The sequence below is a fragment of the Carex rostrata genome, chromosome 16 (genome assembly GCF_964058835.1).
Source record: "Carex rostrata chromosome 16, lpCarRost1.2, whole genome shotgun sequence".
Classification (NCBI taxonomy): Eukaryota; Viridiplantae; Streptophyta; class Magnoliopsida; order Poales; family Cyperaceae; genus Carex; species Carex rostrata.
Window position 1 is genome coordinate 2678234 of NC_135933.1, and position 60948 is coordinate 2739181.

The 60948-nt window shown below is 33.3% G+C and overlaps 3 protein-coding genes across 5 annotated transcripts; all 3 read left to right on the forward strand.

Annotated features, from left to right (window-relative positions):
• Nucleotides 1-17858: 17858 nt before the first annotated feature.
• Nucleotides 17859-28409, forward strand: LOC144567567 (protein DETOXIFICATION 33-like). Of its 3 annotated transcripts, none has more exons than XM_078317730.1 (9): nt 17859-18246; nt 25453-25994; nt 26089-26175; nt 26287-26343; nt 26480-26718; nt 26992-27110; nt 27229-27315; nt 27602-27668; nt 28183-28293. In XM_078317730.1, coding segments are annotated over exons 1-9 (1515 nt in total). In that variant the 5' UTR covers nt 17859-17931; the 3' UTR covers nt 28185-28293. The 3 variants fall into 3 exon arrangements, with proteins under 3 accessions (XP_078173856.1, XP_078173855.1, XP_078173857.1); XM_078317729.1 differs by having other exon boundaries at nt 17860-18246; nt 27602-27658; nt 28183-28409; XM_078317731.1 differs by lacking the exon at nt 17859-18246 and adding an exon at nt 24687-24801 and having other exon boundaries at nt 27602-27658; nt 28183-28409.
• A 2046-nt stretch (nt 28410-30455) lies between these two features.
• LOC144567075 (uncharacterized) lies at nt 30456-32963 on the forward strand. The gene is made up of 4 exons (XM_078317125.1): nt 30456-30801; nt 31541-31643; nt 32030-32191; nt 32627-32963. Exons 1-4 carry the CDS (start codon nt 30545-30547, stop codon nt 32789-32791), a joined length of 687 nt encoding a protein of 228 aa, XP_078173251.1. The 5' UTR covers nt 30456-30544; the 3' UTR covers nt 32792-32963.
• A 22406-nt stretch (nt 32964-55369) lies between these two features.
• LOC144567494 (aspartyl protease family protein 1-like) lies at nt 55370-60329 on the forward strand. Its single transcript, XM_078317639.1, has 10 exons — nt 55370-55790; nt 56480-56615; nt 57070-57311; nt 57688-57906; nt 58249-58384; nt 58490-58566; nt 58913-59015; nt 59326-59386; nt 59528-59599; nt 59924-60329. The coding sequence occupies exons 1-10, from the start codon at nt 55489-55491 to the stop codon at nt 60076-60078; spliced, it is 1503 nt and encodes a 500-aa protein (XP_078173765.1). The 5' UTR covers nt 55370-55488; the 3' UTR covers nt 60079-60329.
• Nucleotides 60330-60948: the final 619 nt, after the last annotated feature.

Sequence of the window (60948 nt, forward strand, 5' to 3'; positions counted from 1 at the left end):
CCTCCAGTGGCAGAGGGTGGTATATTTATAGCTTTCTCAAAACGAATACTTCAAATTTGGGCCTTTACTGGGCTTCATTGGGCTTCCGCTGTCTGCTCTGGAAACTCTGGATACTCGCGTCACCAGTGATGCGACCCGTGTTGGAAGCTGTCTGATGCGCCTCGCATGAATTGGCAGTGCGTCCTTCGTGATGCGAGTCGCATGAATGGGCAGTGTTAGGGTGGAATGCGACTCGCATCAGAATCTCAGAATGTCACAGACTTCCCTGATTTCACCAATTTCTCTGCAAAATAAGAATGAAATCGCAGCAGTACCACATTCTATATATATTCTATGTAATGGACGCTAATTGATGGTTCTAAACACATGTTTTGGTATTCAAATTGGTCAGAACAATAGATCAAATATGGCAACATCAGCCGACCTTTGAAAATTCATAACTAACTGTAGAAAAATTCAAATAAATTGAAATTTGAGTTAATTATGTGTATTTTTGAATGATCTACATGCTGGTGTAATCACTTTTGTAGTTTGATCCTTGTATCATTCCAGATTTGCTGATTTACCAGCAGAGGTCAAATTTGATATATATACACATATGATACATATATTATATAGAGGAGGGTTCCAATGCCTCATTTTTGTTATACCTCATCATACATCATATTTGATATCTTCATTTTCTTCATATTCAAAGTCTAAATTGTCGATCCGAACTGTTCAACATGATATCCATACTAAAATATGGTTAGGGATGAAATTTTATAATTTTTGGAAATTTTTTACTATTTTTTAAGATGGGTAGAAAATCACTGTTTTTTGAACGGTTCAAAAATATGATGAAGATATAAAATATGATGTATGATGAGGTATAACAAAAATGAGGCATTGGAACCCTCCTCTCATGTTGAACGGTTCGGATCGACAATTTAGACTTTGAATATGAAGAAAATGAAGATATAAAATATGAGGTATAAAAAAATGAGGCATTGGAACTCTCGTTTAGTGCCTCAAAAATTCAGTTTAAGTTTTCGTTCAACGGTAGGCATTCAACGATCGGTATTTTCAAAGTTTTCAAAGTTCAAACAGTCGATCCAAACCATTCAACATGATGGATATTTTAAAATGTGCTTGCAGATCAAATTTTACATTTTTCTAAATTTTTTTACTATTTATTAAGATGGGTACAAAAATTCAATGGTCTGAATATAACGATTTTGTTAAATACTTAATAAATAGTAAAAAAATTCAAAAAAAATATAAAATTTGATATGCAAGCACATTTTAACATATATATGATATTATATATACATATATATGATATTATATATACATATATATAGAGGTTGGCTAAGATCAAAGTGGTAGTTCCTAAGGTTTGGTGCTACCAATTCGTTTTTCTATTTTCAAAGTTCAAAACGTTGATCCGAACCGTTCAAGTTGATCTCTATATTAAAATGTGCTTGGAGACCAAATTTTATATTTTTCTGAATTTTTTTACCATTTATTAAGCTACTTTGAAAACCGCCGATCCAAGGGTGGCTTAACAAAACATTAAAATTAGAAGCCACCGTTGGATCAGTGATTTTCAAAGTGGATTAATAAATAGAAAAAAAATTCAGAAAAATGTAAAATTTGGTCTCCAACCACATATTAATATGGAGAACAAGATGAACGGTTCAGATCGATGTTTTGAACTTTGAAAATTTAATAACGAATTGGTAGCACCAAACCTCATAAACTACCACTTTGATCTTAGCCAACCTCCATATATATACATATATATATATATAGAGTTAGGCTGGGGTGCTATGGATAGCATAGTGGCCTCTATGCTACGGCTCAATATTCGAGTTTTCAAAATCCAAATGGTCGATCCGAACCGTTCATCTTATTCTCGATATTAATATCTGCTTGGAGACCAAATTTTACATTTTTATGAATTTTTTTACTATTTATTAAGTATTTTACAAAATTGTTGATCCAACGGTGGCTGCACAAAACAGTAAAACCGTTGGATTAGCGATTTTCAAAGTGGCTTAATAAATAGTAAAAAAATTCAGAAAATTATAAAATTTGGTCTCCAAGCAGATATTAATATGGAGAATAAGATGAACGGTTCGGATCGACCATTTGGATTTTGAAAACTCGAATATTGAGCTGTAGCATAGAGGCCACTATGCTATCCATAGCACCCCAGCCTAACTCATATATATATATAGAGTACGGCTAACACGCTTCCTCTAGCATATGGGCCGAAATGCTTCCGGTGGAAATTTGAAATTTCAAAATCCAAAAAGTCGATCTGAACCGTTCATCTTCTTCTCCATATTAATATCTGTTTGGAGACCAAATTTTACATTTTTCTGAAATTTTTTACTATTTATTAAGCCACTTTGAAAATCGCTGATCCAATGGTTTTACTCTTTTGTTAAGCCACCGTTGGATCAGCGATTTTCAAAGTGGCTTAATAAATAGTAAAAAATTTCAGAAAAATGTAAAATTTGGTCTCCAAGCAGATATTAATATGGAGAAGGAGATGAATGGTTCAGATCGACTTTTTAGATTTTGAAATTTCAAATTTCTACCGGAAGTATTTCGGCCCATATGCTAGAGGAAGCGCGTTAGCAGTACTCTATATATATATATACATATATATATATATATACATATATATATATATATATATATATATAATGAGTCTTTTGTAATACTTAAATACAAAAAAATAAATAAATTATAAAAAATGAAAAAAAAGAATCCGAAAAAAAAATTCCTAAAAAAAAAAAAAAAACTTAAAACCGGAAAAAATTATTCCGGTTTTAATATCCATTTACTGGAAAATTTTTTTTCCGGAAATTGGTGTTGAAACCGGAATTTTTTTTTCCGGTTTGGATAGTTTTCGAAATTGATGCGAGGTTTGGTTAGTTTTTTAAATTTATATTTTTTTTGGATATAAATAAAAAAATCGGCTATATTTTTATAATGCGTATAAAAATTAAAAAAAATCGATGTAAGTTTTGTTGTTAATCAAGCAACATAATACTTATAATAGTTAATATTTAACGGAATATGACAAATTATTAAAAATACTGATATTACCTGAGATTTGGTACACGATCAATTCGTATGTACTATAACTGTTGTGTATTTTTTTCTAGATTTTTTTTTTAAAACATTAATTAACAAATATATCATCAAAATTGTCAAAGTATTCATTGTGAAGGGATCCCAAGTTCCCAACTCATAAAACAAACCTAGAGTTGGAATAAAAAAAAAATATCATATCATTTCCTAAAAGAAAATTTTCTGAAGTACCCAAAATAAAAGAAACTATATATAAGGTTGGAGTGGTGATAATTTGGATTTGTTTTCCTGACCTTCCACTCTTATAAAATTATTTTGTCTATTAGGTTAAATGTTATTTTTGTTTACTACTCTATTATTCAATTTATTTATCCTTTCCAGATTGTTGGTGACATTGCTGGAATATAATTGAATAATTGCTTATTCTGAGAATCTACTGTACGGGAAGGGCAGGGAATAAGTTAGCCCACCAATTAGTAAATTTAGGAAAGATTTATAAGCTTAGTTATTCAGGTTTTATGTGCCTCTTTTTTTTTTTCTTTTTTTTTCCAGGATGTAATATATCATCATTTTCATGTAAAAAATTAAACTCTGTTTAATGAAAAGCCTACGAGTAATTTGGCCAAAAAATAAATAAAATAGAACCAACCTCTATATTAGAGACCGATCTATATATAACTCAAGGTAGGGGTGCAAACAGATTGGATATTATCCGTTCGGATCTGGATCCGTATCTGATTTTTTGCGTATACGGATATTCGGATACGAATATGGATATTACTTACGTGGATATGAATACGGATACGGATATAATTTTAATTTTTAAAAATGAATACGAATATGGATACGGATGTATCCGTATCCGTAACTTTTAATTAAATGAATATCCGGTAAAAAAGTTTCTAAAATCAAACCTTTCGACTTCCGACGGTTCTGACTTTCTTCTTTCATTGGGATTTGAGGCGGAGAGGCTCAATAATATTGATTATTATTATTGTTTCTACCTTTTTTTTTTTAATTATACTAGCTTACTAGGTCAGAGGTGAAAATTTTAGTTAATATTAATATAGTTCTGTTGGAGCACAAATTTTCTTACTGATTCATAGTTCTGTTGAAGCTCTAATAAAAAATTTAGTTAAGTTGTTGCTATAATTAATCTAATAAAAAATTTAGTCAAGTTGTCGCTATAATTAATCAAACAATTATGTCACATATATTATTTAGTCGTGTATATAATTAAAATAAAGTTAATTAACTAACCTTTTTTATATTGATAGAAAAGTCAGAATATAAATTTTATCAATTTTATATATCTTTGCATTCAAACTATCTTTTCTTAAATCAATTTCTTAAATGATATATTTCTGATTCGATTCTTTTGAAAATCAAATATTAATTTCAGTTATTATTTTAATTTCAGATTGTGCAACATCAATTTTTGATTCTATGGAGGAAACATAAGAAGAAGATGGAGATGATAATAACGATTGATGTGTTAACAAAATATTATTAAACTATCTCTTTTTATTTTAGAATTATGTATGTTTAGAGAGAATATCTTTTGTGTTGGTATATTTTGATTGGAATTATAGTTATGTTGGTGAATTTTAGTTAATTGGATATGGTTGGTGAATTGATGAATTTTAATTATGGCTATATATATTTTGTAATGGCATAATATATGTATATTGAATTAAGAATCTGAACTATATATGTATTCATATTTGTATCCGAAAAATATTCGATCTGTATCCGTATCTATTTAATATCTGATATGTATCCGTATCTATTTAATATCCGATCCGTATCCGTATATGAAAAAAAAAACTGATACGGATATGGTTTTAGCACTATCCGATCCGTTTGCACCCCTAACTCAAGGGGTGCTCAACTACTCTTATGATTTCAATTTTTTTTTTTTTTAAATTATGTCTATTAAAATTTAATTTAATTTTTATTTTTCTTAAATTTTTTATATAGTTCGGAATTGTTATTGTGAAAATTGAGTTCAAATCTTGACAATGCATTATGAATTTTACTTCTTTTAACTCCTATCTAAGAGTATGACTAATATAACATCAGTGTCATTTCAGTTTATATAACACTAACTCCAAAACCTATCAAATTGAGTTCAAATGGTGAATCCAAACCGTTCAAACCGATCTACTTCATTAGTTATGCGTTTACATGTAAAATTTATAAGTTTTTGAGTTTATTTGATATCAAGCCAAGCGGTCAAATGTGTGAGTTTTTAAGTTAATTTTAATACATTCATTTTTCAATTTTTTTGCCGCTTGGTTTGATACTAAAATAACTTGAAAATATAAAAAAGTTTGCATGTAAATGCATCACTCATAAAGTAAATTAGTTTGGATTCACCATTTGAACTCGATTTGATAGATTTTGGAGTTGGTGTTATATAGACTGAAATGACACTGATGTTATATTAGCCATACTCCCTATCTAAATTTTCTAAGTTCGTCTTTGCTCTATGCACTATGCTCATTGTCAAACAATATTTTGCTATGCATGCATTTCGTTACAAGTAATACCCATCGTAACAAGATATCCGAATTATATCCGTTTAATTCTTTTTTGGGGTGATGCTGAACCGAACGCCGAATTATTCGGTTGACCGAACTTTGACCGCATTAAACCCGAATAATTCCCGAATTTTCCGAATTATTCACGATTTTTTTCTGAATTTTTCCAAGAACAATTATTATTTTTTGTTTTTTTGTTTTTTTGCTCCTTTCTAGGCTGAGATTTCTGATCCGGATATTTCCGAATCATTCCCGAATTATACCCGAATTATTCCCGAATCACGAATTTTTGATCTCGCCGAACCGAACCCGAATAATTCATTTGTCACTATGGTAATACCCCCACATGTTGCATTGGTAAAAACAAAAACTTATTTTGCGCTCGGTATGCGTGATATCAATTTTTCCACTTGTAGTGCCAAATGCCAATGGAAATTTTTAACTACATAAGTGCAATTATATAAACAGATTTCACACAAAATTAAGGGCATTTGTTGATATGTTAAATAACATTAAATACACAATGACCGTAGAAAAAATAAAAATAGAAGAGGGAAAAAATATTGCACGAAGAAAACTTTATTTTTATTTGTAATAATGCAATTATGCAAAAGAGCTCTAATATGTCAATGGCAAAATAATTTTTGAAGCTATGTCTTGAGGATTCAAGGTATTCTCTTTTGTGAAAAGTAATCCTGTTATTTTTGTTTTTCTGAATCTAGTCGTTTAATTTTTTTTGAGAACAAATCTCAAAGCAACTTTTTTTAAAACTGTTATGTGCACACATCTCGAAACAATTCAATAATTGGATTTGAAAAAAATAGAGAAAGTAGAGTTATTGTTTATGTACAAAGATAGCAGCAGATTTAGATCCATGCCTTGATAGCTTACCTGTGAATATGCGATCAAATTCGGAAATAAATCTGCTGTGATTCCAATGGAATAACAAGACTGTTATTCCGATCCCAACCATTCAACTTTGTCGAGATTCATGTATGAAAAAATTTCTTCATTGAGATTTGCACATGAAAGACTTTGAATGATTGAGATTGGAATAACAGGACCATATTATTCCATTGGAATCACAGTAGATTTATTTCCATCAAATTCGCGTGCATAATTTTCTAAATAATTTTTGTTGAAATTGGCACGTATGGAATTTTTTTGGGACCAATCAGCGCCATTTTTTTGTCACATAGGTAAACAAAAGAAAGGATGAATAGGCAACTTATGGATTTTTTTTTGTGTGCCTATAATCGAATTGTAAACTAAAATTATGCTAATCTTCAACGGTGCTCATGTGTCAATATCGAACATGCACACAATAAGAAAATAAAAGTAAAGATTAATAGACATGCAAATTTTAATGAGGGTTCAAATGCCTTCAATTTTTTTTGTCTCCATCATGTTTTCATTTTTAAAAATTTTAATAACTCAAAATTTAAAACTTAAAAGTCAAAATAAAACCGTTAGATTATTTAATCTCTAACTTTTTCTGAAAAAAAGAATCGAATTGCCGATCTAGCTAAAGTTAAGCTTATAATCGTAACACGAAATTATACTCTAACGACTACAGAGATTCATATATCGAGATGCGCCTTTGCTTATCTCAAAATAAAATTATCCTTTTTAAAACAATTCCCTTAAAAATGTAAATCATACAGCATGAAATCTTGAGAAAATAAATTCTTATATAACTATATAAGCATATACAAGATATGTTAGATTTGAGACTAAATAAAAAAAAAAATCCAGCAATAAAGATTTCGGTGGTTTTTTCAAAGAAAGAGAGCTCTGAATAGAGTGGAAAAACGTGCTATGCCGTAACTTTGGTCTCGTGCCATATTGTGATCAAGTGAACAGTGATCTGTGTCGTGACCAAAATGTCAAGGGGTGATCACGACATGCAAGTCATGCCGTGACTCGCGTGCTGTGTTTAAACGTAACTAGTCATGTTTCTCACGTTTAACTATTTTTTCATAATTTAAGTTAGTTTCTTCAATATTCATCATTTGATTAAGACCTAACGGTCCTAATTACACGTGACTCGTGTGATTACGTGACGTGCCGTGACCAAAATATCAAGGAGTGGTCACGGCACGCGACATGCGAGTCACAGCACGAAACAGTAACACGTGCCGTTACCGTGCCATTCCGTGCTGTTACCGTACCGTTCCGTGACGAAGCCGGCTTCGCCGTGCCATTTTTCCCACACTAGATCTGAAAGAGTATTTCGATCCGTCTAATAACTTTAAAATGACTAGAAAGAGTCAAGTATTGTACTGGCAAAGGGAGCAAAATATACCAAAACATCCTATACTTTTGTTATAACAATAGTTGTTGCTTTAGAAGCACACGAATTATTGCATTACACAATCATTTTAGCATGTATCGCAACTTGCACCCACATTTTGTTAAACTAGCGGATGTATGAAGGAAATGTGTTATAACGCAAAAAGCTCCCTAAATTTGTATTAAATAATGCAAATGACTCAATCACACATTCACACTAGTAGAGTTGTGTTATAGCATAACTAAGATTGCATTAAAGCACAACCAGCTGTTTGCTTGATTGCATTAAACCAATGGCATGCAGGTTTGCAGAACAATTTTAGCTTCCCAATTATTTGAATTATAAAATAATAAAATAAGATATGTTTAGTTTTAGATTCATCACACTACAAATTTTATAAACTAATATTATATTAATAGCAATAAAACTATCGATATATCAACTGTTTCTTAAACAGTAGCCGATTCTTATAAAAATTAGACCAAATACTTAAACAAGTTTTGACTCCTTAATTCTTTTAGAATGCTCCACAATTCCCAGTTCTTATGCTGCTCTATCTTAGTTTTCAAAATGAACTTTGGGGATAGAACTAGGATATTTTTAAACCCATTAAGTTCTTTGATGAGCTTAACTTTATAATTTATCAGATTAACTTCAAATAAGGAATTCAAACTATTGGAACCGATATACTTCAAAAGTGATACATTTACATGTCAAATTTATAAATTATTGAACTAACTTTAATATAAAATCAAGTAATAAAGAAACAATGAAAAAAAATAAACGTATTAAAATTAACTTATAAACATTTTTTTTCTTATCACTTCACTTTAAACTAAATTAATTAAAAAAATTGTAAATTTGACATGTAATTGTGTTAATTACTCATGAAATGAAATAGATTGCTTTCACCTGTTTAGATTTATCATTTGAGGACAGATTTAAAATTAAGCTCACTAAAATGCTTAGTAAACTTAAAACATTATGTTCCGAAACGAACTTAATTTGGAGAATAAATTTTGTACGGGAAAATTGCGGCGATTTTTATTAATATCCCTAAAACAAATCAAAATTTTAAAAATGCCCCTGCTCCCAATTTTTTTTTAAAAATGCCCTGACCGCCTGGGCTTCGGGCGGCCCAAAAAAGCCTGTGAGGCGCCGGCCCAAATGGCGGCCCACAACACCAGTGAGGCGCCCCCCCATCTGGCGCCCCATAAGCCAAGTGAGGCGCCCCACTGCCCATCTATAACCCCCCATCTGAGCCGCCCCTCCTCTCTCTCCCCCATTGTTTCTGCCGAAAAAAAGAGGAAAAAAAGAGAAAAAAAGAGAAGAAAGAAGAAGAAAGAAGCCGTTCCGAGCCGACCCCTCTCTGCCTCGCGTCTCGATTCGCTTCTCTCTCGATCGAACAAGTGAGTTTTCTTTTTTTCGATTTGATTAGGGTTTAGGGTTTCGGTTAAATGTGATTAAATGATGTAATGTGATTCGGTTTTGTTTGATTCGATGTTTAGGGTGAAATGTTAGTAATTAGTTGAATTGATTGAATTGGTCGAATTGGTTCGATTGGATGGTTGAATTAGATGATTGAATTGCTTGATTGCTTGAATTAGATGGTAGAATTGCTTGATTGCTTGAATTAGATGGTTGAATTGCTTGATTGCTTGAATTGGATGCTTGAATTGCTTCAATTGGTGCAATTGCTCGAATTTAGGATTATGATTTATGGTAAAATTGCTTGAATGACATATGGTTGAATTTAGGGTTTGTAGTTGTGAATTGTGAATTTTTTTTAAAATTTAGGGTTTATAGTTAAATTTAGGGTTTATGGTTGTCAATTGTGAATTACTTACAAATTTAGGGTTTACACTTCAATTTAGGGTTTATGATTTAAAAATATGCATATTTATTTTCTGAAAATTATTTTTGTGATAGTTTATAAAAAACATGTATATATGAATATAAAAGATTTGAAGTAAAACTAATTATTTTGAAGTATATCAATATTTGTTTAAAAATGATATATATATTTTTTTATTGTAAGTAAATTGCATCTATATCTCATTTTTTTTATTGTAAGTAAATTGCATGCATTTGTTTACCAAAAAAAAATGCATGTACATGCAAAATTAATTTTGTAAACAAATTGCATATACACCCAAAAAATAAACCCAGAATTGTATATGCATTTTTTTTTGTAAAGTTTATTTATTTTTAACAAAATTAATTTTTGTAAAAAAAAATGCGTATGCATGCAATTTACTTACATGCAAAGTGTAAATTAATTGTATATACATGCAAATGCATATGCATGCAACAAAATTAATTGTATATTTTTGAACATCATATAAATGCAATTTATTTACATACAATTATTTTTGGATTATATACATGCAATTCTTATTAAAAAAGTAAACCCAGAATTGTATATGCTTCTTATTAAATTTTTTTTATATAAATTGTATGTTTTGATTAATATTTTTTGGCAAATGTAGTATGCCTAGAGTTAGACGGTGGGGAGTACGAGCTGAGCCTGCAGAGGGTGCAGATCCTGTGGATCCGAGTGGAGCTGGCACGTCCTCGGTGGATCCGACTGGAGAGGGCCCGTCGTCGTATGATGATACGACTGGCAGGGGTTTTGAGGATCCGACTGGAGCGGATCCGTCGTCTCAGGCCGATTTTCCAGATGGTGTGCATGATCCTGACACATTTAGTCATCTTCTATGGACCCATCATGTTAAGCACCGCGTCTCATTGGCATCTCTTGAGGTACGTGAATTTTATACTTTAAAAAATGACATTCTGTTGAGTTATTAAAAAAAATGCACGATTTGAGTCTGACAAATTGATAATAAATACAGGACGATGTCATGCTTACGGTGAGGCACCGCAGGTCTGAGATTCCGTACGTCCCCCATAAAGAAATGCAGCGATACATCTTGAACCTCGGCTTGTATCAGCTTGCCACCATGCCGCAGAGTAGGATCGATGTGTCTCTGATGCAGGGTCTAGCGGAGAGATGGCGACCTGAGACTCATACATTTCATCTCCCGGTCGGGGAGATGACAGTCACCCTTGGTGATGTGAGCGCCTTATGGGGTTTACGTATCGATGGCGACCCCATAGGCGGCATCTCAGACCATCCAGAGCTGCAGAGGATGATACCGGAGTTGTTAGGGTGTGATCCGAAGACTCTGCAGAAGAAATATAAGAAGAAGAAGGGGGAGGAGGAGGAGTTTCGTTATTCCGGGTACTGCATTTCTCTAAAGGCACTCCGGTCTCACTTCTTCCATAATCAGATAGATGTTGATACTGATGACATTGAGGCGGTCAGGAGGTACTATTACACTCTTTAAATTAACTTAGTAGTTGCTCAACCGTCTCAATTATTTACATTGATTATTTTATATTGCAGGTATACTAGAGCATATGTGCTGGATTTGTGCGGTGCTGTCATGTTCGAGGATTCCAGCGGTGACGCGGTTCCGATGATGTACCTCTCCCTGCTGAGGGACCTGGAGAAAGAATCGAGATGGAACTGGGGTGGAGCTGTCCTCGCCCACTTATACAGAGGCCTCTGTCATGCTTGTCTGGTAAGTCTGTATTAATATACGTTGTTATTGAAGGATGGATAAGAAGCACCCAGATTGAATTGTAAGTTAAATTTTCAGGTCAAGAATAAACAGCTCTTTGGACCACTGCTTCTGCTTCAGCATTGGTCGTGGTCACATCTGCCCATAAACCGGCCAGTCATACCATTGCCGCATCCCGATTGGGGAGGCCCTGAGCCAGCCAGATGCCCCGCATACGCCGCCATATGGGGCAGTCATCACGATCATGAAGAGAGGGGCAGGGGGATTTCTTATGTCCGGGGTCAGCTCCAGATGCTCCGAGATGGGAATATCGATTGGTTTCCGTATCGTGCATGGTATCAGCGCAGATGGCTGAGCCCGCTGACATTAGAGCAGACACATCTATGGTATTATCGGGGACCGGTCGTCTGTTTCTGGATCGTGGAGTACCATTACCCCGATCGGGTATCCCGGCAGTTTGGCTTGGATGCTTTCATCCCGGAGCACCCGTTGATGGGCAAGGATGCTACCGACAAGTTCCACAAGTAAGTTTTCTCTACTTAATTAATTCTTAACTTTAATATATCCACTGTTTCTCTACTTTCTAATTAATTGCACTTGCAGAACGGCGCACACTAAGGCTCAAGTCGACTGGAGCCAGCATTTCGTCATGCAGTACAACTGGGCTCGACATCCGGAGCAGCACTTATGGAGCCCGCCAGATACTACATCGTTGGGTGCTGGTCCCGGGGATCTGAGATATGCCGTATGGTACCAGAGATGGGGCATGCCGTCAGTCTACCTGACAGGCCATTATGGCGAGACCCTACGACGTAGGCTGATGGATTCATCCAGCAATTATATGCCCTGGGGTCCGATCAATGCTCGCGCGGTAAGTAAAACCGAAACATACTTTAATTTTAAAGTGCAAATCCAGATTACTTACTGTAGGCATAATCATGTTGTGTGCAGCTGTTGACCGCTATGAGAGGAGTTGGACACAGCTTGGCGTGCATGGCGAAGGATGCTTGGCGATATATAGGATGCCAGATGCTCGAGCACACTGCACCAATCGTGGAGACAGGCGGTTTTGAAGGCCGCCTCGTTGGCATGCTGCGCGATGCTGGGGAGAACATCAATTGGCGGGAGATACAGTCTACACCGCGAAATCCAGATTATCAACGAGTCCCTGTCTACGGCGATGAGATGCCGCAAGCTCCTGCAGGTAATTACAAGTTAATATTAAAAGTACGACACACACAATATTCTTATTTCCGTTGAATTGTTCGTTCTAACTCAGTTAACTTCCAATTATGCAGCTGATGACTCAGGTTGGGCGTTCCACGACTGGGTGCTGAATACCCAAGGATGGGATGCTTATAAAAATAAATACGGAGTTGCAGTAGAGCTTGGCACGGTCAGTCGCCAATTATACCATTATTTGTTGCAGAGTTCTTTGTATGTAGCAAAACTAACATTATTTTAATCTAGGATGGAGCACCTCGTTGGAATGCCGATCCCATATTTAGCATAAATGAGCTGGACCCGGCAGATACAGATGCAGAGGCGTATGGCTCCCACAGACCACGATATGGAGTGGAGATGGAGCATGACTTTGAGGCTGGTGGGAGTTCATCTCAGACTGCAGATGGCTTTGTCTCTGCATTATTTGGCGCACCGCATCCTTCCACGTATTCTGCAAGCTGGGAGCAAGATCCATGGGAGCTGCGTACACAGCCCGCCAATGCAGAGTCAGCTGCTGGATTTGATCCACGGGCAGCCAGGACAGGTACGCAGCACATGTATACGGGGGACGAGGATGAGGATATGGGGGACGATGAGGAGGATTTGGGAGAGGATGCACTCCGAGATGTGAGTCCGCAGAGGCGCGTGCAGCCGCACAGGCATGGCAAGGGCGTAGCGGCTCCTAGGTTGTCTCTATTGTTTGCACTTTACATTTCATTATTATAACACAGTTCAACAATACAATTAAAGTTCAACAATACAATTAAAGTTCAACAATACAATTAAAGTTCAACAATACAATTAAAGTTCAACAATATAATTAAAAGCAGCACATGTATACTTCAAGTAATTACATTCAAACTAAGAAATTATATTCAAGTAATTACAATTTCTTCACTATTTGCGACCCACACTCCCAGCAGACCGCCTGTGACAGGGGCGGTTTGCTAGGGTCCTGACCGCCTGGGCCACGGGCGGTCCACTAGGGATGCCTATTTATTCATTTTTTTTCTCTCTCTCTTCTCACTCCAACATCAGTCTACCTTCCACCTCAAAGGCAGAAAGAAGGGAGAAAGCGCTCAAGGCGATTTCGGGCGATTTTCTGGGCGACTACAGCTACAGGTAATTTAAATAATTTTTTAATAATTTTTTAAATATTTTTTGTAATTATTTTTTAAATATTTCTTTTAATTATTTTTAAAATATTTATTTCAATTATTTTTTATATATTTTCTAATTATTTTCTAATTAGCCGTTGATTACTGTACAGTTAGTATTTAATTACGCACATAATTAGCCTTCCTAATCAATTGCTGTCACTTGAAACCCTAGTTATAATGGCACCCAAAGTTGGAAAAAATAGAGGAAGAACTGAAACCGAACGCGAAGCAAAAAGAGCACTCATTAATAATTTTTGGACGGCTGAAGCCTACGCGATGAGGAATTTGGAAAGATTGTTTTCACCCAAAAATAATGAAGAATTTCTGAGCACTCTTGATCCATCAATTAGAAAAATGCTGATGGAAGGCTGGGTGGACAGGGTCCCTCCACCTGGATGGGGACAGTGCTGCTTATGTGAGCTGAACGGAGATATGGTGGATATGTTCTTCTGTTATAAATGTGGCAAAGCTGTTCATCCCAATTGCATGGACCCGCATGCAGATCTGCTGAACGACGCTCGTCTCACTACGTGGGAGTGTCCTGCGTGCGTCCGTCGGGCTGAGGAAAAAAAGGGAGCAAGCTCCTCGTCTCGTAAGGCTTAGACCCCAATTGTATGTTGTTGTAGTATTTTATGTTTTAACTGTAACGGTTTGTATAATTGATATTTGAACTGGTTGTTGCTGTATGAATTTTATGTTACCTTTTTCTATGGACTCGACGGTACTGTATTATTTAGTAATGTATTTGAATTTTAAATTCCTGGATTTATTATGAATTTTAATCCGTTTTTCTTCACAAAATTATTCAAATCAAAATACTAACATTTCTCTAAAAAAAAAAAAAAAAAAAAAACACACACACATGAGGCGCCCTGCTGTGTGGCGCCTCACTTGTGCTTTGGGCCGCCCTAGGGGGTGGCGCCTCACAGGCTTTTTTGGGCCGCCCGAAGCCCAGGCGGTCAGGGCATTTTAAAAAAAAAATTGGGAGCAGGGGCATTTTTAAAATTTTGATTTGTTTTAGGGATATTAATAAAAATCGCCGGGAAAATTGCATCCCCTAGAAATATTAAATTTAACACAATTAGAACTTAGAAGCAAGGAAATGAAATAGCCCAGCACCGTTTGATTACCAGCCCAAATATCATGGGCTATACTTATCACGTCAAAACAGCCTTCTTGTTCGACAACTTTGAGATACTTATTAAATTCGAATCTTTTATTTGTCTTTGTTCTTTTTTAGTATCAAACATTCTGTCAGATTCTCTCCGTCTTTAATTTCTTTTTAAAAATACTTATATTATGTTATGAACAAATTTAATAAATGATGTTCATTAATAAAACTCGTTAAGTTCATCAATATCTTGACTTTATCTTTCCATCTATTAAATAGCAACGAATTAGGTTTTTTTTTTTTTTTCTTTTTTTTTTTTTCTTTTCTTTTCTTTTCTTTTTCTTATTTTTAGCCTATAATTAAGTAGACGCTTTGTAAGTATGGATAATGTATGACAAACATATGAACAAAAGTTAATCATATTTTTCTTTATAAATGTTTTCTAAAGCTCGTTTATTTCGTTCTTTATTCTTCTCAATTTACAAAACGTTAGCATCACAAAAAGTCCTATCTTCAAAGATCCAAGATAAATTTTGGTATCATTCAAAGTCATTTATTAAATTATTTTACTGTCAGGAATTGGGATAAACTAAAAAAAGAGAGGAAAATTTGAGTTTCAAATACATAAAAAAGTATATTCGAGGATCGAAGGGCTATAATTAAATTCTTGATTAGATCTTCTTAATCAATTTTATTTCTTTAATGGGTTTCTTTTTATTTTCTAATAAATAAGAAAAAAAAATCATTTTAATGAATTGAATGTGAATTCAAAATAAAAATATTGCAGTATTTCCGATAATAAGAAAATTTTATGAAATGAAAATGTGTATATGAATTGGCAAAATAATCTAGTACTATATTTCATTAGTTTTTATCATCCCCTGTCGTTATTTTTTTTTTGGAGATGTTGTGCTTGATAGAACATTAGTTTCATGATGATATAACCATGTACTTTTTTTTTATTATTCTCAATGGGTTGAACATTATTTTTTCAATAATTTAGTATTAGATATTTGAATATTATTTACATATTTAATATTTTTGTGATAATATTTGAAGAATATTGAATTTGTGGCTCTTGACATTACGTAAAAAAATATTAATAATCATGAGTATTACATGTCGAAATTCATTTAGATGCAAATGACCTTAGTGATAAAATTAAATTAAAGAAAATAATAAAGCATCTAATCAAGATAAAGCCACCATCTATATGAAGAATTGAAATCCGAAAGGTAAATATCTTACTAAAAAAGTTCCACTCCTAATTTTATGGAATAACTTGAATGAAATATACGATCACATAAAAAATGTAATTCTTCCATAAGCTCATTAAGAGTGAATGCATTTGTGATCAGTGATGATAATATCAAAATAAATTAATTCATAATTTTTTTTATTGTGTATTGTTAAAATAATAAAATTGGCTAAAATATTATGATATTTTTATGATAACAATTTTATTCATAACACGTGAATATTTTATTTTTAATCACACATCCATGTTTATTAATTCATTCTATAATGTAAGGTACTTACATTGTATTTGGTAAGTGAGATAATGTTAACGCGAAGTACGCGTTAAATTATTTTAAATCATTAATATCTGGTAGTAGTAAAAATTAAAAATTAAAAATTAAATTGTCCTGATGTGCCATGTTAACAAGTAAAGCAGCGAGGGTAAAAAAAAAAAGTTGATTGATTTGATGTTTTGCTTTTATTCCACGATAAAGGACCTTAACTTAAATCAGTCTTGTTTGGTACTTAAAACTTAAAATTACCGAATAGTAGATGAATAGTACTGAATAAGAATTAAAAATTAAATTGTCCTGATGTGCCATGTTAACATGAGTTGATGGATTTGATGTTTTACTTTTATTTATTCCACGCTAAAGGACCTTAAATCACTCTTGTTTGGTACTTAAAAGTAATTTTAAACATTTAAATTATCACTAATCAAACACACGACACGCGCAGCATGTTCCTTCTTTAATAACTTTGTATGATTTTCAAAACACACGCGCAGCATGTTCCTTCTTTAATAACTTTGTATGATTTTCAAAACACATGAGTCATGATCATAGCTGGCAAACTTGAAAAGTCAATATTGAAGAAATCATGAAATTTTAGCCATATAAATTCGTTCTTACTTGTTAGACATGAGAAAGTGAGTAATACAATTACAATGCCATGATTACGGTAATTTTTTTTAATATATGGTAAATTTGGTAGAAAAAAATTGAATTAACAAGAAATTACTGTAATTGCGTGTTTTCGATTCACCCATGATGTCTCAAGATTTGAGAAATTTGCTAATCGATGTACTGCAGAACTTCAGATTAGGATTAAAATTTACCATTATTTTTATGTCTCAATCACGACTCATATTTTATCTTCGATTTTAAAATTCAAATAGTAAATCTGAACCGCTTAATATGATCTACATATTAAAAAAGTACTTGGACATGAAATTTTGACACCAATTATATTATTTATATAATTTTGTCCAAAGTTCATTGGACAAAACCCCACCATTTTAGTATTTTATTTAGCTTCATTTTTATTGCATAACATGCGCTCCCGCCTGCAGCGGAAGGAAGATAAATTTAAAATTTTGGTTGTTTACCAAATTATGATTCCTGCGCTGAAAACGGGCGCTTAATTAACTTCAGTCATGCAAATCTTTTCTATAATATTTCATTTTTCTTTTTCTTTTCTTTCTTCATTAATTATGTGAAAACAGGTATATTTAACATTTTTACCGAACTGTAGTGCTGGATGTTGACTGTGTATTGTTACAAGATCCCTGCTGCTTTTCATAAATATCTGGGACTATAGTAGATATCTCCACCATATTTAGAGGGAGAGAGAGAGAGAGAGAGAGAGAGAGAGAGAGAGAGAGAGAGAGAGAGAGAGATCCATAGCCATGGAAACTTCAGAAAATTATCAACTATCAGAGCCATTAATAGGATCAAATATTGAACATGAAATCAAACCCCATGATACTAACAAACCAGTCGACGACTTAGAGGAGATCAAAAGCGTGAGGCAATTTTTCAAGTACGCAGCAGCGGAGAACAACATGCTATGGTGTCTTGCGGGGCCGGCCATCATCACCTCGATTGCACAGTATTCTCTCGGGGCCATCACTCAGGTCTTTGCGGGGCATCTAACGACTCTCGAGCTCGACGCCGTTTCAACCGAGAACATGGTCATCGCTGGTCTCGCCTTCGGCATCATGGTATGTTCTTTCAAGTCTCATCAATTGTAAGTTCATGATCTGGTATGTATTGAAGTAAATATTTGCTGGCAGTTTTGATTTGTGGATTTGAGTTTTCACCTAAGTTATGAGAAAACTTGTGACTAAGGAAATGCTAGTTTTTGACACAAAAATCAGCATGTAACACCAAATTTCTTTTCTTTTTTTTTTCTTTTTTTTTTTTTTTTTTTTTTTTTTTTTTTTTTTTTTTTTTTTTTTTTTTTTTTTTTGTTAAACCAGTAGTGACTACAACTACAATAAAGCTAAAATATTCTTATACACTCACTCGATTCGTCCAGCACCCGCACTCCTTCTTCCGCATCTTAGCCATAGTTCTGTCTCTTCTATAACCTCCCTTGCCAGCAACCAAGGTGGCTTCATCTTTTGTCGGAAGATCCGCTCATTCCTCTGCTTCCACAATTCCCACAACACTGCCATAAATCTAGTCATCCATACCCTTTTGCTCTCTATTCCCCACCCCCCTGTACCGACTCCATGAGGCATCCCATGTCCGATGTGATGACTGATGAGTCTGCTGAATGGAAGATCTGACCCATATGCCCCCACACTTGCATAGCATATGAACACTGGAAAAATAAGTGCCATATTGTTTCCATCGGACATACAGAACACATTACACATCTCGGCTCACAAACCATTCCCCGATGTAATATCGTATCATGTGTCAATAATCTTTCATGCATTAGTAGATAAATAAAGAATTTCACCTTTGCAGGCGCAAAACTTCTCCAAATAGCTGCATACCTCCATTTCTCCTTACCCCATGTACTCAATACCTTATAAACTGAAGCCGATGAATAGACCCCATCTTGACTCCAACGCCAAACTAGTAACACCAAATTTTATCCCACCTTATTACGCACTAAAAAACTAAGGCCAGTACAATTTTGAGTATGCGGCATGATATTGAATTATTGATCAATATCTTTGTTATATACGCTGTTTAATTACAATTATAATTAGTGAGACTATAGTAATATGCATATTACGTATTGATCCGTGCTATGAATTTATATTTTTATTTTTAAAATTCAAACAATTGATTTAAACGTTAAATTTGATCTTTGAATACATTTTAATATGAAGATCATGTTGATTTGTTTGAAATTACAGTTTGAACTTTGAAATCAGAGATAAAAAAATATGAGACACGATGAGATATAAAAAAATATGAGATATTTGAACCTTTCTTTTTCTGAAAAATATAATATTTATTTTATTCAAGTACAGTTTTATTCATGTTAAACGATTCCTGCATATTGATTATTTAAAATTTCTTTTAAAAAAAAGATACGAGTCCTTAACACGAGCCACTATATAACATGCATGCTAATCGTAACCTCACTCCAATTATAATTATAAAGATGTGTGTTATTTTAATTAACATGGCTACCACAACTACCTCGTTCAATAATCGTGGTTTGATACTAAGCACGTACTCTCTTTTTTTTGAATAAGTGGAGAAATTCCACCAGTTTTCATTGAAACTAATATAATTTGTGCCCGTTCAATCTCCAAAATAGAGAATGATTAGACATATAAAATTACAATATAACAAACAAACATATAACATCCAAATCATCATAGATCTAAAACCAAAATTGAATTACAAACAACACTGCATATAAGGCAATGTAGAAATCTATTCAACTCATTCAAGAGCTAGTAGTAGCTCGGTGCCAAGCGTATGGATTACTTCTCTTGAATCCTGAATAGCTTGTACTGCCCCTTCCTTTGCCCATGAATGAGTCAACCCTATATATCAAAGTCTGATAAGGCATAGAAGTAGTATTGATAGGTAAAATTAGATGTAAAAAAGATAATAAAGAATTAATAAGATATGAGCACCAATAAGTACACAGAGATTATCTTTGCCTCAACTGTATGAAGAGAAAGAATTTGAGAATTATTAAAACACAATTTGTTTCTCACAAACCAAAGGGTCCATAATACCACACCTCTGACAAGTTGAATTAGAATTGGTTCTTTTAAGGGAGTAGGTGCCTGTAAAAACCAACTATCAGACATATTTAATTGCACCAGTAAATACTAAGCACGTACTTATTTTGTTAATATAAGTATTATCAACCGGTGAAGCTAGTCCCTATCTTTTGCATCGAAATATAATTCGAAATTTGCAAAATGGACTGTATGGTGACAGGGTACGGGGCCATCATAATCATTATTATGGGTAACATATTTTGTTAAATATGTTCCATCGTACGTATTAATAACGGTTCAATTCAGTTTAGAAAATATCTACACCTGCAGAAATGAACAAGGGATCGAATGCACGGGTTTAATTAGTTCATGCTTTATTTTTGGATATGGTAAATTCACTAATTGAAAATGTTTTATAACTCCGAATATAATTTTCAAACATAGTGAGTGCTCGAAATACCAACGAAAATAAAGTAATCTCATAAATTCGAAAATTATGTACAATAATAATAATATTCCCGTTAAAAATAAGAACATAGTTAATTACGCAAGCGTATATTCTTCAGAAATAATTATTTTTGTAAACTTAGCATAACATTATATATATATATATATTTTTTTTTAAATTGGTAGCTTTAAATATCAATTAACAATTTCATTGATTAAAAATGTACTTACAATAGATCAAATGACTGTAATTCTTAAATTTACTATTTTATTCTCATAAACATTTCGCTCCAAGACATGATCTGTTTCTTCAACCGCCGCTGCGCTCCGACGGCAACCGGATCTACTTACCGTCGAGCTTCAATCAAGATGTTTTTTTTTCAGTAAAGTTGGAGGTCAAACTATTCAATTATTTAATACCATTGTTATTACAATTTACAACAAAAGATTTTTTCCATCTGGGTTTCGAACCCATGACCTCTCACATAGAGACCATATGCGTTTGCCACTAGACCAAATGCTAGTTCTTGCTTCAATGGAGATGTTGATTACTGTAATACTTTAATCGCCTTCAACCGTCACTGTGCTCCAACAACGACCAGATCTACCTACCGTCACGCTCCAATTAAGATGTTGATCACCCTAACGCTATCTCGCTCTACAACCGGATTCGCTTCTTTGACCATCGCCGCGCTCCGATGACAACGAAATCTACTCACTGTCGCATTCCTATGGAGATATGAACTTTATGCTCCGAACTTCGACGATTTCGCACTCCTAGCTCTGCTCAGTTCTGCTCGGCTCCAGTTCCTCTTATCTCTCTTATTTTTCTCTCTGCTCGAGAAGATAGAACTGAGAGAGAGGAAAGATATTGCATCAAGAATGAAGACTACAAAGAGTGGTAGAGTTGAATGGAGAGAGGGAGGAAGGGGAATTAAAATGCTGCGGTTGTGTCAGACTCTAAATCTTTCTGATAACTCTCCCACTTTCTTAAACAAAAAAAAAAGGAGTTACCTTACCACAATATTATAGCTAAACGTGTAATATTAATTTGAAAGCAATTATGCTAGTATACTCTTTCCACCACTCCATCCCCATATTTTAAAATAAACTATTAAAATATATGCATTCAGATATCACAGATCTAAATCTAATTAAATTACTAATTGCGTGCTGCCACATCTATTTTTTTTTTTTTGAGAAATAATAGGGGTCATGCCCATATTTAATTGAGAAAATGGTTACAAAGTTTGTATCCAAATTGAAAATAAACAATGCTCAAAACATCTTGAGCAGCAAATATGAAAGTAGTTAAAAAAAAGTAAAAATAGTAAAATCTAAACAAATACTAATTGAAATATTTATTAATCTCCTGAAGTTGCAACAACGACTTCCTTCCCTTAACTGGGCTTATGTTGTCCCTGTCAGGCCTTGTACCAGTTCGGTACCAGAAGGTGTATTTCTTCCTTTGATTGTATCAGTCCCAGTTTGTGTCCTACCAGTTGCTGCCACATCTATTGACCGGACACAACTAGACTAGGTCCATACATATATAGTTGTATAAATTCTTTTCAAGAAGAATTTGTTTTCTATTAAAAATATTAATCCCTGATCCACAAGCGTAGCTTATGTTAACTGGAACACTGAATAATATAATTTAATGGTTATATGCTGATTTCGTGTCTCTGTTTGGTCAAAACCAGCGAAGCATGGATCACATTTGCGCTACTACTACTCAGTCATTTATTTCCAAATCTGTGTTTAGTGTTGCAATAAATTCCCTCAACTGCTAATATATTTTCTTGTCGGACTTTTTTTCCTTTCCTATAAGCATATAAATTTAATTTTTTTTTACATTTATTTGAGCTACTGGCGTGCAACTATATATACAAGTGCTGCTTGTTCAGTTCTCCTAAAAAATAGAAAATATTAGCCGTGCACTTCTATATTTGTCCATCCACTATCCACTATGGCATTATTCATAATTCATTTATGGCCATTTTTGAATTACTTAATAAGTTAATAGCTCATTAAATGTTAGTCATTACTAGTTTAAATATTAAGTAAAATTAATTAATTATTGAATGGAATAACAAATGCGTAATAATAATAATGTAATAGCTAAAAATTTATAACTTTAAAATTATACTGACTACATTCAGCATGGAATAATTATATATATAAAAATAAAACAATAATACATATTTATTAATTGAATATAGTTATATTAGGTCCGACAGATATGACAGGTAGCATATCCGTCCGAAATTTTCGTCACGATTGTCTAAGAATAATGACCACGTATCTGCACTTCGTTCGAAACTAACAGTCAATTTTTTAGTTGCAAAATTTTCAAATTTGAATGCCATGTGATGAGCAAAATTAGAGTGTGATGTGCTCATCAAGAGGGGTTGGTGAACACATTTCTAAAAAGTTATCGGATTGATTTAGAACTACGAATTCAAACTGTTGAAATCCATGTACTTCGTGAGTGATGTATGTATATCAAAATTTTTAAAGTTTTGAATTCAGTTAGTACATGGTCAAGCGGTCAAAACAATGAGCATGTTATAAATTATTTTATAAATTGTTTTATGTATTCATTTTTCATCATTTTTTTGACCGCATGATCATGTACTAAATAAATTTGAAACTTTAAATTTTTTGTATGTATATACATAACTCACGAAGTACATAGATTTAAACGGTTTGAATTAGTAGTTGGAAGTCAATCTGATAGTTTTTTGAAGGTGTACTCACCAACCCCTCCTGGTGAGCATATCACACCCTAGTTTTACTCCTGTATGATTGATAAGTGTATTTGTCTAATTAATAATTACCTACTATTTTAATATTCAATTGAATATAATTAATTTTTACCTAGCTAAAATTTTCAAGTAAAAATCTTTAGAGATGTACAGTAACTAAGGAGACAACTTGAATGGATATTCAGATGAATTCCAGTCACTTTATGACTATTTATTGCATTTTTCAGGACACCTCAATCAATTAGTTGCTCAATAATCAAACTCGTACTATTTTTCTCTTATTGCATCAATTCATATCTCTATCACCGACTTTGACTGATGGAGCAACAATTAAATATGATAGCTTCTCCGTAATGTGTATCCTCTGCATGAGTTAATGAATTCCAACCGTCGGACTTTAAATGGAGTCAATTTGATTTTTATCTATAACATAGGGATTGTTTAATATTAGTAAGGATCTAGTTTGCACGAATTTTAAAATAAATCGAATGATAAAAATTTATTAACTTGAAAGATTTTCTTTTGAGTTAATGCAGAGGATACGATTTTTTATTTTTTTATTTTTTTATGCGAGCAGATGATACGAATTCGCTTCACCGAGGGCGTACTGCACCAAAACAAAAAGAATGAAACAAAAAAGGATAACAGTGAAGAAAGGAGAAAAATGTCCATTGAAAAAGAACTAACAAGATAAGTTATAACAACTAACAAGTCAAAGGACGTACACCAGAAAAAAAAACAAAAAAAGCTTTATATTGCATAAAAAAATCATAAAGGTTTACAGAGAAAGATGGAATATTTCTTAATAAAAAGGTGATGTTCCCATGTTTGTCCTTTCTTTTCATTTACTTACGCGGCTGGAGAACATTTCAGTTTTCATAGGCTAAATCATGTTGATAAGGAAACCGTGCTAATAATTGCAAGGAAACCATGTTAAATGGCGCACGCACAAACTGGAGAGCAGCACCTGAACGGCCCACCAGTTTCTAATTCGTATCCTCTGCACTAACGGAACGTGCCTCAATAGATCTGGACCGTCCGATTGAGATCCGCACTAATATTAAAAGGCCCAGTGCGTAATAGGCGTGAGCCGGATTGGCTCCGATCCTGATCAGACGGCTGAGATGCATTAAACTCAAAAGTTGCTCTTTTGAGTTAATGCAGAAGATGCGGGCTTATCAGTCTCTCCTGTATTTTCACATGCACCAGCAGAGGTAGCCCCAAAGAGAGAGAGAGAGAGATGAAGAAGAAGATAGATTTTAAAATGAAATAAAATAAATTCAAAAAAAAAAAGAGTGATGAAGAAGAAGAGGAAGAGCTGGCCAGACGGGTTAGAATGTGTAGACAATTAACAAGAAGGGTGCGTCGTACACTTTCATGAATTAATGTCCCTGCGTATGCACACTATGTGTTCGACGTAATGTCCAAGCGATTGCTTGTTCGATTTAGCAGTACCAAACATCAACTTGTAAATATGGCCGTGGAAAATTTGTCAAAATCAGAGAGAGGAGTAATCAACGCCTCATCATGCCTGAAATATAACCAATTATTTGAACCACCATTCTTGGTGGATTGCTACCTAATACTTATGCATTTTCATTGCTTGAACAATTATTTTTATAGATATCAGACACAAAATTTGTAAAAGAAATTGCAATTTGTCTTAATACTGATGCATAATCTAATATACATATTATCAGTTACCAATAATCAGAGGTCTTATTTGAGGTTCGTTGGAACTAAATGTTGAAGCCTCATTTTAAATCCAAACCAATCCTCAAACTTGGCCTATGGTTAGGACATAAATCAAACCAAAAAAGCTGCAAAAATACAAAAGAATAAATCCTATTTCACCAATTTGTGTTTGTGTGGTTCCGGTATTCAACAAGAAGATTTCCTGTATCAGGTACCAGATCTGAGCAATCAAACATCATCAGGCCTATCTGGTAACAACTCCTATATAAAAAATTGTTAGAAATTTTTGACAAAGAAATTTCTACGCATTTTGCAGTTGGGCATGGGGAGCGCATTGGAGACACTTTGTGGCCAAGCCTTTGGTGCTAAACAACTATACATGCTTGGCGTATACATGCAACGGTCATGGATTATTCTCGCCATCATGTGCTTATGCCTCCTCCCAATATACATATTTGCAACACCAATCCTTCTTTTCTTTAGACAAGACAGAGAAATTGCGGTACTTGCCGGCAAGTTCGCACTATACATGATACCACAACTTTTTGCATATGCCATGAATTTCCCGATAGAAAAATTCCTGCAAGCACAAAGCAAGGTCATGGCCATGGCAGTTGTGTCAGTTGCCGGTTTGGTTTTTCATGTAGGCTTTAGTTGGTTGCTTATTGTTCAGTTCAAGATGGGTCTAGTTGGTGCGGCTATAGCACTCAACACGTCTTGGTGGCTTATTGTGCTCAGCAAATTCGCATATATTGCTCTTGGTTACTGTCCTGGGGCATGGAGTGGATTTAGCTGGTTTGCATTTAGAGATCTCGGTTCATTCGCTAGGCTCTCCATTGGTTCTGCTATTATGTTGTGGTATGTTTAAGCATTGTAGCAATTTTAAAATTGAAGATTTATTTATTTGGTAAGTATGAGCTCTGATTGGGATTTTGAGGTCTGATTTATGCAGCTTGGAGTTTTGGTTTTATACGTTTCTCATTGTTTTGGTGGGGAACTTGGCTGATGCTCAAGTAGCTGTTGCTGCTGTGTCCATATGGTAGTAAATTCATTATTCATCCCTCTTTATATATATCTTTTACCTCTCTTTGTTAGGACCAAAAGCAAAATAATTGAAAAACAATTTAATGTTATTATATTATTTTCGCAGCACTAATTTATTTGGGTGGCAAATCATGATTTTCTTCGGCATGAATGCAGCTATCAGGTAATTTTTGTCATCCCATTTTTGAAAAAGAATTAAAAAAAGAAAATCTAACTTCTATACTATAATTTTAAATTTCCTCCATGTTGTCCTGTACAAAAAGGGTGAACTGTAAGCAAATAACTGTCTTTCTTTGCAGTGTGAGGATATCTAATGAGCTAGGTGCAAGGAGACCGAGAGCAGCCAAGTTTGCAATAATAGTTGTTTTAATGAACTCTGTATTTATCGGTGTCTTCTTTTTCACTCTGATTTTATCTCTAAGAGATGTATATGGAGTTCCTTTCACAAATAACCCTGAGGTAGTACGCACCATTTCTAGTCTTGCTGTTGTCTTTGCCTTCAGTCTTCTCCTTAACAGCATTCAGCCTGTTCTTTCAGGTATTTATTGAGCTTTCAATCCCAATTTATTATAAGGTACCTTATTAAACAATAAGACAAAAAAAGGGAAAAAAGTAATATGGAGGATATACACCTGAACGCATGACTATTAATTATTTAAATAATTCATATATATTTTTTATTGTTGAGTTTATACATGGATATGAGAAGTCACCTAATACGTAATAATGAAATTCTGAAAGAAAAAAAAACCCAACAACTTGTTAAATACATTGATCAACAATTGCTTTAATACATCAAAATGGAGTGTAGGTGTGGCTGTGGGAGCAGGGTGGCAATGGCTAGTTGCGTACATTAACATGGGTTGCTATTACTTGTTTGGAATTCCTGTTGGCTATATCATTGCTTTTCCTCTTAACCTTGGAGTTCAGGTTTGACTGTTAATTAATCAATTAACTAATAACAACTGATTGAATATGAAATTTGCTCTCCTTTTCTAAGACTACCGATAAACAAATTATATGTATATTTATCTTTTTATTGATTCAGGGAATGTGGGGTGGGATGCTGTCTGGCGTAGGATTACAGACCATAATTCTAATCTTCATCACTCTCAGAACAAATTGGAAAACTGAGGTATTTAATATATAAACAAATTATATGTGTAAGTAAAGGCTGGTGTATAGACCTCACTAAAATGGTACTTAGCTGCCAACATAGTAATTCTATGTGCTTTTTAGTAACAATATTTTTGGCTTGATATCAGCAATTAGATGCTGGTTCCCTACAATTCCTAACAGTGATAGAATTGGTACTAAGAATTATATATCCATATTATGCCTAGACTTTTTTATCATATGTAATCTACCTTTGCACATGCAAATTGACAAGCAACTTTCTTTTGGATTGAAAAACATGGCAGGCAAATGAAGCGAATTCTCGAATTCAGAAGTGGGGTGGATCTTTGAAGAATGACATGGTTACCTCCTGTGTGAATTATTTGCTCGTTCCAATACTTGATGAGCAAAGTTAGGGTGTGATGTGCTCGTCAAGAGAGTTTGATGAGCACAACTCTAAAAGTATATTGGATCGACGTTAAACATCGAATTCAAACTGTTGAAATCCATGTGCTTCATGAGTGATGCATATACATGCAAAGTTTTGAAAGTTTCGAATTTATTTGCTACAAGGTCAAGCGGTCAAAGAAATAATAAAAATTGAATATATAAAACAACTTATAAAATGTTCATTTCTTTGACCGCTTGATCGTGTAGAAAAATAAACTAGAAATTTTTAAAATTTTGCATGTACATGCATCACTCATGAAGTACATGAATTTCAACGGTTTTGATTCGGCGTTTGAAGTCAATCCGATGAACTTTTAGAGTTGTGCTCACCAAACTCTCTTGATGAGCACATCACACCCTCGCTTTACTCATACTTGATTATTCTTCTTTTAATCCATTTTGGAAACTAACACAAATAATTCTTTTATCATTGCAGGAGACTGTTACTTCCAATCGGGACAATGTCGCTTAATGGGAATTGAAGGATAATACTTTGTGAGATTTAGTTTTGATGAAGGTGTGAGCTGAAATGACAGAAGTTCATAGCATTCATTAATTTGGGTTTCATCTCACCACCCCAATGAACTTTTGCTTGCAACATGTTTCTAATTTTGAACCTCCCGAAATAGCAGAAGATAGCTACATATTTCTTTTGGTGTATCCTTTTTTTGAAATCATGGGTTAGATGTCAAGCCACTCAAGACACTTTCAAACTCCTATGTATATTATAGAAGATTTTTTCATTTGTAGATTTCGAACTCATGATCTCTCACATGGGAGCCATGTGCCTTTGTCATTAGATCAAATGCAAGTTCTTCTTTTGGTGTATCCTGATTGACAAGATTTGTAATTGCCCAAAAAATAAAAATAAAAAAATCGAGTGAATAAGTTAATTTACAGGCGATGACTTGCACAGGTGAGTATAATTCAAGTCTTAACTACATGTTAAAAGTGTGTTTGACAAGTGGTAGTGATAATTTAAGTATTTTTAAGATGTTTAAATACATCAAATAAAAGTGCATTAAAGTGTTTTTAAAATGGATTAAAATTAAAACACAACTAGACGCGGGGTGAAATTAAAGCATCAAGTTTCTAAATTTGTAACACTTTTTATCCTTATTACTAACATAATTTCAAATTTAAATTCTAAGGAATTATCAAATATTAAGAACTTTGAGGCGTGTAAATATAATATCTTCTACTTATCTCTCCTCTTATATTAAGCATGTTGATGTCGTGATCTGCTAACGATTGTGATTTAATTTGTTGAATTTTAAATAGTTAAGATAAAATATTTTGCAATTGTGATTTTATGTGGCATATCTACACACTCGCTACACTGATTTTCTCCTTAATTTTTTTTCATATAAATGTTATCATAAAAGCAATTAATTGATAATATTTATTCATTTCTTTTTTTTGTTATTGATTACAACAAAATAGGAAAGTAATTAATATGTTTGTTCACTAAACATTGATTACCTTCCTATTTAATAGAGATGTAAAGACAAAATAGTTCATTTCATTATTGAATAAAGAGAAATTATAAAAAAAAAACAAATATTGTTAAATATGTAAATTTTTGGTCTGATTCGATTCTATTTGTTATATTTTTCTATTTAATTTTTAAACCCGTAAAAAAGCACGAGAAAAAACTAGTAAATTTTAGGGGAGTGCTATTATAAGCGCTAAAGTTGTATTATTGAGTGCAAAGGGAATTTTTTGTTTCATTATACCATATTTACCCTTATTTAATCCATACTTCTTTTGTTTTGAACGATATAAAAAAGGATCTATTTAATGCATGTAATATGAAAGAGAATTTTACCATGGTTTCTTTAAGAAAATTCAAGATGTTATTGATAGGTACCGTATTGTATCACTTCATTGCAGCAGAAAAATGCCATTACTTTTTTTAAGCTTTTACAACATTTCATTTGGAATAAAATTCTATGTATTATGATATGCTCCGTAATAAAATATAAAAGATCTTTTTCAAAGAAAGAAATATATATATATATATATATATATATATATATATATATATAGTGTGACTAATATGCTTTCAGTAGCACTTTAGCCGAAGTGCTACCGATTCAAATTTTAAATTTCAAAATTTAAAATTCAAAATTCGTTCCAGTTCTGTTCTTCGACGTCCGATCAACATCAACATTCGCGTGCACTTGATTTCTACATTCTTGTTGTTGTTCGGGCGCATCTTATTTTCTATCGGACAGTTACTACCGGGTATCGGACCGAATTTGGTCCAATGCTCCGTGGATCGCCTCCACAACTCAGTCAAACGCCTTTCATCTGCCTGAATTCCATGTTCTTGAGATATCTCAAACTTTGAGTGTTTTCATGGAAACTCTCAACCGTTCAAATAAGTTCTCACGAATCTCGAAGCACAAATAATACTGGCCCCTGCGCTATCCTCGAATAGGCACTGTACACGTTGGTCACGCAAAAAAAAATTGAGATATCTCAGAGGATACGGGTCTGCGTGCGTATCCTCTGAGATATCTCAACTTTTGCGTGACCGACGTGTCCGGTGCCTATTCGGGGGTGATGTAGGGGGTCAGTATTATGTATGATTTGAGATTCGTGCAGTACTAATTTAAACGGTTGGAATTTTCCATAAAGTCACTCAAAGTTTGAGATATCTCAGAGGATACGAATTCTACGGGTCTTCGCCTGTCTTCTTACCAATCCACCCCGCACTAACAAGTAACAACACAAAAAATCAGGAAAAATCTCCCATCCAAAATTTACACGACGAGCCATAGCAAAAGCACAATATGGCAAAAGCTTTGTTCCCAATTTTGCTATTGTTTCTTTCCTTATATCAGTTCGATCGATCAAAGGCTTCTTCTATACCTTCCAAGTTTGACGGGTTCGCCTATGGCGGGTCGGGTCCGTGGAAGGATTCGATCCTGATCGAGGCGTTCCTCGACCCGCTATGCCCCGACAGTAGAGATGCGTGGCCGCCTTTGAAGAAGGTGGTTGAGCAGTTTTCTTCTCGCGTCTCCCTAATCGTGCACCCATTCCCTCTCCCGTAAGTTCCCTTTTTTTTACTGCGCTTTCTTGCTGAAGTCTCGTTGTTTCCAGTTGTTGCTGCATCTGTTATCTGAGTACTGAGTAAGCAGCAAACCAGAATAAAGAATCAAGGCAATTGTAATGTCAAGCTTTAAACTTTGACAATAATTTCGATTTAATTGATTTCTGACCAATATACTACTTATAGTTTTAAAGTTTGTCATCTATAGCTGCTGGGTTCAAATTGGCAGAAACTTGTCTTTATTTTTTATTATTTATTTTCAACAATTAGACGGAGACTTTGTACTCAGTTTAATTGTTCCTTTCAAATAAAAAATAGTGTCTAATTGCTCAGAAAAGGTAGGGGGTGATTTGGTTTGCTTTTGGACAAGTATTCTTAATGGTTTTTGTCTATGATTATGTTGTAGTGGATTGCCGAAATGGTACGAGGTTTATCTAGGTTAATTCATGTAGTTAAGGCTGGTTTAGTTTATGTAGTTTGCTTAAGAACTTGTAATGTACTGTAATTTTTGTGGTTTCAGTAATTCAATGAAACTGGTGGCTTTGTCCACACTATTTCACAAAAATGGTTGCTCAGAGCAAGGATTACCATGCAAACTGGGCCCAATGGACTGCTGATGGAAGACCTAGTTAATGATTCCTATACCAATTCAGGAACTCTGTCATGATTTATATATGTACTAAGTTTATTTTTTGTGTTCTTTGGTATAAAATCTGAATTTATATACTCGTTGTAGGTTTCACAACAATGCTTTCCTAGCATGCAGGGCTCTTCACATAGCAAATAACTTGAACTCATCTTCGACCTATGATTTGCTTGAGCTTTTCTTTAAGTATCAGGTTGGATAAACTTCTTTTCATAGATTGAAATCAAAAGGAACTCTGTACTTCATGGTGTACAAAGACCACCAACAGCACAAAGTTGGTACAGAACATAAAAAAAAAAAAAAAAAAAAAAAAAAAAAAAAAAATTTTGGTGTTTTCATGACAAAAATTTGGATGCTCAAGAAAGCATAGAATTGTGCAAAATACAGAAACAAAAGTAGCATTCTGGCCTTCTCAAGCTTTCTGTTTTCAGTTTTTCTTCACCATTATTTCTCTTTAATAAATCTGTGGCAGGGTACAACAAGTCCTTGATGTCAAAATTATGATAGGAAGACACAAATTATGTAAGAAGAGCCATAAGTGTAGGTTGTGATCTTACTGGTTATTTATTTGTGGAACAGGAGAGGTATTACAATGGACCAACAGCCAATACATCAAGATTAGCCATACAAAAGGATATGTCAAAGCTTGGGGCCTTTGTTCTTGGAAATTCCTTTTTGAATGATTTTGAATCTGGATTTGAAGATTCTTCTACCGATTTAGTTGCCCGCATTTCCTTCAGGGTACGTAACATCTTTTTTTTTCTTTACTTTGGTGTTGAACAGCATAAAACACTTATTTGAAAGAAGGATTTAGTTTCAACTGAAATTCCATGTGTAATGTATCACAATGCTGCATGGGTTAATTTTTTATTTTTTTATTTTTTTTCCATTTTATATTTGGCAATTGTACTTCAGCCTCAATATGCCTTATGTGAGCTGAATACAGATACAAGATTGGACATTAGGGTATGGATGACCAGATATTGCTATAAATTGCAGTATTTTGGGTATTGTGTTTCCCATTCCAATTCCCATTGGCCGTCATACATGCGATGCGATTTTACTTGAGCTATTTTTGTGTGGAATGATTTCTATGTACCACTAAGTCTGCAGTGGATTCATTGAATAGCAGATCCCATATTGAATCAGGTTCCTTATTTTTTTTATATTTTGTAGTACGGGAGCTCAAGAGGTGTTTATGGTGCACCATTTTTCTTTGTTAATGGGTTCTTGCAGCCTGATGCTGGGTCCCCTCTAAGCTACAGCCAATGGATAAACATCATAGAGCCTCTGCTGGAGAATAATGCTGGCAGAAATCCCACGCTATCTTTCTATCTCTAAGTTCACGAAATTACAAGTATGTATAGGTTCCTAGAACTGGTATCTTCTCGCTTTCTTTTTATGTTTCCTCGTACAATATTGTAATCCTGTACATTTTCTATAATTTGGTATTTTTAAATTGCATACTGTATTGGGAAGCTTGTTGGGCAATACATTTACATTTACTAAGAAATTAGTAGTTGTTGATAATTAGTTATTGCCTAGGAACAATGTGATATAAAGTAGCTACCAATTGTTCAATTTTACATCTAATTGGCATCTTAAACTAAAGTTTTACTTGTTGGATTAATTTTAATGTTATGGATATGTATGTAAGGTAGGGAATTTCGGGTAGTCAGGTAACAAGTATTAACAAATGTAGATTTGTAGAATACATGCAGCACACTACGGTAGGTGAATATATTTCCGACGAGTAGGTAAATTTGAAGCATTTGTACATCTTCATTAGAGATTTTTTTTTTGGTGAAAATGTGAATTTCATTATGAAAGAAGCTAACTAAAAGCTTCTCCAATGATCAGCTAGCCATCAAGTTTAAATGTCCCGTGTACCAATAACTAAAATATCATCCCGCACAATCTTATCACAAGATTGTGCGGGATGGGATTTTCCAAGTACGAAATCTCATAAATTAGTTTATAGGAACCCGTATGGATGAATGGAAATGGCCATGAGAATGTGCTGAAATTAACATGAAATGAATGTATGTGGGAATAGTTGTGGGAAACCTAAACCCTGAACCTGACAAAGCCATCACACAGTAGACTCTTTAAGTCCAATTACAATCACATAACATACAAATTTATCATAATATTTAGTTGGAGGATCTTTAATGGATATTTAGTTGAGAGGCTTGACCAATCCTGTAAAATAAAATTCAACATCACAATCTTATTTTTGCCGATATGTAGCCATGTTGCCCTGTCAAAAACTCCAAATCCTCTCGTGGCCAAATCTTCATACGGTTTGTCATCACTATCTTGCAGTTGCATCATTTCCTCCTTTAGAAACTCTGGGATGCGCTCATTTATCAAAAAGGTAAAAAAATAGACAACATATCAAGGCATCAGGTATTTGATGGGTTCATGTTGCCTTGTCTCTAATATAATTTGGTTTCTTTCCGACCACAAACCTCAAAGCACTGCTCTAGTGATGGTGTAACCCCTATCCCTTCTCTCTTTATATGGTTTCTGAAGTTGTTACTGTTACCAGTAAAGGAAAGAATTGAATAGAACTCAATAAGCTTCATACTCTCTCATGTATTTGTTGCACTGAAATAAGAGATGTTTAGTGTTTTCGGTCTGGTTATCGACACAAATGGATACTAATTAATAGAATGGCGTGCCATAAAATTTGATATCATCTCCCACTAAATATTGACTAATGATTCCGTGGCGTAACATACAGTGCTTATTACAAGGACTTATTAAGTACGCTTTCCAATGTATGTATTAAAGTGTTGCATTTTTCTCGAAGTATTTTATATACTCTGCTCGTCCAGCTCTTTAATTGCTTACAGTGAACTCAACTGGTAGTTAAAGCCATTTGCTCATAAATGTGCACGGTACGGTATTACATAAAACTGCTGCCATCAGTTAGGAATTGAACTTTTTTCCATTCGGAACTATTCTAAAATGAAGTCCAACCAACAACCCGTCCTCTTAGAGCAGAGATACTGGTAGATATACTGAAATAAAAAATATATATATATATATTTGCAAATTTAAATGTGGAGCAGTATAATATTAATTGAAATAATGGGAAACCTACCACACTGGTTAATGGTTACATTGGATATGCAGCTTTGTGGGGGATAGAGCTGCAGCTACCATGGTAAACTTAGGCAGTCATTTTTGAGTTTAAAAATAAAATTGGGATGGACAATCGCTAGAGGGAAAATTAAAACGTACTCCAATTTGATTGATGCTTCACAACAAATTTTAACAATTGACAATCTAATTAAGGAAAAGGAATGGTGTCTGAACAACATTTGTTACCTTTGCAAACAACAAGATAAATCAATTCAGCACCATTTTGGTTCTAGTGTATATACACAGGAGATCAGGTCAGAACTTGGTCAGATACTAGGCAGGAGATAGTTCTTTCTTTCTTCCCTTTTCATTCCTTTTCATTCCTTATAATGTTTAACACCATTGAATTTTGAGGGCATGACTCTCATTTTTCTCTCAAATAAGAAAAGAACACGTACTCCAACTTTTCTGGAAAGAAGAATAATAAATGAAAAGGCAACTTTATTTCTGCCACTCCGTTTATCATTCCTATGGTTGAGAGTTGAGACGATTGAAATGGCAATAAAGAGTATGTGTTGATTAAGTACTTGAATTTATTGTACGACCCAGTATTATTAAAATGTGTGCTATTTTGTCGGTTTGATATGAATGGCACTATAATGATTGCAATACAGTTCTGGTTCTTGTTGACCATGCACAGAACTAAAAGGGAACAGGGGAGGTCAAATACCCTCCTTTGCTATTTGATTATCGATCAGGTTTAATTCATATGAACAAGTTTGATGGAAGCAAATTCATTAAATTGAACATCTAAATTCAGAAATCAGACATCTTGGACACCTGTCAGACCAACTTTTATTACCCCAAAATAAAATGAGCGCAGTGAGGCTTCTTTAAATAAGAATTATTTCGAGGGCATTGGTTATAGATCAAAGCATTGCAAGGGAAATATTAGTCGCTTTAAAAATAAATAAATAGTGGCCTACTGCCAATTCCATCGGAAATGAATCAAATAATTAATATAGTGTTTAAACAGGTAGAGAACAGGTTTTTATTATATATATATAAAAAAAAACCTCGCAAACCCATCCTCTAAAGAAAAGCAACATTCCCCTTCATACTCTAAGGGCCCGTTCGGTGAATAGTAAAATTCAGTTCAAAATTTTTAATTCTCACACTCATTCCTATTCCCTCTTGGACTGCCGAACGGACCCTAAATGTTTTAGTCACTTGGGCTAAAAATTTGGACTTCGAAGCATGGTGATCCTGAAAATCACACAGAAATGTAAACATGTAAATAATTGTATATAATCAAGAAGTTGTGTTTGATAAATAGCAGATGGAATTGAAAGATATAAAAAGGGAAATTAAGAGAAGTTCTGGAAACATACATCATTATCCATACTCTGTGTGGTACCTCCCCATTTTTGTATCCTTGAACTTGCTTGGCTTGCCTGTTGATAAGTTCCCAATTTGATCAATTAAAAGAAATGACAGAGAAAAGTCCAAAAAACAGTAATTTAACAAGCTACATATTTTTTATATTTATTAATAAGGAGCAAAATGAATACTTTATTAATGTAAATATGGATCGTTAATTCGATTTGTTATAGGCGGTTATAAAATTTTCAATATTTGACCAATTAATTATAGACACAGCTTTGTCCCCGCTACTCCGTCTTGACAATTGCACTTATCGCCCGTCACCTCAACAACACCGATTGAGCGCTCTCTGTCGGATGATTCCTGCAACTGACTCTCTGTCTATATCTTAATTTCTAGGATTTTTTAATTTGGAGAGTTTTTAGGATAATATAGTTACAGTGTTCAATTTTAAATTTTTAGTTTTTTTAAACATTAATTTGTAGTTTTGGAGGTTCCTTACTCTTTGATTTGTAATTTAATTTCAACAATGTCAGTCCAAGAATATTTACCATGTTCGAAAAGACTGAGAAGGGTCACTCCACAACGAATTAATATTACCACCGATGGTGATGCTGGTTTGGATGTGAGGGTAAAATTTTCTAATTTGACATTTTATTGATTTTTAATTCTTCAATAACATGAAATATGCATGAACGACCTTGCCTTGACATCCAATCACATATATTTCATTTTTTGAAGATTTGCATACATTCAAGACCTGTTAGGAGGAATGCAATAAGAACAAGGGTTTGGATATTAGCTAGAGCAAAGCCAAATGCCAACTAAGAAGCTGATTCCCTGAACTGTACTAAGGTAACGCACCTGACTGAATAAATTAGTATTTTTTAAAGCTACATGTACATGAAAGCGATACAATCATATGTACATGATAGAGGCATGTTGATGGGATTAATGAGATAGCCAGTAAGAGTATTACTGAATTGGTGCTACCGAGATGGCGAATACCTGTAGAAGGAATACAGGGTCAGGTCCCACTTGTAAATCAGGAGGCATTGGACGATATGGGCCTGAAATTTCAACTACTGCATGACAGATATCTTACGATGCCACTATCTGAAAGAGGAGCCTTCCGCCTCTTTTATCGGGCCTAGAGCTTTATGGGATAAGAGCTTTCAGATAATAGTGGATTTCAAGGATCTCAGTGATTTTATGACTTTTAATGACATCGACGTCTCTATTATCCAAGTCTGGACGATGTGAGTATTTATTATTATAAACAGATATATTATTTTACAATCAACTCCTTCATTTCATTCTAACACTAACTATTTTCAGGTATTGCATGAAACTAATTCCTACAGGTGCCCAAAATAATGTTGACATTGATTTCCTAGACCCCAATCCGCTTAGCAACACAGCTATTAAATATGCTGATGAATATTCCCTTCCGTACTTGGCCGATTTCTTGCTAAAGTTGCAGGATAAGAATATTGTATTATTATCATGCCACAAAGATGGGTAAGCTGCTAATTATACTCTTATTTATTGTTTATTCTTAACAGGATAAGAATCTTATTTTATTACTTAAATTGTAGGGAATGTTGGAGGCTTCTTGTTATTATCATAAGACAGAATGTTGTCTACTTGCTGGATCTGGTGCCAAATAATAATAACCGGGAGCTTTACATTGTTTCAGTATTACAGCAGTAAGCAAAATACATACATTTTAAAATGCAAAGTACTTCCCATTGCCTACTTCTAGGTACGTACCATATACTGACCTTTAATAATTCTAGGGCTTTTAAGTCATACATCTCTCGGGGAGGTCGGTACATGCCGGGGAGAAGAGCACTGGAGGTCAGAATGTTTCAGGTAAGAAATATTTTAATCGAGTATTTTCTTGCATTTTATCTATTCCAATTGCATTACTAATTAGATCTAGTTTTAAACAATACACATTTGATCAGAGCCCCAGACAAAGCAATTTATGGGAGTTCGGGTATTATGTAATGAAGAACATGGAGACGCTCATAACAAATTATGCATGTTCTTTTTCCAAAGGTTTGTCAATCACCTGTTACTATCATCATTTCAGATTTAAGTTCTTAATTATATATGTTATTCATATGTTTTTATTCATGCAGTGCCGTCTGTCCAAAATGCCGTACAAAGAACACGAATTACATGACATCTGTATCCAATGGTGAAAGTTCTTCTTGGAATGTACTTGGCGGTGGGAGGATTTGACAAGTTGTTGTCTGTGATTTAAAACAATTATTGTTTTTGGGCTCTTGTGTTCAGACAATTAATTTGTTGTTGGTTTTAATAATTGTGTGATAAGAACAGTTAGTTTTCTGGTACAATGAACTATTGTTGTGTTTATTGGTTGTATGTGTGATATTGTTATCGTTTGTTGGTTAATAATTGTTGTAAACACTTTTTATATATTACTTGTGGCATGGATTGATATATATTATATATTGGAGTACTTGTATGTGTATATATTAATTGTTGATTCAAAGATGGGTATGGAATGAGCACATGCATGTTTATTGTTGCTTTGCTAGTTGTGCTTTAAAAATGGCTAGGCTAGCCCGTAATACAAGAATTAATAATAAAAAATAATAATAATTACATATACATCACCATAGGCCCAGAAATTAATGACCCTCTAGAAAACTAGAATTTTCCAACGCTAACACAAACAAAACAGATGGTGCAAGACACTATTGCAATCGGCTATTGAAATTCAGTAGACAGTGTTTATCACATTTGCCGTCGGTGGTGAAATGAAAGCGATGGCATTGGGTTCGTCAAACCCGATGGCGGAACGTGTGCTGTCGATTGTATATTGATTAACTCCATTTGTTTTGAGCTGATAGCAATGGTTCGAAACCCGATCGCGGAACGCGATTTCAACCGATATAGAAGTATTTTTTTGTAGTAGTGACTTGATCGAATAGTTCAAATTTTTTTTTATTCAATCATAGATTAGATAATTTATAGAGGTGCTATCGGGTCGGGTCGGGTCCGGATACTATTATATTTGGATTTGTACCCTAAAAGTGTTCGGGTCCGAATTTCAATCCATATACTTATTTGTTTCAAATGGGGTCGAGTCCGGATCTGGATACTTATCTACACGTAGATATTTCAGGTCCAATCGTTCAATTCCGGGTAGATAGATACCCAAAACTTGTTTGTAGATTATCGGGTCCAGTTCGGATACGGGGTGGTTCCGGATCCGGAGCGGGTATATGTCACAACTCCAAAGCATTCAAAAAATCATTTACATTTAAATATAATTATAATTTATTAAACATCTCAGATCATAAATCATTATAATATAAATTAAAAACTACAGCAAAATAAAAATTATATTATTGATCTTGTTCATAAATAATAAAATATATTATGCTACATAACACAATAAAAAATAATAACTCTAAAAAAATAATGCAGTTGTTACTGAAGGAATAAATTTGACATCCATCTATGTGTATAAACATAGCGAATATGTGACTGCATTATATTTTCTCACATTCAAGTTGTGAAAAAGTACTGTGCTCACCACGGCTTATGCAAAAATTAATATGCAAAGTTATATTTTTATATATTAATAGTTATTAATATATGTTTTATCAGGTATTTATACGGGTATCGGGTTCGGTTCGGTTATGGGTCGGATAATTAAATGAAACCCATATCCTACCCATTACAGTATCGGTTCTGGATCGGATATTAAATTATTAATTTTGTAACCATACCCATAATTTACCGGTTATATTTTTTAAACCATACCCTATCCAAATTAATCGGATCCGAATAATCTGGTAAAAGTAGCACCTCTAATAATTTATACTTCTCAGATCTGTTGTCCAAAATTAAAACTTGGTGAATAAAAAAATGATATTTTTTTTTAAATGTTAGACGGAAATAGTTATTGGCTTTTTAAAAGTTAGGCAATTATCTTTCAAAAATTCATAAACCGTCTGATTTGAGATCTGTGGCCGGCAGCAATTCACCATTGAGCAAAAGCTTATAACTAATAGAAATTATATATGCTCCAAATCAGGACCATCTGATTCGTCATCAGACGGCCTCTGTAATTTCCATTTCATTATTTTTCTCGTCCAAATAACTTTGATTCATCCTCAAGGTATCGTATTTTCTCAAATAATTGAGCTTATTAATTAATTCCCATAAGCGTCAATATATTTAGCTTTAAACTACTTTTGATGACGAATACAAAAGTTCCTAAACCGGTCCAATACAATAATTGAACAATTCATAACTTAAGTTATCACCATCAAATCAGGAAGCATAGTCGGTCACAATTTTGCATCTCTCTTGCAATTTCAAAGACTAGATGTTACATTGAGGGATGATCGATGTTGGATTATAAATTAGTCCATAAACTTATTCCTGGGCCCTGCTGGATAAAAATAAGATTTGGTTAAACTGGGTTATCATATTATAGGCATTGAATCAGAAGGGCCTCTATGTCAACATTAAGAAATCAAAATTTCATAATATATGACCTTCATTACTGGGCCCAGCGGATTATGGAAATCATGATAGCCCATCCAACAAGGATTGCTTTTCAAAGGAATTAGGATTTGACTGCAAAAAGTTTTGAAAGAAAAGGCTAATTTTTTTATGAGGGTTCAAATGCCTCCATCATGCCTCTATCTCTCTTCATCATTTTCAAAGTTTAAACAGTCGATCCGAACTGTTCAATCTAACCTCCATACTAAAATATGTTTGGAGACCAAATTTTATATTTTTAGAAATTTTTTTACTATTTTCTTAGATAGGTACAAAATCAGTAAATCTGAACCATCTAAAAATAGTATTTTTTTACCTATCTAAAAAAATAGTAAAAAAATTCTTAAAAATATAAAATTTGGTCTCCAAACATATTTTAGTATGAAGGTTAGGTTGAGCGGTTCGGATCGACTGTTTGAACTTTAAAAATGATGGAGAGAGATGGAGGCATGATGGAGACACAAAAACATGGAGGCATTTGAACCCTCCTCTTTTTATATATATATATATAGAGGAGGGTTCAAATGCACCCAAATGCATTTTATTTTTCAAATCATTTTTCTCTGTTTTGAAAGTCCAAATAGTCAATTCGAATTGTTAGATGCGATCTATATATTAAGATGTGCTTGGAGACCAAATTTTACATTTTTTGAATTTTTTTTACTATTTATTATACCACTTTGAAAATCGCTGATCCAATGGTCCAGAAAATGTAAAATCAGCGATTTTCAAAGTGGCTTAATAAATAGTAAAAACATTTCAAAAAATGTAAAATTTGGTCTCCAAGCACATCTTAATATATAGATCGCATCTAACGGTTCGGATTGACTATTTGGACTTTAAAAACGGAGAAAAAATGATTTGAAAGATAGGGTGCATTTGGGTGCATTTGAACCCTCCTCATATATATATATATTACTTAACTAGTGTTGGCTTTGAAACTACCACCATTCTTAGTCACTAAATTGAACATGATTTACATAATTTGATAACAACGAATTTAACTTGATAGTTTTATCATAATTAAAAATACAAATAACATGTATTATTTTGCACTATGATCTAAATAATTTATATATATTAGATATATTAAAAATTAATAAGATTTGACATAATGTATAGAAATGATATGGACATGTCTAATAGCAGTCTATCTGAAGTACATGTTTTATACTTAATTTATGGACTTTCTGTTTTCATTTTGATAAATATTTTTTAAATTACAAATTACATCATTGTCATGGTTCATACTGCGATTTATATCTGCCAAACAATGACGAAAAAGGAAGAATTCAATGCTAACAGGCAGCGGTTAGTCAAGCTAAATGTATTTGATAATTTATTATAATTGGGACGTTAAATCAAACTTCAATTCGTCAAAAATTGTGTCCTTGTTAGAATGAGATAGACATTGGCTCATTGCAAACGACTTTCTACACAGGCATGCAGTTGATGTGATATTTCAGAAGAAGAAAAGAGAAGGTTTCATGAGAAAATGCAAGTTTTATCTGTGACTTATTTGCCCTAATTTCATCCCATTTTCCTTTCTATAATATATTCAACAATCCAAAGTCAATACGACGATATCAAATTAATGCAGAGTCATGACAAAAATGTGACATACATTCTAAAAAAGACAGCAAAAGAAATATATAAATTACCAGTGAGTCGCTGACAAGTGGTCCCACAAAAACAGTTAAAGGATAAATGTTGTGGGGCCACGACGAAGTAACTTGACGCAGGAAAGCCTCACGGGTGCAGCACCTGAAGAACCGGCCCTGTTCATGTTCCATTTGTGTAAACCACATGACTTGGATTATAATAATTGGTAATTGGATTTATTGAATTATACTCTGAAAAAATACCCCCTATCAGTTTTTCAAAAAAAAAAAAAAAATACTCTGAAAATATAATTGTCGAATATTTCTATGAATGGATCACAAAGAAAATTTATATTTCAAGCAACCGAATTGGGAGACGTATTGGTTTGAAAAAAATGACAAATGACAAGGACTGGATTAATTAATGACGTGTTACATCTAGAAATTTGTTTTTCCTTATTTAAATTACCGGTCGCTGTTAGAAATAATGAAATATTTGGTTACTTAAATAGCGTCGTAAGATTATGTCTAAAAAATTAGTTACATCATAAAATCATTTAATTCATACCAGATCGCAGTGACCATGTCAAAAAATAAGACATTTGAGTCTTACTTAAAATTGCAAGTTTAGCTCGACATTCACGACTTATTTGTGTTTAAATTCCAATAACTTGGATTTAATTTGTTCAATTATACTTTTTGATTAGTTGAAGTTTGATTTGACTTGAGTTGTTTATGCTGGTAGTGTTCTAAATAGGTGACGTGATAAAAAATAGAGAAAATTGTAATATTCAGTTAAAAATTTGGTCAGTTTGATAAAGAAAATTCGGTTACAAAAATCCTACTAGCTATTCAGTAGTAATAAAAAAAATGTGATTATTTCTAATATGTGATAATCTGCAATAATGAAGAGATATTTTTATTTGGTCAGTTTGATACTATGACATCTACTATACCTTGTTAGAAAATTAAAATATCTTACTGAATTATAGTAAATCAGGAAAATAATTAAGATAATAAAATTGTAATATTTACCTGGGAAGATTCATTGTGAAACCTAGTGTAGGTACTAACTGCAATTACGTGGCAGGCAAATTATGAAAAGTTCTTCAACTGACGGCCATTTTTATTAATATTCTAAAAAAAAAAAAAAAATTTAAAATTGCTCTCGCATTTTTTTTTTTTTTAAACTGTCCCGACCGCCAGGCCACAGGCGGTTCAGATCCTCTAGCAGACCGCCTGGGGGCCGGACGGTCCTCTATTTTTTTTAGAGATATTTTGATTTAAATAATTTTGTGAAGAAAAAAATTTCTTGTATGCCAAAAAATAAGACATTTGATATATTTATGAAGTGATGTCGTAACTCTTTATAACTTTGATTTGATTTGTCAATTGGATATCACAAGTCTAAAGATAACACTAATTAAGGACTTGGCCTTGATTACAAAATTTTCAAGCTCTCACAGCTTGTTGATCTTCTTATCTTTATTTCTGGTACTAAAACATTAATTTAGAGCTACTAAAATATAAAAACCTCAAATTAGATCTCTGTCTATGCACAAAGCACCATAGACTGCCCTCTGGTATGGTACCAAGTCCAAACTCAGCAGCCAAGCACTAAGCAAAGGCCACTGGTAATAGTGCAATGCACTAAAAACATCAAATTTGACATTTTCTGGTAAATCAGCAAGTCTGGACTGATACAAGGACCAAAATGAAAAATTAATGACACCGTCATGTAGAGCATTTAAAAATACACAGAATTGACACAAATTTCAATTTATTTGGATTTTTCTACAATTAGTTATGAATTTTCAAAGTTCAGCTTTCGAAAAAATTTTAAACAACCATAACTTTAGCTAGGAAAGTCGGATTTGTGCGTATGACTACTTTTCGGAAAAGGGGAGACGAGACGGATCCGAATATTGTCCATGGGGGAACCCGTAGGCATCCAAAACATCAAAATAAAAAAAAAAACGTCATTTAGTGCCTTAAAAATTCAGTTTAAGTTTTCGTTCAACGGCAGGCATACAACGATCGGTATTTTGTTTAGTCAAAAGCCTAAGAGATTATTCAAGAATTATCAATATAATTATTTTAAAATGCATTTACTATTTATTGTGTTCGTTTGCCTATCTTCGAGCAAATGGTATATGTTGACAATAATCAAATAATTCAATTATTATCTCTCTCGCTCTCCAATTATTCTCTAAAAAAAATAAAGAAGTTGACATCATTGATGCAATCTAATCATATTTTCTTGTGTATATTTGAATAAAATAAATTATTAAGAATCAATGCCAAGTCCTTAATTAGTGTTATATTTAGATTTGTGATATCCAACTGACAAATCAAATCAAAGTTATAAAGAGTTACGATATCTCACTCATAAATATGTCTGGTTTCTAGCGGATCACCCCTGACCCGGACGGTCTGCTAGAGGATCTAGGCTACCCGTGGACCTGGCGGTCGGGGTAGTTTAAAAAAAAATAAAGAATGCGGGCAGTTTTAAAAAAATCTTTTTTCTTTAGGGTATTAATAAAAATGACCGTTCAACGGATCCATTGTTCTTAATTTCTTCAGCTGTGATATAAGCAACGAGCTTTCTTGAAATATCTAATTTATTTTACATTGTTACAATCAGACAAGATAGACTATACAATTTTAAAACAAAGAGATGATCTTTTGACCTAGTGAAATGAGGAGGGGTAGCTAGAACTTAGTAGAACGGTCTAAAGGGATTTCCGTGACAGTGACTCTATCGGACGGGTTCAGACGGGAACATCAGTAACAGTCCAAAAATTTAATTAAAGTCACTTAACACGTGTGGTAATACAGGCCAAACGGCAAAATGTGTTTGCGACATGGCCTGACAAATAAATTATTTGCGGTAAGGTCAAAACTTGTGACTGGGAATAATTTGGATATAATTCGAGAATTATTTGAATCAAATATCTCAGTCATGTGAGAGAACAATAAAAAAAATGTTTTGAAAAAAATTCGGAAAAAATTGTAAAATTTAGGACAAATTTGTAAATTAGCGAATTATTCAAATTTAATTCGGTCAAAGTTCGATTCAGCATCACCAAAAAAACAAATTATTCGGATTTAATTTCGCGAATAATTCTCGAATCTTGATAGAGAGAGAGAGAGAATAAGGCTACCATACATTGTAATGCATATGCATTTTTGTACATTGGACTATAAATCACCAGATTCAAAGTCCAAATAACTGACCCAAACCATTCATCTTGTTCTCCATATTAATATATGTTTGGAGACCAAATTTTTATATTTCTTTTTGGAATTTTTTTACTATTTTTTAGATTTATTGAAAATTGCTGTTTTTTATGGTCCAGATTTGTTTGAAAAATTCTTAAAAAATCACTTTTTTTTTAAATCACAGTTTTTGAAAAATTCTAAAAAAATAGTAAAAAAAAATTTCGAAAATATAAAATTTGGTCTCTGAGCATAATTTAATATGGATATCAACTTGAATGGTTCGGATCGACGTTTTGAACTTTAAAACTAGAGATATGAGCGCAAATTAAAACACCCACTTTAACACCTTGTTTGGATGGAGAGTAGAGGAAGGGAGGGAATGGAAAGAAAAGAAAACTTTCCATCGAATCGTGTTTGGTTTATAAAATTATGTCGGAGGTGAAGGGTACAAGAGGTGAAAGGTTTAACCTTGTATCATTATAATCAAAGGTTTAAATAACGTTTATCGCGTCATAGTGGCATGGTTAAAAAAATGGCGCTATGGCCATATAGCGCCGGTATAGCGTGAAATAGCGTGCTATAGCGCTGATAGCGTCATAGCTTTTATGGTCTGAAATCGCTATAGCGCCACTGTCATGCGCTATTTAGAACCTTGATTATAATCAATAGAATTGGTTTCTCTCCCAATTTGAGGTGTAACAGATGGAAAGAAAATTTGTTGCAAATATTTAAAAAAAAAAATAACACAAATATCCAACCCTTTAACTTATCAATATAATTTTCATGCAAGTTTTTTGTCACAAATCTACAATAGTCACCAAATTTCTCATTAACCTTCTAAATTTTAATCAACCAAACAAGAAATAAGACAGAAAGAAAAGTTAAATTTATTTTATCTCATTAATCATCCAAACACAAAGAAATTAAATATGTTAATCTCCCTTTCTATTCCATTCCATTCCCTTCTATTCTTCACCTCTCCTTCCTTCCTCTACTCTCCATCCAAACATGGTGTAATTTGCAAAGCAGGGTAGCGCAAATTTGGTCTCCAAGCACAAGCCTCTTGGTAAACTCAAGTCTAAAACTCGTCAAATCAGCTTCAAATGTCGAATCTGAATCGTTGAAACCCGCCTACCTTACGAGTGATGCGTCTACCTGTGAAAATTTTAAACATTCGAATTAATTTAGTGTAGAGTCAAGCGGTCAAAATTAGAAGGTAAATAAATTAATTTTAATGCATTCATTTTTTGAACGTTTTTTGACCGCTTGACTTTATACTAAATTAATTCGAATGTTTAATATTTCACATGTAGACACATCACTCGTAAGATAGGCGGATTTCAACGGTTCGAATTTATCATTTGAAACCGATTTAACGGATTTTAGACTTAAGTTCACCAAGGAACTTGATGAACTTAAAAACACTCTAGTTTTACTCTATGTATATATATAAAGGCAAAGACCAACAAAGCAACTTTCTACTCTGTGGTAAATTCGAAAAAAAAAAAGGGTTATGACCAAATACCATGGAGTCGATATTTTTCACCTATTCAGATCCTATTAGCAAAAGAGAAAATAATAAGCGCCATTCTACGATTCCATAGGTATTATTTTTACACCTATAATCAAAATATATAAAATCTTTTGCATAGATTAATTGCAAGGAGAAAGAAAATCAAATAATCCCTTAGCCAAAGAGTAAACTAAAAAAAAGAGGAGGATTCAAATACCTCGTATTTTATATCTCATATTTTATATCTTTGTTTTCAAAATCTAAATTATTGATTTTAACCGCTTAACATGATATTCATACTAAACTATGCTTGGAGATGAAATTTTATAAATTTTTTTACTATTTTTTAAGATAGGTACAATTTTTTTTTTGGCCCATTAAAAAACAGTGATTTTGTATCTATCTTGAAAAATAATTATTATAAAATTTCTTTCCAAGCATATTTTAATATGAATATCATGTTGAATGGTTTAGATCGATAGTTTAGACTGTAAAAATAAAGATATAAAATATCAGATACAATGAGTGAGATATTAGAATCCTCCTCTAACATGAAATTTGGATCCACTGGTTAATGTTAGATAAAAATATTCTCCATCATTGGTCAAAATCAGACGTTGAAGTTATCTGGGGAAATAATTGTCCCGTGTATAATATTTATTGCATATAACAAATTTTTAGAGATAACAACCAATAAATACTTTTAAAATTATAAACTTTAGATGTGAAATATTTAGCGTCATCTGATTAAGGACCGGTAAAATTTTTTTTTTTACCATCCGATTAAAATTCACCAATCTAGTCGGGCGTCAGTGCGTTCTAGTTACGCGTTTTAACATGGGGTCTGCTGCGGCGAAGGGAGAAGTGTGTAGAGTACAGCTCAGTTAATTTGACCCATGTCTGCGTAATTTTGACTCACTACACATTAAGCTACACAGATTTGTGTCGAAATAATAGAGGGAGAAAGCAAAACTTATCTGAACCGCTGGATTGAGATCGCGCACGCATCTTTGCGAGGACGCAGGCCGCTCCATACCAAACCAGCGCCAAGTAACTTTCCCTGCGTATAGTCGTATAGATTCTCTGGTCAAATCTCTACACGGCAAATCCACCCAAATATGGAAGGAAAGGTGTCGATTTCGACCTGCCGCAGGCGTTCTGATCAGCGCAGGGGATATTGGCCGATTCACTGGAGGTCCCACTTTTGACCTCCAGTGATTGGAAGCTTCTAAAAACGACGTCTCAAGTCTTAACTACTAATGCAACCTGGTTTGAACAAGAATGTCTTCGTCAGAGTCATACCCGAATTACATCAAGAATAATTATTTAAATCCCCACACTCCAGTACCCGCATTGTACCCTCATCTCTTAAACATATTTTAACTTTCCATAAACTAACTTAACTAACTAGTTTAATTAAATTTATTCACAACACTGTGATATTCCAAGTTTAATTAAATTCATAGGTATAAATACTTGGAAGATAGTAAATTAATACTTGTAAATTAAAATATTAATATTTGCATGTCTAACTTGATATAACTATATAGAGGGACCACTCAAACTACATGGGAGAAGAATCATACACGTTTTTAGAGGTGGGTTTTTTTTTTCAATATCTTTCACATTTTTCACGTTCTATGAGGAATTTTGCTAATCTAAAACCATAAACGTATTCTACGCAATTTTATCTTTCAAATGAGATCCATAATGACGTACTTTCGGATTCATCGTCACACAAGTATTTATACCTCATTGTACAAGTATTTATACCTCATCGTACAAGTATTTATACCTATACTTGTAAGTATTTTATCCCTAATCGTGAACCCCGCATCTCCGCATCACATTTCCCTAATCGTCCCTGCATCAACCTTTCTCTAACAAAAATAGTTGACCACATAGGTATAAATACTTCCGTGCATAGGTATAAATACTTGTAATACTTGATATTAATACTTTTAAATGTTAGCAGTGTCATATGTGAAAAATACTAGGTATAAATGCTTAAATGACGAGGTATAAATACTTGTGTGATGACGAGCTCGAAAGTATATCATCATGGATCTCATTTGAAAGATAAAATTGCGTAGAAGACGTTCGTGGTTTTAGATTCGCAAAATTCCTTATAGATCATGAGAAATGTGGATGAGATTGAACAAATAAAATTGGGGGGATAATGGGGGGACGAGAGTGCGGGGACGTGATATGAGTACCCGCACTCTCATCCCCCCATTATCCCCCCAATTTTATTTGTTCAATCTCATCCACATTTCTCATGATCTATAAGGAATTTTACGAATCTAAAACCACGAACGTCTTCTACGCAATTTTATCTTTCAAATGAGATCCATGATGATATACTTTCTAGCTTGTCATCACACAAGTATTTATACCTTGTCATTTAAGTATTTATACCTAGTTTTTTTCACATATGACACTGCTGACATTTAAAAGTATTAATATCAAGTATTACAAGTATTTATACCTATGCACGAAAATATTTATACCTATGTGGTCAACTATTTTTGTTAGAGAAAGGTTGACGCAAGGACGATTAGGGAAATGTGATGCGGAGATGCGGGGTCCACGATTGGGGATAAATACTTACAAATATAGGTATAAATACTTGCACGATGAGGTATAAATACTTGCACAATGAGGTATAAATACTTGTGTGATGATGAATCCGAAAGTACGTCATCATGGATCTCATTTGAAAGATAAAATTGCGTAGAATACGTTTATGGTTTTAGATTAGCAAAATTCCTCATAGAACGTGAAAAATGTGAAAGATATTGAAAAAAAAAACCCACCTCTAAAAACGTGTATGATTCTTCTCCCATGTAGTTTGAGTGGTCCCTCTATATAGTTATATCAAGTTAGACATGCAAGTATTAATATTTTAATTTACAAGTATTAATTTACTATCTTCCAAGTATTAATTTATTATCTTCCAAGTATTTATACTCATGAATTTAATTAAACTTTGAAGATCACAGTGTTGTGAATAAATTTAATTAAACTAGTTAAGTTAGTTTATGGGAAGTTAAAATCTGTTTAAGAGATGGGGGTACAATGCGGGTACTGGAGTGTGGGGATTGAAATAATTATTCTTGTTGAAAAACTATAAAACTTATTTACAAATTAATCACGTATTCATTAAATCTCTTGTCAAGTGTTTTTATTTACACTTTTTTTTCTCACAAGCTTGCAGTTGCAGGTGTTATTTTTTCATATATTTATATCTTTGTCTATATTTACTCGTGATAATATCCAATTTTATCTATATATATATAGAGAGAGAGAGAGAGAGAGAATGGCTAAGCTCAAATCGTTTGTTCCTAGGCTCAAGAACAAACGACTGGGTTCTCCAATTTTCGAAGTTCAAACGGCCGATCCAAACCGTTAGATGTTTAATCTATATTAAAATGTGCTTGGAGACAAAATTTCATATTTTTTGGAATTTTTTTACTATTTATTAAGAGGGTTTGAAAGTTGCTATTTTTATTAAAATTCTGCACCATAAAAAAACAGCGACTTTCAAACCCTCTTAATAAATAGTAAAAAAATTCCAAAAAATATAAAATTTTGTCTCCAAGCACATTTAAATATAGATTAAACATCTAACGGTTTGGATCGGCCATTTGAACTTCAGAAATCAGAGAACTTAATCGTTTGTTCCTGAGCCCAGGAACAAACGATTTGAGCTTAGCCACTATATATATATATATATATATATATATATATATATATATATATATATATATATATATATATATATATAGGAAGTACAATTACCCCTCTAAATTGAGGAGTGGTAACTGCACATTACATATATTTATATCTTTTACATAAAGTTTTTAGGAGGAATTTCATGTATATTCATCGAAATCTTCAAAATTACGTATCTTCCCCTCTAAAATTCATAATATCATATTTACTCTTCTAATTGTAAAATACTCACAAATTTACTCAAGTATATTATTTGCCTTTTCTATCAAAATTCATTATAAACGTATAAAGTACTCATTTATCCTTAATTTATTTTAAAAAGTATGTATAATAGATATAAACATCTTGTAAATTCACATATAATACCTTCGTGAAAGTTATAAATTCGTGATATGTTTATCTCCTTGTAGTTACAACAATAGCTATCAATACAATTAATATAGCTAAAATTACATATATATTATGAACATTTATTACACCATGTCACACCTCAAATTTAGGGGTGCAACAACCTGCTGTGATATTTTCAATTTAGCACGCAAAGTATGGATCTTTTTATGCATTACCAATATTACTATTACTTTAGTCCCACATCATGATGTTCACAAGATGTATCTGACATTTAGTGGTGGACGATACTAGAGAAATACTCTCGATCTGCATCATGTTAGATATTACAACCCAAAATACCATATTTTTTGTTTGACCATGTTATCAATTATAGCCCATAAACGCCTCTCTTCATCTAACGAACTATTAAAACCCACAAAGAGGGAGGGGTGAGAAATAATAAGGATATTTCTCAGTGCAGAATTTGATTCGAGCTACTGGATTCGGAATTAACTAGCTGCAACATGATATCAATCCAATTTCTATAATAATGAATGCGATGCTCATTATTAACAGTCAAACGACAATCAATAGAAATAACATCAATGAAAATCAAATAACTATAATCAGGAATATTTGGATTCTAAATTTATGCAAATATTAGGTCGGGTAACACAAACAGATATCATCCTTCTTGCCTGTGCAGATGCCCATCATCAATCCACGTTTGCCTTTACACATACCCATATATGTCGTGTTTGGCTTATACCGTCCTATTCATTCTGGTTTATAGTCAGACACTTAAATTCGATAATTTGACTCAATGATGATACAATTTAACAATATAACAATATTGTACCAACAACATACATTTACCACAGTTTTTACTATTCTTACCGTCACAATTTACAATATCCTCTATCCAAAAGGTACCGAGTTCAGCTGAGGCCATTCACCATATGCGCATAAGGGTCCTGGGTTAAAGTCTAGTCATGACCTAGACTTTGCGGTAATCAGTAAATTCAATAAGATTCGGTAAATGTGGAATCACTCAATTATTTAAAATAACGAACAAACAATCGATAAACCATACCAAAATGCTTAATCATCAAACTTACCAGTAATTTAGTTTCATTTTTATTGTAATATGCATATAAATATATGATGCAACAGTTCAAATAATGCAACCAATCTATTTTTCAACATGCAAGATTTATAACAATTTAATTTTAAAAAATGAATATCAAAACAAAGCCAGTGAACTCCGCACCTGATAACGTAGGCAAGACGAGCAATAATTCATTGCATATCAATTGTTCCAGACAATCCCATCAAGTCTCAATCCATGGTATTTATGTCTATGGCCACATAATAACATTTTCTTTATTATTACTTGTAACCTTATTATTACAAAGTAATCTACGTATACTAGTAATAAATTCATGTGTATTTGTTATCTACGGTTAATTGATAACATCATGTACTACTTATTTCTTTATCCTTAATACTTTTATTAATTTCTAGCCAAGTTCAAGGTCCAGTCCAATAGGTTCTTTATTTTTCTTTTAATTCTTATATATATTCTAACTGGCCAAGCATTGGTATTTAACTATTATGAATTATAGTCCTTCTGACAAGGTTTAACTAATGATTTCTAGTAAATTTGCAATTTAAATCTTATACTTTATATATTTTATTATAATCAGATCCCTAGTAGTTTAAAACAGTGAGTACAATACATAAAAGAGAGGTACTGGCTGGTACGAGCTCTAAGACAATCAACATGAACAAATCAATCTAGTAAACACAAGATAATAACCAACCACAAGAAAATAAAAGGGTTGCAATACACTGGTACAATGCTAGTTGGGAACCGGTACTGGATTTGGGTTTAAACCCACATCCACAAATATACGAATCAGATTACATATGAATTTTCTAATTCTAGCTATATCTCCTATATATATCGTTTTTCTAGTTCTAAATAATCCATTAAACCTTTTTTTGTTTATTTCACAGTCAAAGCAAATTTTAACTTGCTTAATTTCAGTTTTAACGAAGAACTCTAAATTGTGTTTGAAAGAGGAGTAAATAAAGAATAGGAAAGGTGTACACCAACAGAAATAAATCTGCTACGATTCCAACGGATCGTAGGCTCCTGCGATCTTAATCTCAACTATTGATTTGCTTCGGGATTCGTGCACAAAAAAAAGTATCTTCTTTTGAGATTCTACACTCCAATAAATGAATGGTTGGGAATAGAATCGCAGGGACCCTGCGATCTGTTGGAATCGTACGTAGCAGATTTATTTCTGTACACCAACTCCTAAGCCACAAGTGACAAGAGAGATAAAAATAGCACAGGAGCAAGTAAGGCTCCAAATCAAAATATGCTCAAAAGAAGGAGCTAGCCCTCGCAGGTTATCTTGTGAAGAGGAATCAAAGATTTTGTGTGAGAGAAAGTTTAGGCGGATAATAGAGTAAGCAGCTCTGAAGTAGCTAGACTGTGTGTGGCACGCTGGAGTAAAGAGGTATTGCCCCGTAAAGAGAGAAAGAAATATAAGATGAAAATAGGTACTGACACCACAGTCCCACCTGTCATAGGCTGCCCATTTATGAATACCATTCTTATTGATACTGGTATATCTTTTAATAATTCATGTTAATTTTTTTTTATTACTTAGGAGTTAGGTCTAATGAATCATGCATGCTAAATAAATTTCAGATTAATTAATTTCTGTAAATGAGTGTGTTTACAGTATATATTTTTTTTATAATCAGGGTTTGAAATTTTTTCAATATTTTATTTTAAATTTCATATTGATATGATGATGAGTTTTATCGTCATTATCCATAAATTGATTTTAACTAACTTATCAGTCTATTCAGGAAATTATTTTTTTTTCTCTGACTATTCTCTATGTTTAATGAAAAATTTATTCGAGGCATTTCGTATACCACTTCCAATTATTAATTTTATATTCATATTTTGACTAATGTTACACATCAACTTTAGAAAAAGGCATTCATTTTTTTTTCTTAGATAAAGAAGTATTTGTCACATTCTTTTTTTGGTATATTTGCCTACAATTATAGCTCTGTTTATCAAATTAATTTATTTATGTAACATGTGTTTAAATATTTAATGTTATAAACTCATGTATATATAAAGCGCTTTGAATATATTTAAAATTTCAACTGTAAAATGAAGCCACGTATATAATTTTGCCAATGTAATAGTTGATGATATTGTCTTTTTCTAATTTTAATCATATTGCTGTAAATATGTCTAATGTTCAGTTTAAACTTTTCTGTCATAAATAAAAGTTATAACACATTATATTTTTTAATAAAAAATATATATGACGCAAGATTTCAATATCAGCGTGCTTTTCTATGTAGTCTTATTACAAAATTGTGTTTCAAATTGAATAAAAGTTACATTAATTTAAAATATTCAGACCTTAAGCCATTACCAGACGTAACTCCTCACTAGGGCTGTAAATGAATCAAATCGAATCGAACTTAATCCAGTTTGAGTTTGAATAAAATTCAAATCGAACTGATTTGATTTGTTTCGAATCGAACTAATGTTAAATCAAATTAATTGCGAACTATAAATTTTTCGAATCTAAGTCAATCAAATTATGAACTATAATTTTTTTTGGTAACCCTAGTTATACCAGTAGTTTATGCATTAGTTTTCTTCTCGCGGAACAAAATTCACACAGTTTTCTTTTACCTTTCATGAATACACACTAATGAATTATGGGCTAGTTCAAGATTTCCTTACCTTTTACGCTGGATTGATTAAAATTACGGCATTGACCTAGTCAAATGAAACTTATTTCATTATTAATTTGTTACGCTGCTGAAACATTATTATATTAACAATTTTGAGCTGTGATATAATTTTGATTCTTACATTATTAAAGATTAATAGTTGAATCCATTAGTTGTATTATTTGAAATTCGAACCTAAATAGTTCCCGAATCAATTTCGAACGAATTATACCCAGTTTAAATTTGATTTAAATAAAATTCGAACCAAATTAATTTAATTTATTTCAAAACAAACTAATTTCGAATCGAATTAAACTCAAATCGAATCACGAAGTATGAATTTTTTTGCCACTCCTAGTCCTCACGATAAAATTTTTCTAGTTCTGTCTTCGGCTCGTCATTTGTCGACGCCAACGGCATCTCTTTCAGTTTCAGACTTCCACAATTCGTCTTATGCTAATAGATGGTTGCGGTCATGGATTTTGCTGCCTTTCCCAGACCCGACCCTTTAATGTGTAGGCCCCACACGGTGATTCATCAGTCTTCTTTGAAAATTTAAATAATCGCGAATGGCGAACGAAGCGCTCATTCAACCTCAACCTTCCTCCGGGTCTCTGTTTCTCACTTCACGCTCTCAAGTCTCAACTCTCAAGCCGCCTCTCTCTATCTCACTGTTCTTTTCTTTTTCTTTTTTTAAACCTTGGCAGAATCTGCCAATCAAACATTTATCCGAGCCTCTCTCTCTCTCTGACTTAACCAATTTGATCGATTGACTCTTACTCTCTACAAAAGGCCTCTTCCCCTGTCCATGCACCTAACACCTCCATCCAATGGCTTCTATCTCCCTCCTCGCCTCTTTTCTTCTCTCTCTCAGCTTCCTCTCATCCCTCTCCTTTGCATCTTCATTCAGTCTAGATATCCACAACCGGTTCTCGGACAAGGTCAGGGACTGGGCTGAGTCGAGAGGTCACCCTGGTGTGTGGTGGCCCCAGCACGGCACATCTGAGTACTACGCTGCGCTGGTCCATCATGACCGGGCCCTACACAACCGCCGTTCCCTTGCAACTACCAGCCCTGAGGAGCTCGCCTTCTATGATGGAAATGCTACTTACCGTCTAAGCTCCCTTGGATAGTATGTTTTGTCTTTTTTTTTTCTTTTTTAGGATTTCTTGGGAGTTATTTGATATGTAACATCCACTTCTGATTGAGAAAAAATAACATAATTTAAGCATACCATAACTAACAGTATCACGGTATCCCTATGTACGTAAAGATATGTCCGGGCTTGACATGTATCATGCTGTGTCTTATACGTATCATACCGTATCTTATACATATGACACCGTATGATACGGTATGTTAGGGCATGATGATACGTATCATATATTGTTCGTACCGTGTCTTTTGTATTTGTATATATGATATGGCAAGATAAGTATCCTCCTGTTACAGTTACAGTACTGTCTTATACATATCACACCATATCATGTAAACACTCGTGTCCGTGGTCATGCTACGTAGACTATCCGATACAGCTTGACATGACATCGAATAATATATGTTCTGTACCCCCCCCCCCCCCCCCCCCCCCTTTATGTTAAGTGTTAATTTGTTAATTGTACGAAATTTAATTATTGAAGCTTACTGAATAGTTATTTTACAATGGAATATGAGATACTTCTCGTTTTGTTGGGACAGTTGAAAACTTGAAGTTACTTTAGCTATTATTTTATTAACAGCTCAGTACGAAAACAAAAAAAGTTAACATGTGTATAAAACTATAAATCAAATTGTGATATTTCCCCCTCTTTTCTTTTGTAGCTTGTACTATGCCTTTGTAGAGCTGGGGACACCAAACGTTACATTTTTTGTGGCTCTGGACACTGGCAGTGATCTGTTTTGGGTGCCTTGTGATTGCAAGCAGTGTGCTGCATCGTCCTCCCCATCCTATGGTGTGGTATTGCTCTGCCTTCTTACATTTTGTTTTTGTTTTATTTTGATTAATTTTTTTAATAAAGGCCTCCTAACCATTTGTCACTTCTTTTAGAAAAGATTATTTTCTAATTTTAAGCTCACATCTCGGAATTCGGAAATCCATCTGCCACTTTTTAAGTCTTACAGGCCCAGATATTTGATCCATTTGTATCGATTGCTAATTTCTCACTGTTTTGGGCCTTTTGGCATAGAAGAGATAGAATTCATACACCTAAGAAACAGAGGTAGTAGAAAAGAACAGTTATGACTTGAGGAAAAGAAACCCAGAAGTAGAAGAGAAAGCAAACAAAATTGAATTTATTCATTATGGCTAGTTCAGCTCGGTACATACAATCAATCATAAATTTCTTGGTTATCATTGATCTTGCTAGTCACTAACTGTGCACCTTTATATGTGGTGGTGAAACTTGAAACAGAATTTGGCATTTAACACATACAGTCCGAGTAACTCAAGTACAAGTGAGACGATTTCATGCGGCAGCAGCTCGTGTGATGAAGTTCAGAGCAGAACATGCTCTGGGTCAAATGGCAACTGCACCTACAGCGTTTCTTATTTATCAGATAACACCTCTACGTCTGGATATATAGTGCAGGATGTTATATACCTCACCACCGAGACAACCCAACCTCAAACAATTCAAGCTTCTATATTATTTGGGTATGTATAGATTAATAAATTCCAATATTGGTTTTTTATACTATTCTAATCAAGTATGGTTTATGTCTTTCAAGCATTCCAATATCATATTTAATATATGTTTGCACTATACTAGCAGATTCTTCTCTGATCTGAGGACTGAGGTGCAAAATGAACAAGTTAAAACTTAAAACTATGGTTCTTCAATCCAATTATACCCAATAATACTTAATTATTTGTACTTATTCAGTTGATAATTTATATACTTTTGAATGTTCTGTGAGCCTATAAAGATTGAAATACTTATTTTGTTGATAATTTATCTGTATTTAATTGTAACTTGCCAACAGTATATTTATTTCATAATCTTATATTTTCAACTTTGCAAATTATTCAGATGTGGACAGACACAGACTGGTACATTTCTAGAAGGAGGTGCGCCAGACGGTTTGATGGGGCTCAGCATGAACAATGTGTCGGTGCCCAGCACGTTAGCAAACAAAGGATATACTTTCAACTCCTTCTCTATGTGCTTTGATGAAGGTGGAATTGGCCGGATCAATTTTGGAGATGTTGGAAACACTAATCAGAGCGAAACACCACTTAACACTAATACGTAAGAATTCTGTCAATTTGCTCTCATATAATATTTTTATTTATTTCATTTATGGTTGTAATTAAGAGGTAATTGTGGTGCTGCACAGATATCAGTTGATGTTAAACACCAAGGAAAAAAAGAAAAAAAGAAAAAAAAGGAAAGACAAATTGGTTCTGTATTGTGTACTAGTATCTGCAATCAGCTTAGACTACAATTTTTGGTTGTAGATTAACGTTTAAGAAATTAAAAACATCCTAGCGAGACTTGTTCATGTCTAATCAACATTAGATACTCGAAACTATCTATTTTTCGCATAGTAAAATCTGACTTCTATTTCCCAAAATTTTGTAATTAATGCAGAGATCTCTACAATATAAGCTTGACTGGGTTTTCAGTAGGGAATACTTCATATACTTCTTCGTTCAGTGCTCTTGTTGACTCAGGAACTTCTTACACTTACTTTGCTGATCCGATGTATAATGACATTGTTACCAGCGTATGTATAAACTAATATAGTTTCAATATGACCGTCCATCTTATGACATGGATTCCATATTCACATCTAACAAAAGCATCATGATAATTATTTTTGTCATTTCAGTTTAATTCCCAAGTACAGGAGACGCGCTCCACTGAACTTTCTTCTGTAGAATCTTTTGAGTACTGTTACTACTACAGGTAATTATGAGCTAAGCTTTTTCTTTGGGTTGTCTGATAGATATGAAATAAACTATGTATTGACAAATATTGTTACTATTCAATAAGCATAAAGAAGCTTATCACGCTAAAATCTGTGAAGGTACAACTCTTAGGAAAAGATTTTCTAGCAAGCAAGCAAAACAAATATTTTTACTATTTAATAATTTGAAAAATTAAAGAGCAGAGAAGGGTCTGGTCTGTGCCCATGAAAATCATGTATAGAGGTTGGTTTTCAGACCTGATGAACTGGTACCAAAATGTGCTATAACAGTCCTAAATAAAGATACATAACAAGGCACTTTCTTATTTGGAAATTCTTTTACAGCTCTGGACAAACATCAGCTAGTGTTCCATCCATTGCCTTTACAACACAAGGTGGAAGCTCCTTCCCTGTTAACAACGCTGTTATCACTATTGTTTCTACTAAGGTAAATATACGCAGTTTCCCCACCATCCTTTCTCACTACTCTTACAGAGTCTATAAAGGCTCGGATGTTAGCAAATTAATTTGTTTTTCTTGGTTTGTATCTTTGTTCGATCGGTCTCTATTTTTGAGCTTCTGTGTTGGCTCAACGAAGCATTAAGCTGCTAAACAATAAATTAGCTTTAATTTGAAGCCAATTAGGCCTGAAACCACATGAAAACAAAATTATATTCCATATTTACTATTTGTGCGCTTGCCTGTTTCATTGTACAAATAAATGTCATGATTTAATATATGTTGTTCTTCTCACATAGGGTGATGCGATTGGATATTGCCTTGCCGTTGTGAAGAGCAGTAGCCTCAACATAATTGGGGGTAAGTTCAGTTTCCTTTTTTTTCTGTTATTTTTTCTCATAGTATTTGAAATGAGTTGAATAACTTCCATTCGTGCTGAATATTAGTTTTCATATTTTACTTTGTAATTTCTTATATAAAATGGAAAATCTTTTCATGCAGAGAACTTCATGACTGGACTTCGTGTTGTCTTCGATCGGGAAAGACTTGTCTTGGGATGGCAAAATTTTGATTGTAAGTTCTTGATTATTCAATCAGGGCAAAACTGTGTCCATAATCCTGTAAAATTCATTTTTGTAAAAAAAACAGCTCTTTTCATCTTGACTGATTATGGTTAAGAACTTAAGATTAAGTGGCAACCTATCCTTACAGTAAGTATGTGATATTTTTCTCTCTGGTAAAGCAAAAAATTCCTGGTTTTGTTTAGTCAGGAAATGAAAGTATGGTCAATCCATGTCCTTATTCCAACAATTTCTTCTACAAATTTAGATAAAGTATCAGACAATTATCGCCCAATTTGATTTGACAAGAGATTCAAATACATTATTTTTCATGCAGGCTACAACTGGTCAGCTCCTGGACCTGCACAGGCACCATATGGATACAATCCCAAAAAGACTAATAAAGTCAGTGTTTTAGAAAGCGGCTCTCCTCATCTGAGCACCATGCCATCACTCATTCTCTTACTTGGGGTGGCTATGCTATTTATGTGATTTCTTTGATGATTGGTTCTTTTATTGGTATAGCATCGGTACATAGATTGTACAAATTCAGGCATAGTTGCAGATACAGTTGTTCATTCTTGTACTATAGAATAAGGGGATGTTACTTTAGGTTATTGTTTGTTCCTTCTTTCTAGTTATTTCGTTGATCCCGTTGGCGTTGCATCTGAGATGCCGGTTGTACAGACTGGTATATAGTAATAAATAAAATCTCAGGCTATTTATTTATGATAATTTATTCATTATTTTGAGTTGCTCTTGTTTCAATTGTTATTATTACGTCTCATTTAGACTAAGAAACACTTCTTTCAACACATGACAGTTAGTTTATCTGAATTTTGTTACTTCTGATCAGATGTAAATATCAAATTAATTGCTTTAATTGCTTCAATGAAAGCGACTTTTGCATGGTTTTATGAGTATCTAATACCATTGATGGGTTCCCTTAGACCTTGTTAGGATAGAGGGCAGTGGGATTGGAGAGGGTGAAAGGAAAGAGGAAAATAATGTTCATAAATTGATTTTATTTTATTAAATATTTAGTAGAACTTTAAGGTCAACCAAAGCTACAAAATTAATGCCTCGTGTTTTTCATGTTTTATAGTGTTTCATATTCTTTATCTTCGTTTCTAAAATTCAAACAATTTATGCGAACCAATTAACATGATCTCTATATTAAAATGCGCTTAGAGATCAAAATTTATATATTTTTTTTAAAACAATACTTTTTTTATAGGTACAAAATCATGGTTTCCATAAACAATAATTTTACTAATATCGTACTTCGTGCATTGCAGCGAAGCATAATATAAGATTGAACATTAAGATTGCAGAGACAAATAATAAATAACAATAAGATTT

Excerpts from the sequence above, each read along its gene's own strand:
- LOC144567567 (XM_078317729.1), top strand. The coding sequence starts at position 17,932 with ATGGAAACTTCAGAAAATTATCAACTATCAGAGCCATTAATAGGATCA. Across the intron at positions 25,995-26,088 it reads GGTTCTGCTATTATGTTGTG|CTTGGAGTTTTGGTTTTATA; the intron begins GTATGTTTAAGC and ends TGATTTATGCAG. Across the intron at positions 27,659-28,182 it reads GATCTTTGAAGAATGACATG|GAGACTGTTACTTCCAATCG; the intron begins GTTACCTCCTGT and ends TTATCATTGCAG.
- LOC144567075 (XM_078317125.1), top strand. The coding sequence starts at position 30,545 with ATGGCAAAAGCTTTGTTCCCAATTTTGCTATTGTTTCTTTCCTTATAT. Across the intron at positions 30,802-31,540 it reads GTGCACCCATTCCCTCTCCC|GTTTCACAACAATGCTTTCC; the intron begins GTAAGTTCCCTT and ends TACTCGTTGTAG. Across the intron at positions 31,644-32,029 it reads AGCTTTTCTTTAAGTATCAG|GAGAGGTATTACAATGGACC; the intron begins GTTGGATAAACT and ends TTTGTGGAACAG.
- LOC144567494 (XM_078317639.1), top strand. The coding sequence starts at position 55,489 with ATGGCTTCTATCTCCCTCCTCGCCTCTTTTCTTCTCTCTCTCAGCTTC. Across the intron at positions 57,907-58,248 it reads ACACCACTTAACACTAATAC|AGATCTCTACAATATAAGCT; the intron begins GTAAGAATTCTG and ends TAATTAATGCAG. Across the intron at positions 59,600-59,923 it reads GGGATGGCAAAATTTTGATT|GCTACAACTGGTCAGCTCCT; the intron begins GTAAGTTCTTGA and ends TTTTTCATGCAG.